This window comes from Dermacentor silvarum, chromosome 10 (assembly GCF_013339745.2).
Source record: "Dermacentor silvarum isolate Dsil-2018 chromosome 10, BIME_Dsil_1.4, whole genome shotgun sequence".
Taxonomy (NCBI): Eukaryota; Metazoa; Arthropoda; class Arachnida; order Ixodida; family Ixodidae; genus Dermacentor; species Dermacentor silvarum.
The window spans coordinates 149060872-149132960 of record NC_051163.1 but is presented as its reverse complement, the minus strand read 5'-3'; the positions used below and the strand labels follow the sequence as shown (position 1 = coordinate 149132960).

General features: G+C 47.3%; 1 protein-coding gene across 1 annotated transcript; it reads right to left on the bottom strand.

The window, feature by feature from the left end:
• Positions 1–16796: 16796 nt before the first annotated feature.
• On the bottom strand, positions 16797–58317 carry LOC125940977 (protein lifeguard 1-like). The gene is made up of 7 exons (XM_049657799.1): positions 58208–58317; positions 50706–50743; positions 45364–45409; positions 41960–42001; positions 39851–39940; positions 31856–31903; positions 16797–17496 (listed from the first exon to the last, which is right to left on the bottom strand). Exons 3-7 carry the CDS (start codon positions 45385–45387, stop codon positions 17335–17337), a joined length of 366 nt encoding a protein of 121 aa, XP_049513756.1. The 5' UTR covers positions 45388–45409; positions 50706–50743; positions 58208–58317; the 3' UTR covers positions 16797–17334.
• Positions 58318–72089: the final 13772 nt, after the last annotated feature.

The following is a 72089-nucleotide window of genomic DNA, read 5'->3' as shown; positions in this document are numbered from 1 at the left end:
GGTGTCAGCGCGCACAAGCAAACATGAATAGATCACACTGAATGACCGCAGCCAACGACTGTCAAAACGCTGGCCGCAAGCGCAAGTTCGCGCGGTCTATGGCTTTAACGGAAACTGAGCGGCAAATGCACAGCCCATACAAAGGTCAGAGCCGTGTGGAGATAAGAGACGGTGCGGGCGACCACCGGGCAGAGAAGTTGTTGGCAGAGGAGAAGCAGCTCCCCCCCCCCCCTCCCCCCCTCTTCCCGTTTCTTGCTTTCGCGTGGGAGATTGAGTGGCAAGATACGCCTTTGGCGCCGGAGCACAGCGCCGCCCCGCCTCCCTCCCTCCCATACCCCAACGGCCTTTCGCGGGACCGTCGCGTTTGCTTTCCGCCGTGCGTTCGCCCTCCGTGATAGCGCGCGTCCCCCGCGCGCTTTCGCTCGCGCATACGGCGCGCGGCGACGATTTTATCGCCCTTGGAATCTATACGGAACCTCACGGCGACTGCGACGGCAGAATTCCGGTTGAAGTGTCCATATAATTGCTATCACACTAAAAAAGGTAAGCCTATAGCCCAGTATAATGTTGTCCCAGACAGGTTAAATCACTTAACTGGAAATCACTTGTACGATGCATACATCACTCACCATGCACGTGGACACGCTGATTCAAGCGATGAATAAACGAATTTGCACAGATTAGCATACCCGGAAAACGAAAAAAAGGTTAGCCTATTGCCCAATATAATGTTGACGCAGCCGGATCCAAATACTTCACTCTAAATCAATTCTACGGTGCATACATCACTCCTCATGTGCATGCTCATGCAGATTTAAGCGATGAATAGGCTGATATACGTAGATTAGCATACCCGGAAAAACGAAAAAAGACGGTGAACCTGTAGCCCAGTATAATGTTGGCCCAGCCGTATCCAATTACTTCACTGGAGATCACTTCTACGGTGCATACATCACTCCCCATGCACGCGCACATGCTGATTTAAGTGATTAGTAAACGGATTTGCGGAAATTGGCTTACCCGGAAAAACGAGAAAAAGCTAAGCCCAGTAAAATGTTGCGTAAAATGTTGGCCCAGCCAGATTCAATGACTTCACTCCAAAGCACGTCTACGGCGCATAGATCACTCCCCATGTGCGTGCTCACCTAGATTTAAGCGTTTAATAGGCTGATAACCGTAGACTAGCATACCCGGAAAAACGAAAAAAAGGTAAGCCTATTGCCCAGTGTAATGTTGGCCCAGCCGTATCCTAGTATTTCTCTCGAGATCACTTCTACGGTGCAGACATCACTCCCCATGCACGTGCTCACGCTGAATTAGGTGATGAATAGACGGATTTGCGCAAATTGGCTTACCCCCCAAAAATGAAAAAAAAAAGGGTAAGCCTATAGCCCAGTATAATGTTGGCTGACAGGATCAATCACTTCACTAGAAAGCACTTCTACCAGTGGCGCACCGACTGGGGGGGATTCGGGGGTTGTAACCCCCCCCCCCCCCTGAGGCCCACTTAGCCCCCCCTTTTGTTTAACCCCTTTTCTTTCCTTACGCATTTGAGTACTGCAACTAAGATGTAAGGCGCGCAATCGTCTGAACACTCGTAAAAAGCGCATTTTTTTGACAATTTCCCGTGAAGAAATCGAAATTAGTGCTGTTTAGATGGTATTGGCAAACTGTCAACCCCTCCCTGGCAGAGATCCTGGGTGCGCTACTGACTTCTACGGCGCATACATCAATACCCACGCGCGTGCTCACGCTGATTTAAGCAATTAACAAAGGAGTTGCGCAAATTGGCTTACCGCAAAGAAAGAAAAAAAGGTAATCCTATAGCCCAGTATAATGTTGGCCCAGAAAGGTTCAATCACTTTACTCGAACATGCTTCTACGGCGCATACATCACTCCCGATGCGCGGGCTCACGCTGATTTAAGCGATGACTGGCTGATATACTTTGATTAGCATACCCGGAAAAACGAAAAAAAGGTAAGCCTATAGCCCAGTATAATGTTGTCCCACACAGGTTCAATCACTTCACTCGAAATCACTTCTACGGTGCATACGTCACTCTCCATGCACGTGGACACGCTGATTTAAGCGATGAATAAACGAATTTGCGCAGATTAGCATACCCGGAAAAACGAAAAAAAAGTAAGCCTATAGCCCAGTATAATGTTGTCCCACACAGGTTCAATCACTTCACTCGAAATCACTTCTACGGTACATACGTCACTCTCCATGCACGTGGACACGCTGATTTATGCGATGAATAAACGAATTTGCGCAGATTAGCATGCCCGAAAAAAAAAAGAAAAAAAAAACGTAAGCCTATAGCCCAGTATGGTGTTGTCACAGACAGGTTCAATCACTTCACTCGAAATCACTTCTACGGAGCATACGTCACTCTCCATGCACGTGGACACGCTGATTTAAGCGATGAATAAACGAATTTGCGCAGATTAGCATGCCCGGAAAAACAAAAAAATGTAAGCCTATAGCCCAGTATAGTGTTGTCACAGACAGGTTCAATCACTTCACTCGAAATGACTTCTACGGTGCATACGTCACTCTCCATGCACGTGGACACGCTGATTTAAGCGATGAATAAACGAATTTTCGAAGATTAGCAAACACGAAAAAACGAAAAAAAGGTAAGCCCAGTATAATGTTGTCCCAGACAGGTTCAATCACTTCACTCGAAATCACTTCTACGGTGCAAACGTCACTCTCCATGCACGTGGACAAGCCGATTGAAGCGATGAATAAACGAATTTGCGCAGATTAGGATACCCGGAAAAACGAAAAAAAAAAGGTAAGGCAGTATAGTGTTGTCACAGACAGTTTGAATCACTTCACTCGAAATCACTTCTACGGTGCATACGTCACTCTCCATGCACGTGGACACGCTGATTTAAGCGATGAATAAACGAATTTGCGCAGATTAGCATACCCGGAAAAACGAAAAAAAGGTAAGCCTATAGCCCAGTATAATGTTGTCCCAGACAGGTTCAATCACTTCACTCGAAATCACTTCTACGGTGCATACGTCACTCTCCATGCACGTGGACACGCTGATTTAAGCGATGAATAAACGAATTTTCGAAGATTAGCACACACGAAAAAACGAAAAAAAGGTAAGGCTATAGCCCAGTATAATGTTGTCCCAGACAGGTTCAATCACTTCACTCGAAATCACTTCTACGGTGCATACGTCACTCTCGATGCACGTGGGCACGCTGATTTAAGCGATGAATGAACGAATTTGCGCAGATTAGCATACCCGGAAAAACGAAAAAAAGGTAAGCCTATAGCCCAGTATAATGTTGTCACAGACAGGTTCAATCACTTCACTCGAAATCACTTCTACGGAGCATACGTCACTCTCCATGCACGTGGACACGCTGATTTAAGCGATGAATAAACGAATTTGCACAGATTAGCATACCCGGAAAAACGAAAAAAAGGTAAGCCTATAGCCCAGTATAATGTTGTCCCAGACAGGTTCAATCACTTCACTCGAAATCACTTCTACGGTGCATACGTCACTCTCCATGCACGTGGACACGCTGATTTAAGCGATGAATAAACGAATTTGCGCAGATTAGCACACACGAAAAAACGAAAAAAAGGTAAGCCTATAGCCCAGTATAATGTTGTCCCAGACAGGTTCAATCACTTCACTCGAAATCACTTCTACGGTGCATACGTCACTCTCCATGCACGTGGACACGCTGATTTAAGCGATGAATAAACGAATTTGCGCAGATTAGCATACCCGAAAAAAAAGGTAAGCCTATAGCCCAGTATAGTGTTTTCACAAACAGGTTCAATCACTTCACTCGAAATCACTTCTACGGTGTATGCGTCACTCTCCATGCACGTGGACACGCTGATTTAGGCGATGAATAAACGAATTTGCGCAGATTAGCACACACGAAAAAACGAAAAAAAGGTAAGCCTATAGCCCAGTATAATATTGTCCCAGACAGGTTCAATCACTTCACTCGAAATCACTTCTACGGTGCATACGTCACTTTCCATGCACGTGTACACGATGATTTAAGCGATAAATAAACGAATTTGCGCAGATTAGCATACCCGGAAAAACGAAAAAAAAAAGGTAAGCCTATAGCCCAGTATAATGTTGTCCCACACAGGTTCAATCACTTCACTCGAAATCACTTCTACGGTACATACGTCACTCTCCATGCACGTGGACACGCTGATTTATGCGATGAATAAACGAATTTGCGCAGATTAGCATGCCCGAAAAAAAAAGAAAAAAAAAACGTAAGCCTATAGCCCAGTATGGTGTTGTCACAGACAGGTTCAATCACTTCACTCGAAATCACTTCTACGGTGCATACGTCACTCTCCATGCACGTGGACACGCTGATTTAAGCGATGAATAAACGAATTTGCGCAGATTAGCATGCCCGGAAAAAAAAAAAATGTAAGCCTATAGCCCAGTATAGTGTTGTCACAGACAGGTTCAATCACTTCACTCGAAATGACTTCTACGGTGCATACGTCACTCTCCATGCACGTGGACACGCTGATTTAAGCGATGAATAAACGAATTTTCGAAGATTAGCAAACACGAAAAAACGAAAAAAAGGTAAGCCCAGTATAATGTTGTCCCAGACAGGTTCAATCACTTCACTCGAAATCACTTCTACGGTGCAAACGTCACTCTCCATGCACGTGGACAAGCCGATTGAAGCGATGAATAAACGAATTTGCGCAGATTAGGATACCCGGAAAAACGAAAAAAAAAGGTAAGGCAGTATAGTGTTGTCACAGACAGTTTGAATCACTTCACTCGAAATCACTTCTACGGTGCATACGTCACTCTCCATGCACGTGGACACGCTGATTTAAGCGATGAATAAACGAATTTGCGCAGATTAGCATACCCGGAAAAACGAAAAAAAGGTAAGCCTATAGCCCAGTATAATGTTGTCCCAGACAGGTTCAATCACTTCACTCGAAATCACTTCTACGGTGCATACGTCACTTTCCATGCACGTGTACACGATGATTTAAGCGATAAATAAACGAATTTGCGCAGATTAGCATACCCGGAAAAACGAAAAAAAAAGGTAAGCCTATAGCCCAGTATAATGTTGTCCCACACAGGTTCAATCACTTCACTCGAAATCACTTCTACGGTGCATACGTCACTCTCCATGCACGTGGACACGCTGATTTAAGCGATGAATAAACGAATTTGCGCAGATTAGCATGCCCGGAAAAAAAAAAAAAACGTAAGCCTATAGCCCAGTATAGTGTTGTCACAGGCAGGTTCAATCACTGCACTCGAAATCACTTCTACGGAGCATACGTCACTCTCCATGCACGTGGACACGCTGATTTAAGCGATGAATAAACGAATTTGCGCAGATTAGCATGCCCGGAAAAAAAAATGTAAGCCTACAGCCCAGTATAGTGTTGTCACAGACAGGTTGAATCACTTCACTCGAAATCACTTCTACGGTGCATACGTCACTCTCCATGCACGTGGACACGCTGATTTAAGCGATGAATAAACGAATTTGCGCAGATTAGCACACACGAAAAAACGAAAAAAAAGGTAAGCCTATAGCCCAGTATAATGTTGTCCCAGACAGGTTCAATCACTTCACTCGAAATCACTTCTACGGTGCATACGTCACTCTCCATGCACGTGGACACGCTTATTTAAGCGATGAATAAACGAATTTGCGCAGATTAGCATACCCGAAAAAAAAAAAGGTAAGCCTATAGCCCAGTATAGTGTTTTCACAGACAGGTTCAATCACTTCACTCGAAATCACTTCTACGGTGTATGCGTCACTCTCCATGCACGTGGACACGCTGATTTAGGCGATGTATAAACGAATTTGCGCAGATTAGCACACACGAAAAAACGAAAAAAAGGTAAGCCTATAATATATATATATATATATAGGCTTACCTTATATAGGCTTACTATATATATATATATATATATATATATAGCTTATAGGCTATATATATATAGCCCAGTATAATGTTGTCCCAGACAGGTTCAATCACTTCACTCGAAATCACTTCTACGGTGCATACGTCACTCTCCATGCACGTGTACACGATGATTTAAGCGATAAATAAACGAATTTGCGCAGATTAGCATACCCGGAAAAACGAAAAAAAAGATAAGCCTATAGCCCAGTATAATGTTGTCCCAGACAGGTTCAATCACTTCACTCGAAATCACTTCTACGGTGCATACGTCACTCTCCATGCACGTGGACACGCTGATTGAAGCGATGAATAAACGAATTTGCGCAGATTAGCATACCCGGAAAAACGAAAAAAAGGTAAGCCTATAGCCCAGTATAATGTTGTCCAAGACAGGTTCAATCACTTCACTCGAAATCACTTCTACGGTGCATACATCACTCTCCATGCACGTGGACACGCTGATTTAAGCGATGAATAAACGAATTTGCGCAGATTAGCATACCCGGAAAAACGAAAAAAAGGTAAGCCCATAGCCCAGTATAATGTTGTCCCAGACAGGTTCAATCACTTCACTCGAAATCACTTCTACGGCGCATACACCACTCCCCATGCACGTGCACACGCTGATTTAAGCGATTAATAAACGGATTTGCGCAGATTGGCTTACCCGAAAAAAATAAAGAAAGGTAAGCGTATAGCCCAGCATAATGTTGGACCAGCCAGATCCCATCACTTCACTCGAAAGCAGTTCTACGGATAGGATAGGAAGAAACTTGATTTATCCAACGGTTATGGCTGTTGGTGCCCGGGGCTATAGGCTGCCAGGAGTCCATCGCCTGATCGAGAAAAATCTTCCGACATCCTTGGTAATGGCCCTGGCCCGCTGGACGGCACAGTCCTGGTCCTGGGGTGCCTCGCTGGGGAGGGTCCTGCTGTTGTTTTCACCCTTCCTTTTGGTCCTTCTTCCTCATGGCGTTGGCATTTCCAAAGCATATGGGCCATATCGGCCCGTTCGTGCTCGCACCACGGGCAGCCGGGCGACGGGTGAGCGCGGGCCACAGGCGGCGCAGGTGGTTGGGGTTGGTGAAAGTGCCTCTCCGCAACCGCCTCAAGTCGACTGCCTGGGACCTGTCCAGCCGCCCGTGGAGTTGTGGGTATTTCTGACGTTCCTTCCTGTAGTGGCCAAGCATCTCTCGGTACGTGGCCGGAAACTCGACATCGCGATCGGCGTCCCCGTGGTCCCCAGCTCCGTCCGTCGCGATTTGGGTTGAGTTTGCTGTACGTTCTCACGCAGATTTAAGCGATGAATAGGCTGATATACGCAGATTAGCATACCCGGAAAAACGAAAGAAAAGGTAAGCCTATTGCCTAGTATAATGTTGGCCCAGCCGGACCTATTTACTTCACTCGAGGTCACTTCTACGGTGCATACATCACTCCCCATGTACGTGCACATGCTGATTTAAGCGATTAATGAACGGATTTGCGCAGATTAGTATACCCGGAAAAAGGAAAAAAAAAAGAGGTAAGCCTTTTATTATTAAAAAAGTATTGCCCAGTGTAATGTTGGCCTAGCCACATCCAATGACATCACTCGAAAGCACTTCTACGGCGCATACATCAATACCCAGGCGTGTGCTCACGCAGATTTAAGCGATGAATAAACGGATTTGCGCAGATTAGGTTACCCGAAAAAAATAAAAAAGGTAAGTCAATAGCCCAGTATAGTGTTGGCCCAGCCAGGTTCAATCACTTTACTCGAAAACGCTTCTATGGCGCATAAATCACTCCCCTTGTGCGTGCTCACACGGATTTAAGCGCTGATAAACCGATTTGCACAGATTGGCTTACCCGAAAAAATGAAAGTAGAGCAAGCCTATAGACCTACACCACGGCGCTACGTCACGAAAATGCGGTGGCGCTGTCGTCGGAATTTAGTTTCGCTTGGTAGGCACCCCGCCGCCGAGCCGCCGCCCGTGTCGCGCCTATCACAGCAGCCGCTGGGTTTCGCGGGTGGTTGTGCGGTTCCATCTGCGAGGTCTTTATTCTATGATTTTACAATGAAAGAAACGCAGTACGAGGAGGAGCTGAGTTGCGTCGAAATACGCAAGAGACTAAAGTTTTCATAGTTTTCCTGTTGTTGAAAACCGTCGCAAGCAATGGGCCGCCGTGGTAAAAAGCGAAAGTTGGATTATGATACCAGATCATCCATTATGCGCAAAACATTTCGTAACCGTTAAGCTTCTCTTGATTGGCGTGCATTAGCCGATCTTAGGATCGTTGCGATCTTAGGATCGTTATTAGCGTGCCATTATAATCGCTTGCCGCACTGTGGGAAAGCTAGATTAGGATTAGCCTTGAATGTAGGTCGATCGAGCAGATGCCCTACAAAATACGTCACATTCGAATTTGTTTTCATTTCAAAGAATTGAGCCACCAGCAGTGTAAATATCCTGTCACACGTTCACATACGCAGGCAGCAGGGTCACAGCTGCGTTTATTTCAGTGTGGAAGTCATAAACGCGCCTAAACGTGTCAGTTAAATTTCGAGCGCGAAACAAAATGTACAGTGTTAGCACAGAGTCGGAGCGATCGGACGGCCGCGTACAACAGCTAGCTGACGTACATTGCGCGGGCCTACACAGGCGGCGTCGCCGTAGGGCTGGTACCTTGCCGGTCCCATCACCGAGGCGATCACTTCTATCGCCGCTCACGGCGACGTAGAAATCGGCTACAGCTTGTTTTTAACATAAAATAGTTCTTAATAGAAAAGCTATCTCGAATTTGCGCGTGTTTCGTAAAGCAGCGCCCTGTACTAAACCACTGGCGCCATCCGGAGCAACGACCCGACGGCATTTCGTCTCGCAGACGGAAACCGAAGCACCGTCTCAGCGAGGCGGCTCGGCTGGCTTGCAAGTACTACGTTTCGTTTGTTATTCGCACCAACGACACCGACAAAACCGATTCATTTAAGCCCACGTTAATCGTGTTGTCAAAAATAGGCGCACAATGATGAGCAGCAGGCCAGGTCGCAAGCGCTGTCGGCCGTCACTGCGGCGGTGAACGAGCTAGGCCTAGCGTCTCGTTCGGCCGTATCTCGATGGGGGCGAGATGCAAGAACGTGCACTGGGTGCACATTAAAGAATCTCACGTAGTCAAACTTAATCCGGCGCCCCGTTACTGTGTGCTTCATAATGAAATCGTGGTTTTAGCTCCCCCACCCCATCCAAGAAAATGCGTCAACCGAGCGTGCAAGCGGTGGCGGCGAACGTGGGCGGAGCCATACGTTGGGCGGAACCTACGCGACGTCGCTATAGGGCTGAAAATATATCGACGGCGCCTACCGCTGTTTACAAACATGGTGTAGGTCTATATCCTAATATAATGTTGGCCCAGCCAGGTTCAATCACTTCACCCGAAAACGCTTCTACGGCGCATACATTACTCCCCGTGCGCGTTGCTCAAGCAACGCGCATGGGGAGTGTCCGACGAAATGCATGGGCGTTCCAGTGTACTTTGTGCTTCAATGCATAAAACAGCGTTTTCCTCAAAAAGTTAACTGGAACGCGCATGCATTTCGTCGGACACATTGAAAATTAATATCTCCAAACTGGTTCAGTCCTGAGAATTCGTTCCAAATGGATACGCCTTGTGAACTCAGCGGCTATAATTCGTAGATTGAAAGATGTGCCGTAAAATAATTATTAAGGAAGTTAATTAGTGTAATTACGTTAATTATTTAACCGGGCGTATTGATTTCTCGTGTAAGTAATGGGAACCTCATCGAGTAGTTTAGATCAAGGATTATAATTGTGCTATTTGCCACAGGCAATTTTGTAAAATTTGGTGCAGCTAGAAGGAAACACCCTGTATACACGCCGCAACCCCTTGCGCTGTGTACGGGGTGTTTCAGGGAACACTTTCAAAATTTATTTAAGGTTGCCTGAGGCAGATAGCCCAATTCTAGTTAACGAGCTGGTATACTTGAAGAGGCTGCCATTACTTGCACAAATAAAATTGAAATGCATAATCGACTAATCAACAAAAATTCCCTAATTCAGTTTTTAACTTATTACCTGATGGCCCATATATTGCAATCTACAAACTGTAGCCGTGGAGTTCGCAAGGCGGATCCACTTGTAATTCTCAGGATTACACCAGTTTCGAGATATTAATTCCCGAAGTTTGCGGAGAAATGCAGTAGTACTGGGGCGGTATTTTGTAAGAGTCTACCTAGTGGACTGTCCATTTCGGCTGTCGCTGATTGGCTGCTGCTTGATGTGCAGGAAGGAGACTGGCTGGCACCTTCCCGCACATCAAGCAGCAGCCAATCAGCGACAGCTGAAATGTACAGTACACTAGGTAGACTCTCACAGAATACCGCCCTGGACATATGAATACCATCGACAGTGCTATGATACATTTTAACAAGCCGATGTTTATAACCTTATGTTCCAACATTCAGCGGCTCCTGATGCCTAAATGAAATTGTGCGGCGCACAATTAAGAAAGCTTTACTGATTCTGTAACCATTCATGCAAACGGCCCGATGCCTTCCTACCTGCTAATGTGCTTATCCCATCTTCCTTATAATAAGTGCCACAACACTCACTTGACACTATGACATTTTCTAGTCAAGCTGAGTCATCATAACAAGCTTATTGAATCAAGCTGCGAACCCTAGTTTCACTCGTGGTAGGAATCCCGAAATTTGCATTCGCGATTACGACGGCGCGGATTCAGACGCGTACTAGTTAATTAAGGCAAAAGCGTGATATGTCTCATCGTTCAGTGGACCTTCAACGTCCTTGAGCGAAAACCGTCTCGTCGAAGCGAAATCGTACACGATGACGACTCGGTGAAGTAATTTGCTTACAACACCGACCGGGCATCATGTCTTACCTATGCATGCGCTCACGCAAGAATTCTGATGATGTTTTGATCATGCACAATTCTGATGGTGTGCGGGTCACCGTCGTCATCGTCTTCTAGGAGTAAGCAAGCAACGCTCACGCAACAATTTTAAACGCGTAAGCATTTCTGTGGTTACGCAACGAGAAAACTGTCCGAGCGCCCGTCCGTCCTCCGCGTAAAGGCCGTTTCACATGGCGCGATTGGGGCGAAAAAAATCGTTCTGTCGCGCACGTCGCAGAGCGATTTTCGCTGGCAGCTTTCACATATGTCTTTGACCGCGCGATTTCCGTCGCAGCGACGCCCAAGGTTGCTGCCTCCTCACAAAGTATTCATGCCTGCATCGTTAAATAAAAACATAGAAACTAGTCAAATATTACAATTTCATATTATCTTTTTTTGAAAATAGAATAGTACACAATTTTTCAGCCTTTAAACGCGTTGAGACTGCGATCACTTAGTCCGCAGTTGCGGCTAGTGAAAATGCTGCACAAACCGCATAAGCGTGCGGCGTGGTGGGGTGGTTTTGTTTTGTACACTCTAGTTGTGTTGTTGCGGTACGATGGAAGCCACAACTCTTCTCCTGCAGGCGTATTTGCCTCTCCAAAAGAAGAAGTTACTATTAAGTGTGCAAGTGCCTGGCACAATTTGTAGCAATGAAGACGTTGACGACGGCGACGATCGTGAGGGTACGTGCCGTATGTTGAAGGCGGCGTCAGCTCCCGACCTGGATAGCATGCAGCTTCTCCTTTTAAATGAATTGTGCGAGCTGGAGAAAGAAATTGTTGATGAAGCTCCTGAGCCACAGGCGCTGGTGGGTACGCTCTGTTAAAACATCATTGAAACTGGTGCGCGACATTGCTCCGCTGAGCTTCCAACACGCGGTAAAACAGGAAAGTGCCTATTTCGACGGCGCTTGCTGTTACGTCACGTTGCTCCGCCCACATCGCGCCGATCGCTGCGACTCAGCGACGGAAATTCCAACATGTTGGAATCCCGTCGCGGAGAGCCTGCGACGTCGCGGCGGTCGCTGAGCGACGGAATTTGCTGTGTCGCTGTGTGAAAATCGCGCCATGTGAAACGGCCTTAAGACGATCGCTTTCAAGTTTGCCACCTGTGGAAGAAGACGACGACGAACGCGCGAGCAGTGGCACGAGCGCGCCTCTGTGACCACGTGACGTGTGCAAGCAGGCACGCGCTAGGCACAAGCCAGAACTGTGGGAAAGCCGTGGCTGCGGATCGGAACGTCGTCAGCGCATTTGGCGCCGCCACCTGCAGTAGTTTGCTTGTCTCGTCAGTTCACGTTGCGCCGCCTTCCGCAGCAGTTCGTGTCGCTGCAGCGCTGTCGCATTTACTGTAATGGCGCCAAGACGACCGCAGCCGCTGTACGGTGGCTATGGGGGAGGTGAGAGCAACGGCGGCGGCGGAGTGTTGCAAGCAATCATGAGAGCAGCGGCGGCGCTGCAGTCGCCAGCAAGATCGCTCGACTGGCACGGATGCATGGCGCCTCCGCTGTAGCACGGCCGATGGATAAAAAAAAAAAAAAAAAGGTGCGGCCTGCCGCGTGCATCAAAAACGGTGTGATGCGCCGCGACGCCACACGCCGGAGGCTGTTGTCTGGCATCGGCATAGCAAATGCGTCAGGAACGCGCTTGGAACGCCGTCGCGCGTGCAATCCGACGTGTTCCAACCCCGTCAGCTAGCGCCGTTCGCCCCAGCCAAGCAGCCGACAATGCAACTACGGCCGTCAGGTTCGCTCCCATAGCAGCGCGCCTGACGCGGCAGGCCGCACCTTTTTTTTTTATCCAGCGGCCGTGGCTGTAGCTTGGCTGCTGACGGAGCTAGCGAGTGCGCTCGGTTGGCGTGCTTCTGTTCGGTTCTTTTATTGCGATATCAATTATATGGACACTTCAACCGGATTTCTGCCATTGGCGTCGCCGTCGCCGTCGTCGTCGCCGTGAGGTACCGTATAAAGTCCAAGGGCGATAAAATCGTCGCTGCGCGCCGTATGCTCGAGTGACAGCGCGCGGAGGACGCGCGCTCTCACGGGGAGCGAACGCGAACGGTGGAAAGCAAACGCGACCGTTGCGCGAAAGGACGTGGGGGTATGGGAGGAAGGGAAGCGGGGTGACTCTCTGCTGCTTCACCAAATGCTTATCTTGCAACCGGGCGCAAGGGGAACTGGCCACTTAATCTCCCACGCGAAAGCAAGAAAGCGGGAAGGCAGCGCGGGAGGGAGGGGGGGCAGCTATCTCCTCTGCACAACTCCTCTGCACTTTGCCCGGCGGTGGCGGTGCCCGCACCGTCTCTTATCTCCACACGGCTCTGACCTTTGTATGCGCTATGCATTCGCCGCTCAGTTTCCGTTGAAGCGATATACCACGCGAACCTTCGCCCTGCCCGCTGCGGCGGCTGCGCTTGCTGCCAGCGTTTTGACGGTCGTTATCTGCGGTCATTCAGTGTGATCTATTCATGCTTGATTGTGCGCGCTTACACTACGATCGTTGATTCAGTCAGTAAGCGAATGTGTCCAAGTTTATGCAGCCGATAAAACTACTATCCGTACTCCGAATAGCTCTCTACTAATTTGCTATCGCAATCGATGCTTCGCCTTTCGGGCGAAACTGCGACATTTTTGCTCCACGCTCGTCTCTGTTAGCATTCACGCTGTGCAGTTTTGCCTCCTTGTGGTGACAATATTCTTGCACGTTGCCATGCCCTAACAAGCAATGGCAAGTCGCATGAAACGACAGACACACTGTTCTGCGCCGGGCTGCACAACAGGCTATGTTTCTGCTAGAAAGGCAGAATAAAAATGTCACAGTTTCGCCCTAAGGGCGAAGCGATGAATGCGATAGCAACACAGCAATGTCATACGAAGTAAGGTGAGCGGCTTTGGTAGCAATATGAATTGTAGTAAACATGAGCTGATTAAGTAAGCAGGTGTGCTGCGGCGTAAGTAGACCGACATGAAGAGAGACTCGATGACCACGAGAAGGCGCGTGTGAAACGGTGGTGTTGATGAGAAGAGCTTCCCGTGGGCAGCGCGTGCGAAGGGACACACCTGTAGCGCTGCACTGCCGACCCGGGCAGCATTGCATGTGTAGCGTGCGTTGGAAAATGTGGCCCGACTATTACTAACTGATTGAAGAAGCGTGGTGTGAGCGCGCACAAACAAACATGAATAGATCACACTGAATGACTGCGGACAACGACCGTCAAAACGCTGGCAGCGAGCGGATATATACGCCGCAGCAGGGGGCGAAGGTACGCGCGGTCTATCGCTTCAACGGAAACTGAGCGGCGAATGCGCATAAAGGTCAGAGCCGTGTGGAATGTTGCTTACCGTCGCTTGGAGATACTGAGATTATTTTCTTGCGTTCCGCCTACTTGCACAATTAGTCATAATTATTTATTCAACTTCTCAAATATTATAATTAGGTGAGAAGTGTAAATGAGAAAATTGTAGAGTAACATGAAAAAAATCACAGCATATCCACGGGGTGAATGATGATGAGTGGGCGAAGCTCCAGAGGGAATCATCGGATCTCCCGCTTAAAGGGACGCTAGTACAAACGCGTTAGAAACGTGCAGTACTCTCTAGTAAGGGGGAGCGGCCACAGCGTCTTACGCAGCCATTTACACATGCCGGAACGTGCACCGCGTTTGCCGACGCCATCACATGACTGCTGAGAGAGTATACCCCCCGTATTCATAAACGCTCCTCGACTTGAACTTGACTTGCCACCGCCTTGGGCAGCGCGTTCGAAACGCGTTGAAGGTAAGGCGGAGAGGCCACAGCGTCTTACACCAGTTTCTTACACGGGCCGTAACGCGCTAGCACAAACGCGTTAGAAACGCGCTAGAAACGCGGCCTTTCGTTAATGTTGGGTATTTATTGCCATCGTGGTGCGTGTGTCTATGTGCGCTTCGTGGCGTAGTGGTTAGCGCCGCGCGTTCGGAAGTGAGGGGTCCCTGGTTCGATTCCGCGCTACGGACACAACTTTCGGATTTTTTTTTCATAAAACGTCGGAAGCGTTCTCCGGAAGCCGGAAGCGGAACCGGAAGCGGAACCGGAAGTGGAAACGGAAGCGGAACCGGAGGTGGAACCGGAAGCGGAAGTCGGCTTCCTGTTATACTATACGTATACATATATATGTACATATGGGTATACATACATATACGGACACACAACGCCATCTATTGAGCAATTCATAAAACGACGTGGCTACCTACTACTACTACTACGACGGGGACGAACGGGTGCCGCTATAAGGAGCTTCGCCCCTAAAACTCCCGATACAGCGTTTTCTTGCTCAAAATTGCTACACGCGTACGCGCAAGGTGCCTCGAGCGGCAGGTCGCACGGCAATGTTTCGGCGATTCGGGGGTTTCTTTCACGCTCGGAAATACGCTTTTATGTAGCACTTGTTGAGCAACAGAAAGCTATATCGGGAGTGTTCCATGTTGCTCTACAATTTTCTCATTGACACTTTTCATCTATTTTATAATATTTGAGAAGTTTATAAATAATTAAGACTGATTATGTAATAAGGCGGAGTGCAAAAACATAATCTCAGTATCTCCAAGCGACGGCAACCAATATTACCTTGGTTCTGCCCAGCTACGTGGTATTTGCATATTTTTAAATCTTGGTGCACGATAGTTGGGACACCCTAGTATATTGAATCATATAATCAAGTGTTGTCTGTCGTCCTCTCGAGTATTTTTAATGGTCCCCACCATTCTGTTTCTTCACAGAGGCGACTAAAATAAGTTTCTTTACTTAATTCCTATGTGGAATGATTTATAAAGCATCATATATTGGTATTGATCAATTTGACGAACAGGATGCAGTGCGTTGCAGTAATATGACCTAAGGAGCTCTTCGCTGCGAGCCTAGAAATCGGTGCAGCTTTCTTTACCCACACCACCAGCATAATATTCTTCGCATTAGCTGAAATCTTTTTTTTTTTTTTTTTTTCACTCTCGACGATTCGGAAAGCACGTAGCATGCGTGCGACCAAGACCAGCGAAAAATCTTTATGCCGGCCGTGACGTGCCCAAAGCCGAATGCATCTTTAACACTTAAGCACTCATCAGAGGACAGCTGCGTCACTTGTTATTGTCTCCTCTATTAACAACGTACGATATGCATTAGCTTAACGTGAGTTATGTCAAATATGCGACCGCTAATTGCGAACAAAAACGCCCGCTTCGAAACCCGCGGTATGGTGGCTAGCCGCTGAGCAGTGCTTGGATTGCCAGCAGTGTTGAGTGTGAGCGCTCAACACCACATCGTTACAACGAAATGCTTACGCATCATTCAGATAAATCCCTGGGGATACTCGTTACTACGAAATGCTTACGCATCATTCAGATAACTCCCTGAGGATACTCGTTACTACGAAATGCTTACGCATCATTCAGATAACTCCCTGAGGATACTCTACGTAATTTTTGTTTTATGGTGCGCGGGTCACCGTCGTCACCGTGTTAGTTAAGATAGAGTTAATTCAGGTACTCGAACCTACGACTTTCGGTGGGAGTCAAACCCACCACCTTTGGCGTTAGGGCGAACTTAATTAAGTTACAGTTAATTAATATAGTTAACTAAGGCACTCGAACCCACGACCTCTGGTGTTAACATAGCCTCCTTGATAAACTCTATCGAGGAGGCTATGGTGTTAATTATGGCGAGGTTAATTAAGGCAGAGTAGTTAAGGTGACGTCAACTAAGGCACTCGAAGCCGCGACCTTTGGTCGGAAAAAGAAGTATTAAGAATAACAACGAAATTAATATGAGATCTCAAGTAATTTATTGAATGTCTCTTGAGCGCGCAGGCTTCAGCTTTCAGCCTCTTTGGCGTATGCTGAAGTGACTGCCATTTATTTTGTATTTTGTTATTTCCAAATGCTACTCGCATAAAACTTCTCGCGAAAATAATGTGGACTCTGTTACCAGTTTAACATCATTTGCAACTGAAGAAAGCGGGAAAGACATCGAATCGGAGAGTTTTAGCTACACGTATAGGCAAAATTTCCCTATACGGTAAAAACCTTCAGCCGCAACCAAGCTGGTACGGAAAAGAGGATTACCGCTTAGCGTGAGGCCTTTACGGAAACATAGAATCACTTAAACTCTGCATCAATGCATCGCAAACAATATTTCTGCAGGGAGAATGGACGGATCAGGTGAACAAACCGAGCACGTGCCGGAGTGAAATCTCAGTCGACGGTGGACGTTCGGGGGTTTCTTATTATTCACTAAAATCACGGATGTTTTCTACGCCGAAGCAGATCTAAAATTTCTTTATCGTAAAAGGCGCCGACAGTGACTGTGCGTCACAAACGCTTCGCGCCTCGTTGGGCACTGCAGCGAGTCCTGCCTGCCGCAAGGCGCGTGCGCGGTAGCAGCGACAAGGGCAGCAGCGCCCCCTCGCATTCAATCGTCGCCGTTCAGCTGCCTGAGTATTTGCAGGATGTAGACGAACAAGTTCATGATGTCCAAGTACAACATCAGGGCTCCCGTGATGTAATCCTCTGGGGATATCTGGCACGCCCGACTTTCGCCACCCATGATGAGTTGCGTGTCGATGAGGATGTACTGGGCATAGTAATAACGACATACATTCATTCACACATTTGCATATTTACATGCCGCAGCTACTCGAATGCAGCTCAGTTTACATTTATATACGCATTAAGCTATTTCTTTGTACATGCAATCATCTGTACCAGGAATACGCGTACATGATAGAGCCACGTAGTAGTGACGGTGAACAGAATAGTCGCAAAACAGTGGATGACGAAACGGACTTTTTATTGGGCGAACCTGCGCCCACAAAAACAAGTTGCACTCGTAGGACAACGACAGCGGCGAACACAGTCGGCGATCGTCGAAATCTGATCAGCGGCGAAACGCGTCGGCTTTTATACACGAGTCATTGAAGGTTCCAGAATAATCCGTGGTGCCCGCGCGTCGCTCATATAATCAGATTATATAAGCGTCGGTGACCACAGAAAACGGATAGAAGCATCGATAACGTTCGAGAAGCTTCCGATACACGCAGGCGGGTCATAGAATAACATACGGATTACAGGAGTGGCCACTCCACCCTAAAAGCGGCCGAGCTACGCAGCTTCATGCCGCCCGCTAGAGGGCAATACAACACTCCCTGTCTTAAAGCCCCTATATTTATAAAAGTAGCGCCATTCTTAGATCTTGCCGCCACCGCGCTCACCCCGGCGCTTCCTCAGGCCTCGCCCTCTCTTAGCCGCCTCCTGTCGCCCCAGCCTTCTCCGCTCCCCCATTGGCCAATCCGTGTCACGTGGAAGTTCGCGTCGCGCTTTTGTATATTTTTTTCTTTCCAGCGCGCTCCGACTGCCATTCTCGGGCCTGCGCGACGAAAGTGCTGTACGCACAAACGGATCAAACGTGTTAGGGACAAGAACTTCGTTGTGATGGCATGCTGCTGCGCCTTAAGTTGCCGCAACCGACAAGGCGAGGGCAAAAGGCTTTTTTTTGTTTACCATCCGGCGTGCGCAAACGCTTGCTGCACACTTGATATTTGCGCCGTCTCGCATCGTCGCGTTGCTACTTCCAAAACGGCATTATTAAGACCAGTTACTGACTGACGAAGCAAAATCGCGCCTCAAAAACGTCTCCGCAGGGCGCGATCGAAGTTTTCCTCGGATTTCCTCTGGTAGCGCGTTAGCTGTCGTCTGCCACGGCAGGCCCGACGCAGGCGGCGCCACTGTCGATATCGCGCCTCGATCGCGCTGGTCGCGCCGAGCGCGATAGTGGAACGGAGGAGGAGGGAAGTGGATGGCGCTACTTTTTATATATAGGGGTTTTACCCTGTCTCCAAGGGAACGCGCGTACTAGTTATCTACTGTAGTAACTTTTCTAGTGCACTATACGTCTACTTGTCTATGTGGCTGTAGACGTAGACGTTATCAACGGGATCAGCTGGCCCTGAGCGGTGGATGATAAGACTAGTATACAGAATAAAGCATAACGCATCGCTACAAAATATCGGCCATGGCGTGATCAGGCAAGGCGACGCTACAAAAGATGTGCGATAACGTCTGCGTGGTCCTTGCTGGGTTCGTCTGCCAGAACGTCTGCCTGCTTGGCTGCTGCTTGGTAAGAAGGCCTTCATTAACGTTCTTTTTCCCCTTCATTACTTTGCAAATTGCTTATGTATTTGTCACTTCAGCCGTAAGTTGACATTTCTCGCATTGTGCTGTTCGGCGCAGAGAGCTTTTTGTGTTCTTCACTTCGCGCATGATTTTCGTGGATTGCTTCACATTATGTAAGAAAAAGCAATTTGGAATGCTGCGCAGCACGTTTGCGAGAAAATCGTTTCTTGGCGCGAGAAGGTGAGTCGGCACACGCCGGTATACGTAGTCTGAATTTAATGCACGTGTGTGCAATTGTGTGAAAGAATGCAGTTATGCTTAGGATCGTTAATCGCGGCGTTCGCAAATTGCTTGAAGCCTTTGTTACGAGCGCAATTAGAACTTACGAATTGAGCATAATGTTTGTAAGCTGTGGCTACGACGTATTCTGAATAAACACTCCTGCCTCAGTAGCGCATGCATGGCACCGAAGGTTGTTTTTTTTTGTATTTAGCTGCGGCAATTGCACGTGACGCTTTTCGCAAAAGGGCGATCTGAAGTGCGTAGGTGAAAGTTAGTGCGAAGGCGGGAGAGAAGACATAACCAATACCTTTTTTTTTTCAGGTCATGCCGACCATAGTCAAGTACTACGGGAATTACTGCTGTGTTGCGTGGTGCAGTAACAACGGCAGGACAGGGACAGAGCGTGGTTGGCTGACAACTGCAGTGAGCAGCCTTCATTCCTTGTTTCCTATGCAGCCCGAAACTACCACTCAAGAAAGGTTAAGCTTCAAAGGACGAGCGTTGTTTTCCTCTTTAAGGCCAACCTCCATGGAGCGAAAAAGCGACGAACTTTCGGCGGCGGCCGCCCGCCGCTCGACGTCAAAAAAATGACTGTTCGCCGCCAATCCACTCTCTCTAGATATTTGCCGCCCAGCGAACCGCCGCCGCCGGAAGTCGTCGCGCGCGGCGGAGAGCGTGGACCAATCGGACCACAGTGCAAAGGTTGACTTCCGTCGGTCGCCCGTCGACGGGAGTTTTGGTTGTTGACGCTTGGCTACTGTTCGGCTATCTCCTTCCTTCGTTTCAAACGCTTGTTTTCCAGCGCTGTTTAATTCTCCTCCTTGTTGGTTGTTCTGCCTCAATGTTCTAGTGAATAATATGTGGTCACTGCTTGTTTTGTTTGCTCTATGTAGTTAGAGGCTTCGCTTCCCGATGGTGCTCTGCCCATGCATACCCGCAACATGATGCATTGCGTATCGCCGTGTTTTGGAAAGATGTTTGATTGAAGTTTGCAGGGTGCAGTTCACTGCCACATCCGAGAAATACGCGAGCTGAAGCATCACGTAGGCGCGGCATATGAGCGGCTCGCTAGTTTAGAGACAAAAGAGCCTTCTCGCAAGCCACGTACGTAAAACATGGCGGCGGTGCTCTCTGCCCGCTTCGAATTGAATTTGGCATGGCTTTTGTAGAATTCGCTTCGTTCGTAGCAAATGACTGCTTAAACGGCTTTCGCTTAGTCTCAGGCCGCTTCGACGACCGTGTATTATGGATAACCTTGTCGAGTTTTCGAGATCGCGTCTCGTTTCAAACGACACGAAGCCTAACGAGGGAAACCGATGATGGATGGATGGATGGATGGATGGATGAGGCTGAACCCTTTAAATCGGGCGGTGGCATACGCCACCTAGCCATGACTATTAACATATTTTGTACTTTGTGGTGGGTGAAATTTCACCCCTGCCTTGATTTTATCCACCAATCAGATAACCTCTGTTTGGTTATTTCTATCCGCTTAAAGTCTATTTTGCCTTCACTGTCCCTAAACCCCAATGCTTTGAAAAAATCAGCCCCGTTGCTTTGCACTGTAGGGTTAAGCCCTTTACAGAAAAGTATGAGGTGTTCGGCCGTTTCCTCTTCTTCTCCACACGCACAGCACAACGTGTCTATACCTTGGTACTTGACTCGGTACATCTTAGTCCGCAATACTCCCGTCCTGGCTTCAAACAACAAAGAGCTTCCCCTAGAATTATCGTAGATATTTTCTTTGGCAATTTCTTGCTTGAAAGTTCGGTATGTTCCCAGTGCTGATTTCGTCTGCATCCCTGTTTTCCACAGACCCCTCTCTGTTTCCTTAACCTTTTTCTTAACCGATGTTTCCTGGTTTGCACCCCTCCTGCAGTCCAAATATTTGATTGACAGTTTTCTGGTCAGCTTCCTCCATTTTGTATCAACATTCCTCATGTACAAATAACTGAAAACTCTCCTTGCCCACCGCTTTTCTGCCATTTCTCTCAATCGCTCCTCAAATTCTATCTTGCTGCTGGCTTCCCTGCCCTCGAATGACGTCCATCCCATGTCACCCTGTACCCCTGATTTGGTGTATTTCCGTGTGCTCCCAGAGCCAGTCTACCTACCCCTCGCTGCTTAACTTCCAACCTTGCTCGAACCTCTGATCTCATGCACAGGACCGCATTGCCGAAAGTCAACTAGGGACCATCACCCCTTTCCAAATCCCTCTCACCACTTCGTACCTATTGTAATTCCACAGTGCCCTATTTTTCATCACAGCTGCATTTCTGCTACCTTTAGCCGTCACATATTTTTCATGTTCCGTTAGGTACTCAGCCCCATTGTTTATCCACACTCCAAGATATTTGTACTTATCCACCACCTCCAGCGTAACCTCCTGTATCCTATGCTCGCTGCCCTGATTATCATTAAAAGTCATGACTGCCGATTTTTCTTTACTAAACTTCAAACCTAAGTTATCTCCCTCTTTACCACAGATGTCCATTAATCTCTGCAAGTCTTCCTTGCTGTCAGCCATAAGTACAATGTCATCCGCATACATCAGTCCTGGTAATGACTGTTTAATCAAGATATGTCAGCGCCACCTATCCGTGAAGTCGAGAGATAGGCGTGACGATTGCATATGGCCTCTGAGATCGGAAGATCTTGCAGGCCAATCTAAAACTGCAATAAACATGTATAGCGTACGCTATTAGTTGCATACGCTATACTAAAACTGTCCAATAGCTTTCCGTATTTCCTCGATGGCAGGGCAGGCTCGAAGGTGGAAGCTGACGGCAGAATAACTAAATACCGACGTGCCGCGTATTCATACACACACACGCACACGCACACGCACACGCACACGCACACGCACGCACGCACACACACACACACACACACACACACACACACACACACACACACACACACACACACACACACACACACACACACACACACACACACACACACACACACGCACACACACACGCACACGCACACGCACACGCACACACACACACACACACACACACACACACACACACACACACACACACATACACAAATTAGTCTAAATAGATTCCGGCTAAGAGCGAACACTTATTGTACGCACTTTTTCAGGTCAGGTGCCTTCTTTTACGTGTAAAAACATTGATTTAGGCACTGTTCTGCCTTCTGCTTTCATTCGCCAACGTCGTTTTCGTAGCCTATCTCGTCTGGCCACAATGACTCCTGGCGGGCTGCGTCGACCGCATGGTCGGCGGCGTTCGCCGGCTCTTGGTTGCATGGAGCGTGGGGCGACGAAATCGCGACGGCGCTTCGCGCTGGATTGTTCGTCACGTGAAATTCGTCGCGAAAGTTCCCTGCATGGAGGTTGGCCTTTAATTGTGCTCTGCAGTTTTACTGTTCTGTGGGGTTTTTCATAATATCGCCTGTTTATTCCTTTTGTGAAATTTATTCTCAACATATGGCACCTGTATTGGCATGTCTTGCACTTTGCACTGCAACCATCTTTCTGTGCTTGCGTTCATCGAACGTTGCGAAAAAAAAAAGTGTGCATGTGCTTACTGAGAATATGATTTGAAAATAAAATGTTTCGTCTCTTCCAACACTTGTCATGTTTATTTAAAATGTCTGCATAAACACACACGCAGTGGCATCGTGTGCTTGCTGCTCTGGCGGTACAGCTTACACGAAGCTACTCGATGCATGCAAGCAACGGGTTAAAGAAATCGAAATATAGCCTCCGGCACGAGCAGTCGCACGGAAGCGATCTTGGAGGCCGTGTAATTTTTCTAATCGCCAGAAGATAGCCTTCGAGATTAGTTTTCCTGCGGTCTTAATATCTGAGTCTGTGTAGATTCCACACACCCGCTAGGTGCGCTGCGAACAAAAATCGGCTAGGGTGCCTGAATGTCCTCCGTAGCGGCGGGCGAGGAGGACATCAAGGCACTCTAAAATCGGCCGCAGGGGCCTATAGAAGTGTCCTCTCTTATCCTTGTATGTTACTCTATGGGCGGGACCTGCGCCTAGCGATAACGTTTAACATTTGTTAGCCGGTGGAAAGCGGTCACCGGTGCAAGATAAACAAGTACATGTGTCAATAATACAAGTGCATGATACAGTGTCATGTTATACATAACTGAATAGCCCCTTGAGAATTATACGAAGAACTGTCACAAGTGTTACTCAACTAAACAAAACCTGTAATAGAGCAAGATTTTTCATAAAACCGATATCCGCTTTAACCTAGATGTGGACGAATCGGTAATGTTTGCGGGCAAGTGTTCACGTAAATGACTAAGTCATCTGAAAGAACTGGTGTGCGAGAAAACAATTATGCACTTTTGCGCTCCGGCATTTCGGGAGCGATGGAACGAAAAATCTTAGGACTGACGTTAAGAGACAGAAAGAGAGCGGTGTGGATCAGAGAACAAACGGGGATAGCCGATATTCTAGTTGACATTAAGCGGAAGAAATGGAGCTGGGCAGGCCATGTAATGCGTAGGATGGATAACCGGTGGACCATTAGGGTTACAGAATGGATACCAAGAGAAGGGAAGCGCAGTCGAGGTCGGCAGAGAACTAGATGGGATGATGAAGTTAGAAAATTTGCAGGCGCAAGTTGGAATACGCTAGCGCAAGACAGGGGTAATTGGAGATCGCAGGGAGAGGCCTTCGTCCTGCAGTGGACATAAAAATATAGGCTGCTGCTGCTGATGATTTTGGGTGGCTAACAGTCACATGTCTTGGCTCTTCCTGGAAAATGAGCGTTTGTAGACATTTGGATAATAATGTGGCATTATAGTCGGTGACAACCTAGCAACGCAATGCAGGCTTCACGCACGAAAAACTCACTGCACCTATCCTTGGCCTCCGAGAGAGAGCCGAGCTAGCTGGCTTCCCCTCACAGCTTATTGACTTTTCTCGGCTATCAAGAGGGGCAGAAAGGTGGCTAGCTAATGTCACCTTTCGCCCAAAGCATCATGACAGTCATGTATTGTCAACCAAATAAATATTATTGTAAATAAATAAATAAATAAATAAATAAATAAATAAATAAATAAATAAATAAATAAATAAATAAATAAATAAATAAATAAATAAATAAAAGTAAATGTTAAGGCAATAAAAGCTCGATGTTTCAAGCTAAACTATTACCTTCAGGATTGCCCATAAAATTTGTCGAGACATTCAGGTTTCGTCCTGAGACCAGTGACACAAAGACAAATTTATACGGAGAGAACAGCTTCTTTAAGCGCGCAAAACCGTTTGAGTCACCGAAATAAGCGAACCTAATTGGCCGAAGCATCCATGGAAATTCCGTTCGAGTCGATAAAATTGGCTCCCACTACGTCGTACTTGGCTGTCGGAAGCGAAGTAATTTAATTTCATTCATTTTTTTAGCATCGTCGCGGTTTCTAACGTTTTGGGGTTTACGCTTCGCGAGAAACCAGTTCATGCCACATTGTTGGTCATTCGCACTAAATTCATTCTTGCGCGTTTTGTTTTCCTTTCTGGTATTTTCTTATGGAATACAAAGCCTAAGTTTCGACTATGATACTACTAAGCGAGTACTGACACGCATTTTCTAAGTTTTAGGAACAGTTGTACATGCTTCTCGCACATGCACAAAAAATTTTCCTCAGACCCAAAGAAGGCTTGCGAAACATGCACTTTAGATAGATACTAAAGTTCGTTGAAAAATCTCGCACTCGCATCACCAATATCGGCGTGACGTCATCAAATGGAACAAAATTTCACGACCTCGTCCAGACCTCAAGCCAGCTAAGCAGTCATCTCTCGTAAGATTTTATCAAGTGCTGGACACGTGACTTGAGGTGTTGTCACATGTGGCAGCCGCAGTGATCCCAGCAACGAAACGAGCCAATGTGCCATGACGTCACGGCGCATGGACCTTCTTCGATACCGAAAACAAAACTATACACATATTCACAGAAAGCTCTTACGCTTCTACGCTAGAATGGTTCGTCCGCCAATGCCGATGCTGAACATATGATTAGAGGAAGCGGCCAGCCAATAACCGAAAGCACCTACGAAGGAAAAGCGGCCAGCAATTTGTAGTTGTACGAACTTATTTAGGGCGCACTGACGCTCTCCGGCATTCTGTTTCAATGTTTATAAGTGTCCGTAGTTACGGCAAAGAAGAATTACAAGTCCAAAAAGTCATGTCACTCGTATTTCGAGGCCCCTCTAGACAGCGAATATATACGGTAGTCGCCAAGGGTTCGTGTAGTGGGCAAAATGATCCTCACACGCACAAGCCTCATCCAATAACGGCAAGCTCTTTTTACCAATCTTCGGAATTTCTCTATAGGGGTCTTTATAGAGGGAACATTCCAAACTAGAGTCGCGTTCAAACGCAACTCTAGTCTCACCTGTGCTGCTCGGCTTCTGCTGTACACTACTGCAACTACCGATTATCATAACGGTTACCCATCATCATCAGCCTATATTTATGTCCATTTCAGGACGAAGGCCTCTACCTGCGATCTCCAATTACCACTGTCTTGCGCTAGCTGATTCAAACTCGCACCTGAAAATTTCCTAACTTCATCACCTATAGTTACCTATGTGCATTGTATATCTGTTTGTGCAATCCCATTAGTATACAATTACATGGAATGTGTCAAGATTACCTATATGTACATATAGGTAATCTGTTATGTAGGTAAACTGTTATGATCCCCGACGGCGATCGACAGTCCGAATATATAAAATACGCGATACTGAGTCCACAGTTGCTGAAACGGCTCGTGCAGCACTTAGTACACTCAGTGTCGACATGCGAGTGTGCGTGAGTACAAGTGAGCGAAAGCGGACATCACTGTGAATGCGAGAGAGTTTTGGTAAGCGTCTGCGAGCGTCACTAAGAACGCGAATGACTGAAGGTGTATGTTAATCAGGTCAATGGCGGTGTGCATACGTGCATGCTTGTTTGTTCTTATTTGTTCGATTTGTTTCATTTGCCTACGTGCGCACGCATATCAGTTTCTAATATTCAATCTCTCTCTCTCTCTCTCTCTTTTCAACTTGAAATCTCATGCTTCGCCAAACAGCGCTGCAGAGCTGCCAGTAGCCAAGCAGAAACACAAGGTAATTGTGCCCTTCCGCTCCTTTTGCCTGAAATAAGCTTCTCCATACTGGGCTGAACGTTCCATTGCCGTACTTGGCTGCTGGGCAAGAAAAAAAAAAAAAAAAAAAAACAAGTATAAACTGCACCGACTCCGTAATGCGAAATTTGGGTGCAGCTCTATACGTGTTTGCATTTCGCGATAAATTGACTGGCGCGGACAATGTGTCTCGTGCGGCATGTTACAAACGGAGCGAAGTGTGGCGCGAATGCCTCGCTAATCGGGAGATCGCGAGAGGCAGCGCATGGGTGTTGCGTGGGCGCGATACACAGCAGCCGCCGCAGACAGACCTTCGCTCATGCGGCGCTTTGGTGAACAGCGGACGCGTAGAGGGCCTCGATGCGCGCGTCCCCGCGAACGGAGCGGAGGCGAGCGAGCGCATCGAGACACCCTAAAGGCCCAACCGCATGCACGCGATTTTCGAGCGACAGCGACAAGCGACGGCGACGAGCGACAGGTTTTGCCGTCGCGGAGGGCTATCCGTCGCTGTCGCTGGTCGTGTCGCCGGTTTCTGGCCAGCCAGAAAATATCGCTTGTCGCCCGGAAGTCAGCGCGACGACATCCGCTGGGGACAGCGATTGCACAACAACATGGCAGCAATCAGTCTGCCCGCTTCTATTCTTGCAACTTGCTCTCTGCTGTGACAGCAAAAAAATAAATAGTACAATCAGTCATCGCTTCACCTCATCGCTAGCTGAAGACTAAGTATCGGCGCTCTCTTGTCGTTATTATTGAGATCGGTTGTTTTGTTTCGACGCTGTTAGGCCTGAGACGCCACCGAGAGCCGAGAAAGTGTTTTAAGTTTTACTCAACAGATGGCGCCACGGCACCTTACGCTGGCGCATGGGACGGAGTTCCACTGCGGATGCATGGGACAGATTTTCACTGGGGATGATAGCATATTTTAGTTAGGTCTATTTAAAACATTGACCTTTGATAAAATTGAGATTTATTTACGCGCGCAAGATAACATTTATTCGCACAACAATGTAAATCCGTCACTACTCTTTTTCGCGATGTCGCGTTCATGTGGTTGCTCCACGCCGCGACACGACACCGCGACAGGGTGTGCCTGTCGCGTCGCTTGTCGCTGTCGCTTGAATATCGCGTGCATGCGGTTGGGCCGTAAGGACGCGCTAGGACGCGCGCTACTCTAGCGCCATCCCGTAGCTATCGTCGCCGTGATACGTCTTGCGCGGCACTACGCTTTTTAACAGCGGAGCTGTTTAAGGCCAAGGTTGTACCATGTTGATCAGTTTGGCGAAGCGAGGCGAGTGAAGGAGTGGAGAGAGAGAGACAGAAAAGAGGTGGCGCAGTTGCTGGGGGCGGAACCAAGGAGAGGTAAAGCCAATGAGGAGCGCGTGCCAGCCACAGGTGGTCGGAGAGTGGCGAGGATGAAAGAGCGAGAAGCCGGGCTATGGCTCTAAAGCCGCTGAAGACAACCTCCACTCATGCAGCGCTTTGTTCCTATTGACCCTTTTCGCAGCGATCCCATGATGTTTGATCACGTGGTGGCGCGTCCATTCCTTGCCTCAACTGCCTCCGTTGCCTCCTTGTTTACAATGGAAGTGTATGACGCCGGCGCGGCTTAGAAAACCTCTGTTTTTGGAGGTATCGTAGACGGTGACTAGGTGGACGACACGAAGCTTTGATCACAGCTTCAGAGAACATGCAAAAGCGCTTTCGGAGCTGATTAAGCTATGTCCAAACGGCGCAAGCCGCGTAATATGGTGCTTGCTCTAAAAGCGGGGCTAAATATGTATTCCAAGCTATCCTAACATTCCGCCCATGAATTCAGTCAGGATTAGTGTGTTTTGCTAATTGCAGGATTCTTTGTTCTTTATTTGGCAAGTATTTTGAAGCAGTGGCTTGTCAGTTTCTGACTCAGTGAAGTTCCTCGGTGCGGCCAATATCTGATTATTTAATGCCTAATCGCTCGCGGGTGTGCTCAGTTCTGATAGATTCGTTCTTGCTGTGCACAAGGCTTGAAACGTAGCTGTTTTGTACATTGTAATACCTTGTAGCAAATATATATTACAGCTAGTAACTCGCTTACTCTAGTGGACCCTCATGAAACATTCAACTTCGACCATTCGTGCGCCATCGGTGTAGTCCGTCATTTATTGTGCTAATACAGTGCGCATATATTCAAGTGTGCGCCCATTGACTTATTCTTGATACGTCGGCGATAGAGTGGGCGTAAGTTTTCCTGCCATTTGGGACAGATGTGTATAGATAAAGTGCGCGAAACTTGCTATGACAGGAAGTGGCGCTACTCCCTTGTAATTGTTTAACGAGTGGTACTCACTCTTGCCGACGTTCTGGGGATGAAGCCCTTTCTTTGAAGGTTAGCGATACAAGGCTGGCGGATGAGCAAATTTCTGTATCCTCGAGGAAAGTCGTACATCTCGAAGTGCCAGTAACACGTTCGGACAGTTGCAGCAGCGGTCCGCGAACTTGGCCACACAGATTCATTCCATTCCTTAACATGCCAGTCACTATTTTTGCAGCCAACTACTGCACACGTCTTCAATCCAATTTATTCAATCTAGCATGATTGGAGCACAGTGTGTTAGCGAAAACTCAGTTGCATTTCCGACAGCTGATCGCACAGAAGCAAGGTAGAAGCGGTAATGGTTTCGTATTCGTGCGCGGTCGCTGAGGAGACGTATGGCGCGCCGCCGTGAGCGCCATCTCGTTTCTCTAAAACAAACTGCTCCGCGAAAAGGGTCAACAAAGCGTGCACTGTCGGCGCAGAGCATTCCGACGTTCAGCGACGAGTACGGCGAGGACGAAGAAGCAACTGTCTCCGGAAGAAGAAGCGGCGCGGCAGGAAAGACGACGGGAAGCTGCTCGAGCATGAAACAATGGAGCTGGTGGCTTCAACTACCACCACCCCATACTGTAAAGCTAAAGACAAGTTCATCATCATCTCATCAGCCTATATTTATGTTCACTGCAGGACGAAGGCCTCTCCCTGCGATCTCCAATTACCCCTGTCTTGCGCTAGCGTATTCCAACTTGCGCCTGCAAATTTCCTAACTCCATCATCCCACCTGGTTTTCTGCCGTCCTCGACTGCGCTTTCCTTCTCTTGGTATCTATTCTGTAACCCTAATGGTCCACCGGTTATCCATCCTACGCATTACATGGCCTGCCTAGCTCCATTTCTTCCGCTTCATGTCAACTAGAATATCGGCTATTCCCGTTTGTACTCTGATCCTACGCCGCTCTCTTCCTGTTTCTTAACGTTACTCCTAAGGTTTTTACTCCTAAGACAAGTTAAAGCTAAGTAAAAGCCAAGTTAAAAGCTTAGAGGCATCGACTGCAGTCACGGATACCGCGCGCGTTCGGCACGAACGCGGGGAAACGCGGGCGGCGTTGGCAGCAGCTCTGCGCGTGGCACGCTATCCGAAAGGGCTCGCCAAATTGAGGCCGCCAGCTCCGCTGTTTCTTCAGTCTTGGCGACGTTAAGTCAGAGAAGTTGCGCAGATTTTCTTCTCCGCTTTCCGCCTCATGGTTACGCTGCATCCTCCTCCTCCGCTTTCCCCCTTGCGCTATCTTCGCTCTCGCCATTTTTCATCGCCCGCTGCACTCCGCGCTCACTCTCATCTTTCGCTGCGCTCGTTCGCTCGGTTACGAGGTACAACGACGGTCGCCGCAGGAACGAACGCCTAAGAGCTGCGCTCTAAAACGTAACAACAAGCGTTTCCAGGTCACTGCTGCTCACTAGCAAGTTGTTACTGTACCAACAACTTGTTACTGTACTGTACCACTGTTACTGTACTGTACTGTACTGTTACTGTACCAAGTTGTTACTGTATCAACAAAACTGATAATACCGACAACTCACGTTGTCGGTATTATCAGTTTTGTTGGTATCAGTACACCGATAATTAAAAGTTCAGAAAGTGTAGGTGTTGGCATGACCGTGGTGTCTATCCCTTTCCGTTTTCCGTCTCGAATACCGCAGGGTCCTTGCGAGCATACGCCAATATATTCTTTAGGTAATCCTTGCCAAAGAACGATACCAGGTACTGTAATAGTACCTGGAGGAAAACTTGTAAGCTCTGTACATCTCCGGAAATCCTACAACGACGGATATTGCGAATATTATTTTCTTGTGTTCACAAACCAGGTACCATATTCCTCAAGGAACTTACCAGTACGCCACTTTCGTCGCCAGTAATTTACGGAGTTCTTTGCTAGCGCACAGAATATTTGGCACTAACTTTCAACTTCAAGTTAGCTTGCTTTTTATTCCTCTCCGAAGTACTTGACAAGCATCAAGTAGAATTTGTAATCTTCTCAATTGTTCTAACGTTCTTGGTTAAAGGCTTGTAGAGTGTACAGGCGTAAAAGCAAGGAACTAATTACCGGAAATTGCACCACACACCGGAACAAGTACAGTAAATGAATACACGCGCTGAGCTTGGTGCTTGGCATTTTCTGTCCCTGTCCCGGTGTCCGCTGTAATTCACAGTAGCTGGGAACACCGACCAGCCTTGTTCCAGACTAAGCACTGTTGGAACTGAAATTGGCTCGCAATTGCATTCCGTAGACGAAAGTTTTGCGCCTTACTGAACAAACTCTCTATATGTTTAGGCTGAAATCTCATGTCGTGCGATGTGTGTGAAATATTCTCCCATTTATTTTGTGTTCAAATTGACGCCGTACCACGCGAATATTAATTGTCGCTTGTGATGTACGTTTTGCTCAGAGCCTTCTACTATTGTACTGCGATGTGTATGCGCCGTTTTCGTTATTCCCAAAGCTTACCTAACCTATTCTGTTTTGGACGAGTACTTAGCCAACATGGCTACAGCCCCTATCTTTGTATTACTTTCAGTATATGTGGGAATACGGGGGTTGTGTTTAAATGAACTGAACTGAGCTGCTTCTTGTTGTGATCAAGCTCAAAACGTTGATGCATAGGTAGCAAGTCGCCGTTGGTCCTTACAACTTCGGAGAGACATAACAAGGCGCCGTGCGACATCGCACTTGCGGCGACTTATTCTCCTGAGCTCGTAGTGGCGATCTGCGCTACATTGTACAGTGCGACGAAGTACTTTGCTAATGTTGAAGTTGCGCAACACCGTTCTGCAGCTCGGAAGAACAAACATAAATGTGCGGCAGGTTTCTGAGGAACGAGCCGCTTTTAAATCCTAATCTCGTGACTGGTTGTAACATATTGTCACGAGCGGCGATCCTGTGGTCGTTGCTTGGACGACGACGACGGCTTGGCTATTTGACCTTACCATTGCTGCAGCGTTGTGTGCCTTGCCTTGTAAATATGCATACCTATTGTATATAGAATCTACCCGTAACAATATATTATCGCGGAGCTTGTAGACGGCCAATGTGAATCTATAAAATAAGATAGTGAACTTACAAAAGAGAATAATCCAGCTCCGGCGCAGGCGTAGACCATCTGAAGAAGCTGGAAAAGAAAACACACACACGTAACACGACGCACTAATTAAATAATTGAATATATATATATATATATATATATATATATATATATGCACACACAAAACACAAAAACAGTCCCACTTGTACCACAGAAGTACTACTCCCTGAACTACCTTTCAAAATCAACGTATTCGCATATGTTGCTACACCGGGCTGGCGAAATAATGAAGACTGTCAAATGATATCATTTTGCATTGCTACACACAATTTTAAGGCAATGATTTCATTGCGCACACCCTGTTCTGAGTTTAGGGTTATCAACTTTCGTCTAAGACTTGTTTAGTGCAAACTTCTTAGTCTACTAAGTTAGGTTAGGTACGACATAATAAAGCTAACATACCTTTCCCAAGTACGGCTTAACAAGATCCCGAAACGATTTTGGCTCATGGTGCATGTATCACAAACGAGGCAGAATATTACTAGCGATTTTTTATACACCGATTAAGTGTTCATTCTAATAATAATAAGCTTGCGCGCGTGAGAAAAAAATTAATAAAAGGAAGTCAGTTATACCATGATTTCTCTTAAATTTTTTTTGTTGCGTTGAGAGGCAATGGAGGGCAAATATATCCATATTTAAAGCAAACATTACGCATGTCAGCACACAAGAAATAATATTGTGAGTGCTAACTGTGTAGTTAATCATTGCCTTCATCTGTGTATACCCATCCTCATAATGATCATCATCGTTTGTCGGGTTGGTGCTCGCTGGCTGGCTCGCGCGGCTGCGTTGAAATACAAGGACTCTGCCTTCGTACTGGGCATCGTCTTACAAGTGGTGGAGCGTGCGTTGATTCCCACGTCCTCTCGCTCGACCGGTCACCCCTGGACCTCCACTCTGGTCGACGGTCGTGCTCGCCAACACCAGTCATGGCACATCGCGACGCATCCACTGCTGCAACCTCCCCAGCTCAGCCAGCTGGGCCTACTTGGTCCGTCACCGCACCACAACGCGACCCTCAGGCATTTTCTGGCCTTCGCGGCGAAGACGTGGAAGACTGGCTGGACCATTACGACAGGGTGAGCGCTTCCAACCACTTGGACGAGGCGCACAAGCTCCGCAATGTTGCTTTCTACCTGAGGGAGGTCGCTCAAATGTGGTTTTGCAACCATGGACGCGACTTCCCTGATTGGTCAACATTTACTGCGCAGCTGCGTCAGATATTCGGCACATCTGCTGGGCGCTCCGAAGTAGCGAAACAGAAGCTTGCTACCCGCATCCAAGGAGCCGACGAATCTTACATCTCCTACATTGAAGACGTCCTGGTTTTCTGCCATCACGCTCAGAGTGACGCTCAGAGTGACACGTCAGAAGAGGACCGTATCCACCATATCATGCATCATCAACTCCGTTGCCTTTAACGCTCTTGTCATTCAGAGCACTACTACAGTTCGTGATATCACCGCGACATGCCAACGCCTTGCCACGCTCTGCTCCTTTCGACTTCCACTCGCCTATTGCGACGCTCGCCTTACCGACAATGACGAATTGTGAGCGCTCATCCGCATCATTGTGAGAGAGGAGCTTCACGGCCATGCTCCGGCCAACCCCGCCATTGCATCTCTGCGCGCTCCTCCTCGCAATTTGCGCGAGAGGGTTGAAGAACTGGCGTCCGCGACAAGTGTCATCCGTGCCCGGTCCCCTGCGCCTATTTGTGCGCCTTCTTATGCAGAGGTTGCCTCGCGGCCTCCGGTACCAGTTCCATCTGCACCCGCTGATGTTGTCTGCGACCACCTGGCCTCGATGGCAGCGAAGGCCCCTGCACAACAATTCTACTCTACCTGGCGCCCTTCCCGCCCAGTATGTTTCTACTGTGACATACGTGGTCATATATCCCGTTTCTTCCGCCGGCGCCAGCAAGATGAACGACGTGGCTATTCCGCTTATGAGAGAGACTATGTTTCCAGATCCGACGCCTACGTTCCAGGACCCCATATATTGTCACGTAGTCGTGACGGTGAAGAAAACAGTCGCAAAACTGTGAATGAAGAAACTGACTTTTTTGTTGGGCAAACCTGTGCCCTCAAAAGCAAGTTGCACTCGAACCACAACGATAGCGGCGAACACAGTCAGCGATCGTCGAAATCTGATCAGCGGCGAAACGCGTCGGCTTTTGTACATGAGTCATCGAAGGTTCCAGAGTAATCACTGGTGCCCGCGTGTCTTCCAAAAAGTACTAGAGAATTCGCGTCGCTCATACAATCAGATTACATAAGCGTCGGTGACAAAAGACAACGATAGAAGCATCGATAACGTTCGAGAAGCTTCCGATGCATGCAGGCGCGTCCTGCGCCGAGTGATAACGTTTAGCATCTGTTAGCCGGTAAAAAGCGGTCACCGGTGAAATATGAACAAGTACACGTCTCAATACCCTCCCCTTAAAAAGCACCGTCCCGATGCTACCAACGTGAAAGCGAAAACGAAACCACGCGTAATAAAGAAAAAAAAAAAGAAAACGACAACAAAGCAACAAAGTCCCTAAGTTCGTCAGCGGGCGTAGAAAGGCTTAAGACGCACCACGTGGATGACTTCAGGTCGTGCGCGGCGCCGCTGTGATTGCGAAATGCCGTCTGGCACGACCTCATAGTCCAGTGCGCCAATACGTCGGACGATCTTATAGGGTCCAAAATAGCGACGTAACAGTTTCTCGCTAAGTCCTCCTCGGCGTATCGGAGTCCAGACCCAAACACGGTCGCCGGGCTGGTACTCGACGTAGCGTCGTCGAAGATTGTAGTGCCGGCTGTCGGTTGTCTGCTGGTTCTTGATGAGCAGGCGGGCGAGCTGTCGACTTTCTTCGGAACGCTGCAAGTAGGTGGCAACGTCGACATTGTCTTTGTCGGTGACGTCCGGTAGCATGGCGTCAAGCGTCGTTGCCGGGTTCCTTCCGTAGACCAGGTTGAATGGCGCCATGTGCATCGTTTTTTTTTTGCACGGCCATGTTGTATGCGAAGGTCACGTACGGAAGGATGGCATCCCACGTCTTCTGTTCGAGGTCGACGTACATTGCCCGCATGTCGGCGATGGCCTTATTTAGGCACTCGGTGAGGCCATTTGTCTGCAGGTGGTAGGCAGTGGTCCGGCGATGGCTTGTCTGGCTGTATCGCAGGATGGCTTGAGTTAGATCTGCCGCAAAGGCCGTGTCTCTGCCGGTGATGAGTACTTCTGGGGCACCGTGACGCAGAAGGATGTTCTCAACGAAGAATCGGGCTACCTCGGCGGCACTGCCTTTGGGCAAGGCTTTTGTTTCGGCGTAATGGGCGACGTAGTCCGTAGCTACGACGATCCATTTATTCCCGGACGTCGACGTCGGGAAAGGCCCCAGTAAGTCCATCCCGATCTGCTGGAACGGTCGGCGAGGTGGTTCGATTGGCTGTAGAAGTATGGCTGGCCTTGTCGGCAGTGTTTTGCGTCGCTGACAGTCTCGGCATGTCTTTACGTAATGGGCGGGGTCGGCAGTGAGGCGAGGCCAGTAGTATTTTTCTTGTATCCTCGCGAGCGTGCGGGAAATTCCGAGGTGTCCAGCCGTTGGGTCGTTATGGAGAGCTTGCAGAACCTCTGGACGCAATGCTGAGGGTACCACGAGGAGGTAGTTGGCTCAGTGTGGCGAGAAATTCTTCTTTAAGAGAATGTCGTTTGACAAGAAAAACGACGCCAATCCTCGCCTGAACACCTTCGGCACAACGACGGTCTTGCCTTCTAGGTAGTCTACAAGGCTCCTTAGTTCGGGTTCCTCCTTAGTTCCTTCAGATTCCTCGCCGCCCCACCTTGTCATTGCGGCACATTTTGTCCTTCCACCCGGCCAAGCCCATATTCTTACCGTTAGATCAAGAGACAATATCGACGGCGACGCAGTAGTTTCCCCTTAACAGCACTGCATTTCTCGGGGAATCGCCATCGCCTCATGTCTCATGCGTTTTTCACGTGGCTGCGCCAGTCTGACCGCCTACAACACGACACCAGATCAACTTCTGGCGGATGGGTCCACAGTTGCCGTCCTTATCGACGCAGCACCAGCACATGTCGTCACTGCTTCACTTGTCTCATCCTTCGCAGAGTGTACGCCCACGGAAGGTTCACCCAGTGCTCTCAGGGCCACGTTGAGCTAAGATCTCAGCCCAACCCAGAATAATGCCTTGCTCACTATCTTAAGGAAACACCAAACTTGCTTTGAGAAGCACCAAACTCGCTTTGACGTTTGTTCGGATGGGTTGTGTCAAACAACGGTGGCCGCTCATCGCATCGAGACAGACGGATCCTGCGTCATTCGTCGCCGCCCTTACCGTGCATCGTCTTCTGAACGCACGGTTATAGAAGACCAAGTCAATGACATGCTCGCGCGGCACGTTATAACGCCTTCAGCAAGTCCTTGGTCTTCTCCTGTTGTCCTAGTTAAAAAAAGGACGGTTCGGTACGCTTTTGCGTCGATTACAGGGCACTAAACAAAATTACCCGTAAGGATGTCTATCCTATGCCTCGTATTGACGATGCTTTGGATACCTTACAAGTTGCCGAATAGTTTTCCTGCCTCGACTTGCGTTCTGGCTATTGGCAGATCCCGATGCATGAGCCCGACAAAGAGAAAACGGCGTTTGCAACACTTGATGACCTTTTAGAATTCAGTGTAATGGCCTTTGGTCTGTGCAATGCGCCAGCCACATTTGAACGAATGATGGATACCGTATTGCTCGGCCTAAAATGTAAAACCTCCCTTTGTTACCTGGATGACATTGTCATCCCCATTGTCCAGCTTCTCCCAGCGCCTACAACGTTTAGACGATGTTCTCACGTGTCTTGCCAAGGTCGGTCTCAAGCTCAATACTAAGAAGTGGCGATTTGCGAGCTGCAGAATTAAAGTATTAGGTCACATCGTCAGCAAGCATGGTATTGAGCCAGATCCCGACAAGGTAGCTGCTGTACTGCATTTCCCAAAATCAACCACGCCTAAAGATCTTCGCAGCTTTCTCGGATTAGCGCCGTGCGTACGCCGCTTTGTCCGCGACTATCGCAGCTCCTCTCCGTAAACTTCTGACCACGACCACACCCTTTACCTGTACGGTTGAAGGTGAAGCTGACTTTCAGACCGTCAAGCGATATCTCACGTCAGGACCAGTGCTTCGCCACTTCGATCCCACAGCTTCTACTATCCTACACACTGACGCAAGTGCTGCTGCAGCGGAACCACGCATCTGAAGAGCAAGTCGTATCCTACGTGAGCCGTAGTCTTTCTCCTGCTGAGCGAAATTATACCACCACGGAACAAGAATGCCTTGCCATCGTATGGTCCATACAAAAGTTTCGCCTCTATTTATATGGCCGCCATTTCACAACTGTGACTAACCATCATGCTCAGTGTTGGTTGTCCTCCCTGAAGAACTAGTCCGGATGCCTCGGCTGTTGGGTGCTGCGTTTACACGAGTACGACTACACTGTCACATATAGGTCCGGCAGGCAACACCAAGATGCTGACGCTTTGTCTCGCTGCCCGCTGTCGCCAAGTGCCCATGTCTCACCTTCCATTTGCTCGGCACCGCCCCGCCAACCAGCCAAGACGATGACTATTAGCCCGGTACGGTTCGTGACCTCGGTCGACATTCTTTCCTCAGGAGACCTCGCCTCCCTCCAACGTGCAGATATATACTGCCGCACAATTATCGACCGGCTCACTGACTTACCCTGTCCTCCCAACAGCCGCTTAAGACGACACCTTGCACTTTTGAAGCTTCATGGCGGATCATTATTTCGGCAAGTTTACTACCCTACCGGTAACCGATGGGTCCCGGTCGTCCCTCGCTCACTTCGACTACAAGTTTTACAAGCGTTTCACGATGACGAAACGGCTGGCCACTTAGGATTTCACAAAACCTACGACCGCATTAAGACTCGCTGTTTTTGGCCTCACCTGTACACTAGTGTTGTCAAGTACGTCAGTTCGTGTGCGTCATGCCAACATCGAAAACGTTCGACCTCTCTTCCCGCCGGCCCTTACAACCATTGCCGTGCCCGTACGTTCCCTTCGAATTCGCGGGTCACCCGCGGGTCACCGCTGAATTGTCACCGCCCTGGACCACCTCACTCGCTACGCTGAAACGGCAGCTCTTCCTTCTGTTGCGGCCACTGAAGTCGCCGAGTTTGTCCTGCACGTCATTATCTTGCGCCACGGCGCGCCCCGTGTTCTTCTGTGTGACCATGGCAAGACATTTATTTCGCATGTTCTTGCTGAAGTCCTGCAGGGGTTTAACACCATCGATAAGACCACCTCAGCTTATATTCCCTAAACCAGTGGTCTTACCGAGTGTTTCCATCGAATTCCTGTCCGAAATCATCCTCATGTATGTTAAACCCGACCACAAAAACTGGGACACTATACTTCCTTTCGTCACGTTTGCTTATAACATTGCCGTTCAACGCGCAACAAACTACAGCCCCTTTTTTCTCGCGTATGACCATGCACCCTCTTTTGTTCTGGACACCACCTTTCTCTCTACACCTTCTGTTTCATCTCTACCAGAGGACTCCGCCCCCCGCGTCGCCCACTGCCGTGAAATTTCCCGCGCCAACACCGCGACCATTCAGGACAAGAGGAAAGTCCGTTGTGATGCGACGCGTCGTGTCATTTCGTTCCGCCAGGCGACGAAGTGCTCCTGTGGACACCTGTTCGAGTTCTGTGAAATATTTCTTCACAGATATCTCGGCTAGTACACCGTGCTTGAAAGAACATCTGATGTAAACTATCGCGTCGCTCCTGTTACCTCGGTTATTGACCACCGTAGCCGCAGTACCGAAATCGTCCACGTCTCTCGCATGAAGCGGTATCTTCGGCGTTACCGTTTCTGACTCGCTGCCCTGCCGACAATTTTTGTGAGGGGGTGGGGGGTGGGGGAGGGGAGTTAGCGTGAGCACTAACTGTGTAATTTGTAATCGTATTCATCTGGGTACCCGTCCTCATAATCATTATCATCGTTTGACGGGTTGGTGCTAGCTTGCTGGCTCGCGCGGCTGCATTGAAATACAAGGGACGTACCGGACGTCGCCTGCGTACCGGACGTCGTCTTACAATATCAATATCCCAAAAGACAGCAAATAATTATCAATTCGAAGTATATATTCTCTTTTCTGGGGTTTTACGTGCCCAAACCAGTTCTGATTATGAGGCATGCCGTAGTGGAGGGCTCCGGATTAATTTTGACCACCTGAGATTCTTTAACGTGCACTACAACGCAAGCACACGGGCGTTTTTGCATTTCGCCTCCATCGAAATGCGGCCGCCGCGGCCGGGATTCGATCCCGAGATCTCGTGCTCAGCAGCACAACGCCTTAGCTGACTGAGCCACCCCGGCGGGTAATTCGAAGTGTATCAAAATATCACAAATATCAAAAAATCACCAATGCGAAAGCAATCGTGTAGTTAGAATTAGGTGCACGTTGAAGAACATTCCATTCCGGAATTATTCCGGAGTTCCCCACTATAAGGCGTGCCACATAATCAGATCGTGGTTTTGGCACGTAATACCCCATAATTTAATTTTATCAACACCACTCACCTGCCTCAATAAAACGCTCGTTTGACTGTGTGCCGTAAGGGCCTTTTCTTATCTCATATTCCTTTTAATTTTTTTCCACCACTTTTGTCTTGGCTACCCGTGCCTCTGCTTGAAGCGCATATGCATGCATCGGTAGTAACGTGTGCATAGATCGTCAGGGTTGTTTCTGACTGTATTTTCAATGACAGCTACCCCGACCAAACCAGTTCTACCACCTGACGTCGTTATCAAAAGAGTAAACAAAACAATACGAAGACATCGAAGGAAACAGTTGTAACACACCGCACCACCTCTCGCTTCACCCTTGCGTTTTTTAGAAACAAGGAGAGGATGGTGAGAGGCGGTAAAATTGTTGGTGTAGTGCACGTACCCTTGTCGGGAAGAGCATGGCCACTAATCCGAAGATCATCAGGAGTATTAGGAAGACAAACGCGACGCCAGTGTATACTGTGAAATCGATCTGCAAACAGAGAGAGAGAGAGAGGACGCTTATGGGCTAAATCAGAGATACGGCTATGAGAACCGGTCATTTGTGTCTATATTCCGTTCACCCACAAGCTTTTCCAGGAATTAGTCTAATTAGGCCGTAGCTCGAATACGTTTGCATAATTTGGGACCCGTATACAAAATCTAATATACAGAAGCTCGAAAGCATACAAAGAAAAGTGGTTCGATTTATATAGTCAAAATTTCTACCTAGTGACTGACTCCCAGTCAGATTTGATGCGCGCCCACGGCATCGATGAACTTCAGTTGAGAAGGCGAAATTCTCGTTTAGCTTTTCTTTCATTACTTCTCAACAATAAAAGACTGGACTCTTCACCGTACCTTTCCCCAATGCCAGCAAGAAATACACGATTCTATCACAAAGATTTATTCTCACCGCTTTTTGCACGGACGGATCTGTACAAATTTTCCTTTTTTTTCCACTCACCATAAATGACTGGAATTTATTAACCGTATTTATCCTACCCCACTGAATCTAACCTATGTTTATGTTACAATCTTTCCATGATACTATATTGTATACTTACCTGTCATATTACTCTATTGCTAAATATCTATATTGTTATATTGTTACCATATTATCTTACTTTTGCTGTGATTCTGCCTTTAACTGTGCCCTTCCTGCCTGGACCTAACCATGGTTTGCAGTATGTACATTAATAAACATAAATTTAAAAAAAAAAGAAAAGGAGGGAGTGTGGGGGGGAGTGGGAGTGGTACTGCCGATAAATATATAAATATCAGTTCCAATAAATTTACAATCAGCTAAAACGAACCCAAGCAAAACTATTACTTGTTTTTCTTCATACTACCGACGGGGGAAATTTACGTGGTTAATCAAAGGCAAGGAAACGTTTTGGGGACACAACAGGTTCAGCAGCTTCGCGCTCGTGCACGCATCGAGTGGCGTGATGTGACACGATATCACTGCATGTTAAAAGCGAGAACGAAGAAACAGGCAAATGATTGCCCAAAAGAGTAAAAAAAAAAAGGCCAGAAGATCTTCGCGTGGAAATCCGCCTCACAAGTGCTAAGAGACGATTTTAGCAACGCGTCGCAAGACACCACGACTGAGAGTCTAAATCCTGAGGAGTCTAAATCGACGATGAATTTATACCCCAGCCACTCAGGCACTTTGGGGACTCCGCATTAATTTTAGTCACCTGGAGTGCTTTAGCGAGCACCCAATGCACGGTACACGGGCGTTTTTGCGTGTCGCCCCCATCGAGATGCGGTCACCATGGCCGGGATTCGACCCCGCGCCCTCGGGCTTAGAAGCGCGACGCCAAAGCTACTATGTCACCATGGTGGTTAGAGCTACAGAGATATTCTCGTCGTCGCGAGAAAACTGTCACGACTGTGCTACAAGGCGAAGCACTAACGCTGTCGCGATTAATAGCAAGCATTAATAAAACGGCAAACTTCCGCATTCCGACTTACTTGCTTCTGTAGACGGCGGTTATCCGTGCCTGGCTACGTTCCTTTTCATACCATTTACTCGGGAGTGGAACTTGACAGGTGGCTGCAGCCCCCGTGTGTTTTCGCCACTGCTGTGGCAGTTCACCACGCTGTACCGGTCACCATGGCTACTCGACCGCCCAACCACAGGGAAACAACGGCGACGCGCGCAGCAATTTTGCAAAGATGGCGGACATCGCGAGAGCCTCACGGTTCCAGCGGCCTGGCACATGGCGACGCCACTGTCCGCTAGGGGAAAGAGTGGCGCTGGCGTCTGTCGGAAAACTTGAGGTTGGGAGCCCCCTTAGGAGGTTTACAGTGTCGAACTGAAACATCTAATGGCCATTCAGATAACGTTCGTGGTTTATAGGGTGATCATGGCCTTCGAGACAGCATGAGAACGCCCGTCATGTAGTCGTCCTAGTTTTTACCAAAACACGCAAACTCTGACGTCACGCTGGTTTGGGCCCATTCATTTTCGCAATAAAAATGCAAAATACAAAATCATTCTTACGGCAGTTTGCATTGCAAAGATCGTCAGCAGGATGAACACTGTCTGTGAAGGGAAAAAGGCGGGGTCCTGTTAGGCTCTCGATCAGACCGCAATACAGGCAAAAAGTACAAATTCTTCAAATTTTAGCGATACGTTCTTCTCGAAACTTATTGAGCTACGACTCCAGTAGCTTCTCGCAGCAATTGTAGGCATGTTTAAAAGCGCAATTTTCTTCACTGCGATGCACGCAACTTCGTCTTATTTTGCCCTACAACATGTCCTGTACAAAAAAAAAAAATAGTAATCAAGAGAAAAATGTGAACGGAAGCGACGTCTGAAGTGACATCAAAGAGCTATCAACCAATCGAAAGGTCAATGCACGACTAAGCATGCAGCGGTGAGAAGATGTAAAAGTACACGTATGCCGCTATGCAGGCAGACGTATTAAAGTAGCTTTGAAAAATTTTTAGGCCATACATATTTTTTAAAATAAAAAAGTGACCAGCGTAGCGAACGCGGTGTTTTTAAGACAAGTTCGTAGGCTAGGTGGACATACTTTGCCGCTCATAACGTGAGATTGAGAAGTCAAATTAACTAAAAGGTAATTGGGAGCAATTGTCTAAATGTCACATTTTACTTCTTTGTGGGGTATTACGTGCCAGAAGCAGTTCTGATTGTAAGGCATGCCGTAGTGGAGGGCTGCGGATTAATTTGGACCACGTGGGGTTCATTAACGTGCGCTACAACGCAAGTACAGAGGCGTTTGTGCATACCTTAAATGGCACATTTTAAGGCAGTCACATTTTAAGGACCACCTTTGTTTTAAAAATATTCAAAATCGCACCTAATTCGAGATATTCATGATCTAATCTCAAAGCTCAATCGAGGCAATATTGAGACAAGCGCGTCCCGATGCGCGTCACACTGCAATGCACCCGTAAAGAAACGCGGTGCCAAATTTGAAACGTAGCATGTGGCGGCAAATCCTGATCTGGCTACACAGCCTCACATGCTTGCCAGGCAAAGCGTGCCGCATCAGAATAGTCGCCGCGACTGGCCGGGACGTTCAGCTTCAAACTTCCTCGCGCTTGTCGTCACGCTGCGTATTCGTCTGATATGATAGTGGGACCGCCTTTTCCTCGCTCCCGGCTCGCGCGGTTTGGATATTGCCTAGATTTACCGTTGCAAGTAGTCGACGATAAATTTAATTTACACAACAATTTGGGCGAGTTGCTGGGTTAGCATTTTTACTTGTACGTGCAGCGCGACAAAGACGAGGGACATAAACGACATGAGCGCTTTATGAGATCCGAAAGTTAATTGCTTGACAAATCATAATAAACACTTAGGTCACGTGGTCACCTCATTTCTGGTCACCTTTGCATACCTGGTACGCACCACGTGACCTAAGTGTTCACTGTGCTTTGTGAAGGAAAAAAAAAATTTCAGTTGTCAGTAAGCGCTCGTGCCAACCATTCCTTGTCCCTCGTCTGTGTTGTGCTGCACATGTACGAAAAAATATCGAATTAGCAAAGAGAGCGCGAAGAGGAAAGCGGAGGAGGAGGATATGGCGAAAGCGTGATAAAAAAACACCGCATATTCACGAAGTCAATGATGATGAGTGGGCGAAGCACCGGGGGATCATTCGGGTAAACCACAGCTACGGACGAGAGATAAAGAGAGCGCGCGTCAGGAACGAGAGAGAAAATTACACCATCTTCCCGTAGGGGAACCCTGAGTAGTAGGCGAAGCAGCCATGGGGTCGACTCAAGGTAGTTTTATCAGCTGTATAAACTTGGACATGCAGCAGCACCAGCAACGCGCAGAACTGTTGTCGACGCCGTCGGCGTTTTGCCCGCGTTCGCACCGAACGCGCGCAAAGTGGAACCGGAACCGGAAGTGGAACCGGAACCGGAACGCCATCTAGTGAACACTTCATAAAACTACAGGTGGCTACGGACACACAACGCCATCTATTGAGCAATTCATAAACTAGAGGTGGCTACATACTACTACTACTACTACTACTACTACTACTACTACTACTACTACTACTACTACTACTACTACTACTATACTACTACTACTACTACTACTACTACTACTACTACTACTACTACTACTACAGAGAAGGGAACGACCCACACCCTAAGGAGCTTCGCCCCTGAAAAGCATAGTACGCGCAAGGTGCGCACTGGCGGCGACGATGGCCATGAGATGGCGCCAGAGTAGCGCGCGTCGTCTGGGAGGTCTGTCTGCGGCGTCGGCTGTGCATCGCGGCCCTCGCGCTGCTTCTCGCGATCTCCCGATTAGCGAGGCAGACGCGCCACACTTCGCTCCGTTTGCAACGCGCCGCACGAGACAGATTGTCGGCGTCAGCCAATATATCGCGAAATGAAAACACGTATAGAGCTGAGCTCACATTTCACAATAGGTATCTTAAACAGGGAAGGTGCATAAAGTGACTGGCTTCAAGTGCGCCATTTACACTACTGTCCCCCTGGCGAGAAAAAAGGTTAATGAGTTTTTGTTAATCTTATCAAGTTCACATTATTAGTGGTAATGCATGTCCACCTCGCCTAGAAATTCTAAACACATCCTTTATACGCTCTGAAAGGTAACACATATACGTACACTAAAACATATCCGAGAAATGCAGTTCCTATGACTGAGTTTCGTAATGTTGTGCAGAACCATATTGCGCTAGGTACGATATGGTATTCTGCTAGTGTCGTCTTCGAAAAGGAAAGAAGTGATACAAAAATACACTTGCAACAATCAGATACATTTATTTCATCAGAAAACGTATTGTTCTTTGCGTAGCACAGGAACGTCATGGACGCGAACCTCAGTAGCTGGGCTGGTGACGTCACCTGGTGGCACAGAGTTCCACCAGAAAGGGTGGAGACCTATTATTGCAATCCTATTGCACTTATCTGCTGGTGTTGTGTTGTGCAGTAGTGCCATAGTTAACGTGAAGCTTCATCTTTTTGGCGACAACACATGTGCGACACAATAACGTACCTGCCTGAAGTTCTTTGGCGTTAGGTAGTTTTATAAAATGCCAGTATCAGCTTTATTGCGGCCAGCCATGGCTCTTCTAACACGGAAGTCCGTAAACAGTAATACGTTTACCGGAGAACCGAAACTCTGCTATTACGTTAAACGTACGTTTTCACGTTAGAAGAGCAGTAGTTTCGTGATCAATGTAAAAAAATAAAAAAATCCGATGCACTCTTCTTAAACACACACCGTTTTCTGAGATGTAACCAACAACGTTCCCTTCCACATCCACATTTTCTGTTATACCAGTGCACGTCTACGCTAGTGCGTCTTTACTATGCTAATTCCCTCTCACCAATCAGAATGTACAGGTATATCTGGCAATGATCAGTGCTTCTTCGAACACGCCTTTCATGACTCACCGCTGTTATTCCTGCTGCCATCATAACTTCGTCGCGCTTGTAAAACCTGGAAAAGGAAACGTTGTCTCGAATCACTTGCACTCCGGTATAATTTTGCCTCTGACAATGTTGCACAAGAGAAAGAATAAAATTCCGGTAAGAAAGGTGCAAAGAAAAAAATTAGCGTAGCTTGCACTAGTGGCGCAAGGCTAAAGAAACAGCGGAGCTGATCGGCACCTATAGCTGGTCCTGTCCTTACCTATTGATTGGCTATCGATTGGCTATCGCAATGTATTGGCCACGTATTTGAGCTAGGCTAAGCCCTACCAAGTCATCACAAGCAATTTCCGGAATTTATTGATTTTTGATCGATTATCGATTAGCTATCGATTGGCTATCGCAAGGTATTGGCCACGTATTTGGGCTAGGATAAGCACTACCAAGTCAGCCCCAGCAATTTCCAGAATTTATTGATTATTGATCGATTCTCGATTACCTATTGATTGGCTATCGAATTGGCTATTGCAATGTATTGGCCACGTATTTGGGCTAGGCGAAGCACTACCAAGTGATCCCCAGCATTTTCCGGAATGTCTTGATTATTGATCGATTATCGAATAGCTATTGATTGGCTATCGATTGGCTATCGCAAGTTATTGGCCACGTATTTGGGCTAGGCTAAGCACTACCAAGTCATCCACAGCATTTTCCGGAATTCATTGATTATTGATTGATAACCGATTAGCTATTGATTGGCTATTGCAAGGTGAAGCTAGGCGCAGCTGTGCGCAGTGACGTCATCGCTAGACGAGTTTTCGCTAACGCTACGCGGGGAAACGAAAAGCTCAAACATTTATAAACTCAAACTCAAATTCAAACTCAAACGTTTATCGAACAGTGGAGCGCTGTTAAAACAGAAAAAGAAGTTGCAGTTTTGCCCGAAAGCTGAAGCATCGATTGCGATGTCAAATTATCAGACAGCTGTGCCCTGTAAGGTCTGTAGATTTATCAGCTCTAAAACTGCTGTAAACATTCGCGAACACGCTGTCAACCGCGCACAGGCAACTATGAACACATTTCACTCCATGACCAAAGACACTCGCCTCCCGCCTCTTAATGCTTGCATCTCCCCTCCTCTCCCCACCCCTCTTGTGCGCGCGAAAGGTCGACGGCGCGCACCCTCACCGCCTTCCTTCCTCGCGCGCGCGACAAGACGTCGCCGCACCAAGCCTTCTCGGCTCATTCTCGCATACTTTCCTTCGCACTACAGCATACAGAGCGCGGCCGCGATGTTATCATACTTGGACTTTATACGGAACATCACGGCGACGCCGACGGCGGCGGAGGGAGTTCGCCTCGATGGCGCATACGTATGTATGGATTAGCAATAAAAGAACGCTCTTCGTTTATCGCACTAACCAAGAAAGAATTACACCACCTCTGCCAACAGCTGCGTGCTTTAAATCTGCAACGTTGACGCCGCCACGCATGCGTCACGCTTTTAGGCCCTCTGTCTGTTGCAGCATGACCTTTTATGCTTATTTTTTTTAGCATGTATAGAGTTTCGTACAATTAGTAGAGGGAACTGTGGCGCTACTGTCTACGCGAGTTGCAAGCAGGGAGGTTCAGCCAGCAAAAGGAATGGTGGGAAGTACATGGATTTGCCTTCACTCCTTGTGGCTTTACACGGCTTCGCGACTTTGCAAAGTGATCATTTTCAAGAAAGTCATCATCATCATCAGCCTATTTTTATCTCCACTGCTGGACGAAGGCCTCTCCCTGCGATCTCCAATTACCCCTCTCTTGCGCTAGCCGATTCCAACTTGCGCCTGCAAATTTCCTAACTTCATCACCCCACCTAGTTTCTGCCGTCCTCGACTGCGCTTCCCTTCTCTTGGTATCCATACTTTCGAGAAAGTAATACGTTAGAAATAATTGAATAAACAATACTAAAGTTGTCCGGCAGCAGGATTCGAACGAAGGATCTGTAGCACAGGATCCCGATATTGCAACCATGACGCCTTGGACGCATGGGCAAGCGAAACCGCTGCAATTAGCTACGATTATGCGCGTTCGTAGAGTCTTATTTCCCAATGCATAAAAAAAGCATAGATTGCTTCGAAATTTAGGCCAATGAAGGCAGATAAATCGTAATAAACCAAGCCACAAGAACGTACGAAGCCACAATCCTGAAGATCACACCAATCCATGTACTAACCATAAGCCTGGTGGCTGAACGATCGCAGCGCCAGAGTTTTCTCTAGTAATTATTCCAGAAAACTGTTTTCTTACTGGTAGCGAAATCACTTGAATGCATACGTGCTTCCTTCCAGGTTGTCTTCTTCTTTAGATCGCAGCTCTTAGGCGCCCGCTCCTGCGTTGAGCGTCGGCGTCGCTCGGTGATCCTTGGCGTAACCGAGCGAACGAGCACAGCGAAGGATGAAAGAGCGAACGCAGAGCGCAGCGGGGGATGAAAGACGGTGATAGCGAAGAGAGCGCGAGGTGGAAAGCTGAGGAAGATACATTGAGGCACCACCATATGGCACTCACGTCCGCGCATGCGTGGCAGCGGCGACGCCGACCGTGCGGGGGAAATAAAAAAAAAAGATTCCGAAAGCTTGTCTCCGCGCTTAGCGTTCGCCACAAGAGTTTCCTGGTAAACATTACGGTTGCGTAAGCTGCAGTTGCCGGGAAGGGGCAACTGTGTGGTGCGGTCTATATATAGCGCCTCGCGTCGCGGCTCTGCCAGTCGGTGCGGTGATCAGTGCGATGCCTCAATATATCGCGAAATGAAAACACGTATGGTGCTGCGTTCAAATTTCCCATTAGGGAATATCGTAATCGCCCGCGAAGTTTTTTATTTCTAAGGTGTTCCTTTTGTCATCCTAAGCGCTGGAAATTTCTCAATTGGTCAAATAAATCCAGAGCCCTCCACAATATATGACGTCACTGATGTTGCCCGCAGTGTAGCTTTGGAACCTTCAATCCCACAAAGCAACAATTATTGCGCGCTCCGGCTGATGAAAAAATTCACCAACGATTGCGATACTCCCTACTGCGAAATTTCAGCGCAGCTCCACCCGTGATTTCATTTCGCGACATATTGGCTGGCGCGGAGAATCGGTCTCGTACTAAAGGAAGCGAAGTGCGGCGCGACTGTTTCGCTAAGCTGGAGATCGCGAGAGGCAGCGCGTGGGTGACGCGAGCGCGATTCACAGGTGCCGGCGCCGACAGACCTCCCGGACGACGCGCGCTATTCTGGCGCCGTAGTAGCCATTAACTACGATTTTCTTCTCACGCTTTCGCCATTCCCTCCTCCGCTTTCGGCCTCACGGTTCCGCAGGACCCTCCTCTCCGGTTTCCTCGTCGCGCCTCTTCGCTCGACCGATTTTTTTTCATCCCCCGCTGCGCGCCGCGTTCGCTCTCATATTTCGCTCTGCTCGTTCGCTCGGTTACGCCGGGAACGCCAATGCTACCCGCAGGAACGGGTGCCTAGGAGCTCCAATTTAAAGAGTAGGGATTATTGCTTCGAGTGAGGCGGTCCTAACATGATCGCTCTGCTCCGCCGGGCAGGGTCTCGTCACCTCAACTGTTCTTTACAACGTGACAACTCGCCTTAAACGGTCGAGCTGAAAGAGGTTGAGTTAAGGTGGTGGCAGATAATAGCGGAAAGAAAGATAGGAAAGAAGAGCCGCGGATGTTATCTGTTGCCGCTTAACGCGAGCACTTCGACCGCAACTTTGCATGACACTTACTTTAACTGTATATTATGTATAAGTGAGGACTTTTGTTAACGGTAGATGTTGCTCCCTAAACATAGTTCAGTATTATTTTTATGCGAAAACTGTGGGTCCAAAGCTATATCCGATACCTTCTGGCTGGGAGTCGTTAAAGCAGTAGCTGATACGAAATGAAGGAGCTAACTCTCTGTCCTTCGAAAGCACTCGCCAACCCACGACCACGCTAAAGAATCATTATGCTACTCGTTTCTTTCAAGGGCAACGCGAGAAGACGGTGGAAGCAGGAGCCACCGTTTCGACAAGTGGACTTGTCTTTTTCAAGGTGAACTTTGAGCGCAGCTCTATGCGTGTTCATAGACAAGTCCACTTGTCGAAATGTTGGCTCCTGATTGCACCTTGTTCTCGTGTTGCTCATCGCCTTGAATTTCCATCTCCCGCATTCCCCTTGTTTCTATGAAGTAGTATCTGTCTCAGTATCCAGGAGCTCCACGCGTAATGACGTCACCACACACCGGCTCTCTCCTTGCCTGTGTATAGTTACCGGTGCCACACACGAGCGAAACCAAAAGCAGCGCACCCCGCACTCTCGTTAATATATTTTGATAGCGTGTTCCGATTCTGGCCAAGATCGAAGACAGTCTGCGTATACAGCAAAATAGACAGCTAAGGCAGCTCCGAGCCCAAGTAATGAAATGCGTCTGGAACCGTGTATTAGATGATCGAAAGGCGCCTCTGCGACCTCGCGTCGACAAGAAAAAGCTACGAAATGCACATATTATTTCTATTGATTAACTCTTCTTGATCGTGCAAACCTAAAAAAAAAAAGCGCGACGCGACTTACAGTAGGTGCGTAGGAACGTGTGACTACACTGTCTTGTGCGCAGACGACATTGCCATCGAATTTCTAAGCCTTCGGCTAAGCCGCCATCTTGCTTGGACAGCAACGTTGCTTGAATCGTTTCTGACTTCAGTGCTGTCTTCGCGAAGCTTTCTTCTTTGACGTGTTCGTCAAATTGGAACGAGAATTAAGATAGCCGCTGTCCGCTTAGCCGTCTATTTCGCCGTCTACGACGACTTTGGAACACGGCCTTAGTAACAAATCGTAATATACGTACAGCCTCCTTGCTACATGACGTCATCAAATTTCGCTGTATGTCATGACGTCAAAATGACGTCAACGACGCCCAGTTCATCATTTTGATACCAATTTGAGCACCGAGTTATGTTACCATAAGCGTTTGGCAACCTTCACACTTGCCAAATGTGCTCGTTTTGTGTGCGAAAAGCGTTGGCAAGTGAAACTTCACAAATATGTCTCAGCGCTTCTTTAAGACAAATAACTTAATGCGCTTATGCGTAGCCTCCGAGATCGATCGCACGGGCGGCGAGGTTTAGGACGCCGCGGCTGTAGTGGACAAGAGATAAGCGAAATAGTGCGAGTGTCGCGGCGATCTATATTACGCTCGCTTTTTTTATCATTGTTTCAGAATTTGGGGAAAACTATGGCAACTGTCCTCTCGCTTTTACATGCACCTTCCGATCCCTTGGTGCTTAACCCACTTCCCGCTTACGTATCTGCAGCGTCTATAAGCAGAGCTGCTCGAAGATGGAATGCGCACTTACAAGCATATTGCGGACAGAAACACCGATTCGAAGATCGTCTGCAAGAAAGGAAGAAAGAGAAACGGGCAGGATTATTGGATTTTGGACAGGGTATTCTCAGGTGCAATGAAGGTAAATTTTAACGTAAAGTGGTAAAGTCAACTGAAAAATGACGCCGTTAGGTGCTAGTTTCTCCTACGGCTAACCTTTTTATCCTAAAGGCTACAAAAAACTTTATTGCACACTACAGCGACCCAAACTACACGGGCAAGAAGAGAATCCGTACTGATCGTTAATTATAATTAGTTATTTATCACTATTTCCATTAACTGCTTATTAATCCTGACAATCAGGTGCATACTGAAATACGGGACATTGGTTGCTGACATCGGTATCTATTAAATTTCATTCCCCGCAATTATCGTGTCATTTGTTGAAGATGTCATCGTGTTTATACTTGCGGCAAAACGTCACCCAAAAATGGAACCTTCGTCTGACACCTTCAACGAGGTCGCATTAAACTTAAGGGGTGAGAATGTTATCCAAGGGACTAAGCATATATCGGCAAATTTTGCATGCACAAAAGGGTGTTAAGACCTTTAGTGTACAGGGGTGTACAAAGCAACAATTATCGCGCGCTCCGGCTGATGAAAAAAGTTCACCAACGATTACGATACTCCCTAATGCGAAATTTCAGCACAGCTCTATACGTGTTTTCATTTCGCGATATATTGGCTGGCGCGGACAATCGGTCTCGTGCGGGACGTTGCAAACGGAGCGAAGTGTGGCGCGACTGCTTGCAACGCGCTGACGGGTGGGCGCGATTCACAGCAGCCGCTGCAGACAGACCTCCTAGACGACGCGCGCTACTCTGGCGCCATCTCGTAGCCGTCGTCGCCGCAGTGCGCATCTTGCGCGGCACTACGCTTTTCTTCTCACGCTTTCGCCATACCCTCATTCTTTGCTTTCCTCCTCGCGATCAATTCGCCCTCGCGGCATCACCCACTGTCCTCCGCATGTGTTTTTTCATCCGTTGCGCTCGTTCACTCGGTTACGCCGACGCCCGTCGCAGGAACGGGCGCCTAATAGCTGCGCCCTAAAAAACTTCGCATCCTTTAGGGCTTATCTTGTCCCTAAACAATAATCATTTACCTTGCGTACCTTTCCGGGAGGAAAGGCCGTCCGCCCGGTACTTCCGGTGAGGAACTGCACGCGCCTTACCAACGTGGCAATGGGCGAGTTAAAGGGACACTAAAGAGAAACCGGAAGTGGAGCTTAAATGGTAGATTATCCTTTCACGATCACAGCCATACCATTCTTACTGCAAACAGATGCTTAATAAGCGAGAAAATAGCGAAAAACTGCAGGATAGGTGCTGACGCCCCTTCGAAATTCCCGCACTACACGTTCGTGACGTCGGAGATTACAAATGCAGGCCGGTCGCGATTGGTCGAGAGCGATTTATCGCTGTTAATAAAGAGCAAAATGAAATACACCTTAAACGTACATAAACAGCATTTGCCAACTTTTTAAATCGTTTCAAGCGAGGAAGTACAAGTTTAGCACAAAATTGAATAAATAAAAAAATGGCATGGAGGTGCATGCGGCCGTGATAGTTTCGTAGTTTCGTTTTTGGTCAATGCATCGTTGCGCGCGCCTGTTCCGCTCTACGGTGTTTGGTTGCGTGTTGCGTGGCTCGAAAGACGTTGACTTCGCGGGAAACAGCCAGAAAATGCCTCGTGTGTGTAGTGTTGAGGGCTGTATAAATAGCCCAAGGCGCTTGCTCAGGGGCAGCGGCAGTGTTGACTCGATCGTGTCCTTTCATGCGGTGTTGCGCGGAGAGCCCCGGCTCCCCGGCGTTCGCAAGGGCTCAGTGCTCTGCCGATGATAAAACGGCAAAACAGTCAGAGAAACCGATGGTGTGCTCTCTGCATTTCTAGCCCTCGGATTATGTGTAAATCTTGCCCTCGGAAGTATCTTGGCGTGCCTCAGAGGCCAGTCCTTTCTCGAGCAGCTGTTCCCTCAATGCGGCCTTCATCAAACCCCCTACCGGTGCCCCTGCAGCAACAAACTGGCGGCTGGGTGAGTGCTGAATGTCATTAAATAAAGCCACTAAATAACCATACCGAGTACGTGCGCTACTTTCTACGCTTGTTCTGTCGGGAACATCGTCGCCTGGCGGACCGGACGCTTCGCCTTCCGTCGACGAAAACGAAGCTCTGCTTTCGCCGGCGCGGCCGGCGGCTCACCGCCATCGCACGCGGAAACACCTACCGCTCGAGCACGGAGGATCATTTCGCGCGCCGTTTCACTGATTATCGCTGAAATGCAGTCCTGCTTCCCTGGCGAGCTCTTCGTTGCAAGGTTCAGCGGCAGCAACGGTATCCATCGCGGCGAACGCAAACGCAGCGACCATGCATGCAGCCATGATGCATCCAGCGCCTCGGCCGTTTACGCAAGCGGTGACGTATCATGGCGCATTCTGATTCGCCGAGAGCAATGAAATCTGTGACGACACTGCTTCAGCGCCAAATCTGGGGTGAGGGAAATTGAGGAAGAGATATTCGGTCTTTGTTTACGAATTTCTCCGCTAATAACTCATATTTTTGCACCCAACAAAAACTGCATGCATTCCTGAAGGTCCCTCTTTTATTCCAGCTGAACTTCCTGTTTCTCTTTAGTGTCCCTTTAAGTTACCCCGCTGAGAACTCCAAAGCCACGAATTGGACTGCGCTTGGGCGCGATGCCTTTGCATCATAAATCTATCTCTTTCTCTCCTCCTCCTCCTCCTCCTTCTGCGTAACTAAGTCATTGCACGCATAAAATACGTTTTGCAAGATTTTTAGATGGGTTGAATCAGACAATGCAGATTAACTGGGTTCTGCGATTCCTGCTGCTTTGGAGTAAAAGCTTACTCAGACGTCAAATTAGGGTTGGGCTAACCGCCCCCCGTTCTGCGAACCTTTGATTGCCTGTTGAAAGAAAAAGGTTGGCAAACTAGCATGGAAAGAAACGCCCTCAGATGTATAAATTTACCTGCTTCTTGCGTGAGCCCACTGTTTTACTTATTCTCTGCAAATGTCCTTATCTACTCACCCCATCGCCGAAATTTCTGCTATAGCCTTGAACTAATTTCTGTTCACTAGCCATCTGTTTTATTACTATAGCAATTCACAAGTTATACGTCGTCTACCAATTGCGCAACCTGTCGCTCCACGACATTCCATTAAAACAGTATACTGAAGCGTTATTTCTTACTTTCCGTTTTTAGTGTTACGTGAAGGTCCCAGACCTCGAACCAATAAAAAAAGAGTACTGGCAATCTTCAGAGCACCCTAATTGATTTGATTTCGTGCGCCAGTCAAGGAAGGCAATTTCAATCGCGATCAACCATGATCAGGGACAAAATTTTGGATCGCGAATGGCGCCTCCTCGCAAGCTGCCGAAGGTCGCCAATTGCGATCTAGAATTTGATCTCGTACGCGCTCGATTGTGATCGAAAGTTCTTTGAGTGGCCGGGGCATAATTGCTTTTCTACGAACAAGTTTCCCACTCTTTCGCAGAAGGCGCGCATGCCATGGCGCAATATGTGTTCGCGTCGAAGGAACTGCAGAACATAGTCACACTCTGGCGCTTGATCCGCCTCGCGCGGTCGTCTGCTATGCTGCTACATCGAGTCGCGCCACAAGTAGCGGCGTTGGAGACGACGGAGCGAGCTGGAGTGAGTTCAGGAACATCGCGTTGTTCCACCCCTTCCCATCTAAGCGCTGTGACATCAATGATGTTCAGTTAAAGATAGAAATGATAGATCGAAATGTTAAATCCTCCTTTATTATAAGCAGCCTGCTGTGACTTTCCAACACATGATACCGCCATTTGTGCATCACTTAAATATTCGGTAATGAGAGACACCAAAGCCACTTGGACTGGTGAGATACTTCAAGTTTGCATTCGCCTTTTAGCAGTGGTAAACGAATGTTTTACAACAACAACAACAACAACAACAACAACAACAACAACAACAACAACAACAACAACAACAACAACAACAACAACAACAACAACAACAACAACAACAACAACAACAACAACAACAACAACAACAACAACAACAACACAACAACAACAACAACAACAACAACAACAACAACAACAACAACAACAACAACAACAACAACAACAACAACAACAACAACAACAACAACAACAACAACAACAATTATTATTTTTCGAGCCTCGCGCCAAAGCTATAGACATAACTTTACTAGCACGTCGATGATATGACAATACGTTCCCGCATTTCGGCCACTTCTGCGCAGTAAAATTACTAGGAAGTAAGTAAGTAAATTACTAGTAAGGAAGACAGTAAGGGTAAAAGCAGACCAATTCAGGCTGGTGCTCGCAAACAAATATGCAACTTTAGAACAGGAAGATGAAGATAACATAGAGCTAATGAATGAAACCGTAACTAGGCTGATCTCAGAAGCAGCAATTGAAGTGGGAGGTAAGGCACCAAAGCAACCTGTAGGGAAGCTCTCCCAAGAAACAAAGGACCTAATAAAGAAACGACAAAACATGAAAGTGTCCAACTCAAGAGATCAGATAGAATTCGCTGAACTGTCAAAACTGATCAACAAGAAGAAAGTAAGGGATATTCGAAATTATAACGTGGGAAAAATTGAGGAAGCCGTAAAATATGGACGCAGCATGAAATCAGTAAGAAGAAAACTAGGCGTAGGACAAGGCAAGATGTATGCACTGAAATATAAGCATGGTAATATCATCAGCAATTTCGATGACATAGTAAAAGCAGCAGAAGAATTCTATACTGATCTATACAGTAGCCAAAACAGCCAAGCTACTTCCATTCGAAATAGTGATGAACCGGATACAGAAGCTCCTTCTATAACTAGCGATGGAGTTATAAGGGCCTTGAAAGATATGACCAGGGGAAAAGTGCCTGGAGAAGATGGAATAACAGTAGATTTAATCAAAGATGGAGGAGATATCATGCTTGAAAAGCTTGCGGCCCTTTATACGCAATGCCTCACAACTTCAAGTGTACCAGAGAGCTGGAAGAACGCCAGAATTATACTTATCCATAAGAAGGGAGACGTTAAAGAATTGAAGAATTACAGACCCATTAGCTTGCTTTCAGTATTGTATAAAATATTCACCAAGATAATTTCCAATAGAATCAGGACAACACTTGACTTCAGTCAACCAAGAGAACAGGCTGGCTTCAGGAAGGGATATTCTACGATGGACCATATCCATGCCATCAATCAGGTAATCGAGAAATCTGCGGAGTACAATCAACCTCTCTATATGGCTTTCATAGATTATGAAAAGGCATTCGATTCAGTAGAGATATCAGCAGTCATAGAGGCATTGCGTAATCAAGGAGTCGAGGAGGCATACGTGAATATCTTGGCAAACATCTACAAGGATTCCACAGCTACCTTGGTTCTCCACAAGAAAAGTAGAAAGATACCTATCAAGAAAGGGGTCAGGCAAGGAGACACAATCTCTCCAATGCTATTCACTGCATGCTTAGAAGAAGTATTCAAGCTCTTAGACTGGGAAGGATTAGGAGTGAGGATCGATGGCGAATATCTCAGCAACCTTCGGTTTGCAGATGACATTGTCCTATTGAGCAACAATGGAGAGGAATTACAACAAATGATTGAGGACCTTCATCGAGAAAGTGCAAGAATTGGGTTGAAGATGAATATGCAGAAGACAAAGATAATGTTCAATAGCCTGGCAAGGGAACAAGAATTCAGGATCGCCAGTCAGCCTCTAGAGTCTGTAAAGGAATATGTTTATCTAGGTCAATTACTCACAGGGGACCCTGATCATGAGAAAGAAATTTACAGAAGAATAAAATTGGGTTGGAGTGCATACGGCAGGCATTGCCAAATCCTGACTGGGAGCTTACCACTGTCGTTGAAAAGAAAAGTGTACAATCATTGCATTCTACCGGTGCTAACATACGGGGCAGAAACTTGGAGGTTAACAAAGAAGCTCGAGAACAAGTTAAGGACCGCACGAAGAGCAATGGAACGAAAAATCTTAGGAGTAACGTTAAGAGACAGGAAGAGAGCGGTGTGGATCAGAGAACAAACGGGGGTAGACGATATTCTAGTTGACATTAAGCGGAAGAAATGGAGCTGGGCAGGCCATGTAATGCGTAGGATGGATAACCGGTGGACCATTAGGGTTACAGAATGGATACCAAGACAAGGGAAGCGCAGTCGAGGACGGCAGAAAGTCAGGTGGGATGATGAGGTTAGGAAATTCGCAGGCGCAAGTTGGAATACGCTAGCGCAAGACAGGGGTAATTGGAGATCGCAGGGAGAGGCCTTCGTCCTGCAGTGGACATAAATATAGGCTGATGATGATGATCCAAGTTGTCTTCTGTGCTATTACAATGGCATCCACCATTGCGGTTAAACATTCTACTCTCTTCGAGAAGGAGTTGAAATAGACTATGACGTGACCGAAAGCTGGTACGGGAGCTCGAACTGGACATCGCCGCCTACCGTTAGTTTCTGTCCTATGCCATTCAACAGCAAGTCTTTAAGCAAACTGAAGCAAGCCTTAAGCAAGCCTTCGATCGTACTAAGACAAGCTTATATATTAAGCATGGTAAAATGTTTGCACTATTCTAGCGTAACTCGATATTCCTCTCTTCAATGTCCCTTTAGCATTGTGCATACCATTTTCAAGCGAAGCATGTATTGGCTCACAAGTTTCGGTGGCGTTGTGTTCTCAAAAACTCACGCGTGGCGCATACCCACATTGTATATGCGGGCATGAGCCAGGGACAAGAAAGAAAGACCAGGTGCGGAGAAACCAGCGCCGGCGCTGGATCACGTGACACGCGCGACCAATCAGGGTCGTTTGGTGCGTCGCGGGGAGGGATAGGGAAGAAAGGTGGTCGGCGCGCGCTCCGGTGGGCTTCCCTCGCCTCAGATAAGTTTCGGCGCCCGGATGAGAAAGCTTCGCGTGGTGCGTTCCGCCAAGGAACAGGCTACGTTCGGGCAATGGCGCCGCGAACGCGCTCGGGAAAGGGCTCATCGTCGACGTGCCGATTCTAGCGTGAGGGCTTCCGAAGCCCAGGCGAAACGTCAGCGAAGAGCCGCGGATCCCGAGTTGCGGGAGCGCGATGTTGAGGCCAAACGTCAGCGTCGTCTTGCCCTCCAGGAACGCGACAATGGTGGCGCACACCTCAGCAACACTAGCGCCAACTTCCCCGGTGCGACGGCCATGCTTCAAGGTGATTTTCTCAACCAGAACATCGGTGCCAGCTGCAGTGCCTGTGGCCGGTTGTGGGTCAAGCACAATGTCGTACTCGTCAGTGCAATTCGTTCCGAGGAATACCGAAGAAACACACGACAAGCTTCGCTAACACCCATTTCCTCTACAGGGGAGGGGCTACCGATTTCTTTGCATCCCATCGTTCGTTGCCTGCCACGTGGCATCGGTTCAAATTTCTTACGCTCCCCGTTTATACTTACGAAGACAAAGAGCAGGATGAAGTTGGTCGGGAAAGAGCGCAGCAGGTTCTCGCAGCACTGGAGAGCAACTAGTACCACGACGGATCCTATAAATCTGCAAGTAAACCGGAGAAGCGATCGCGCCGCCGCGTCGAGGTACGGTAAGTCTTCGGGTCGCATTAGCAGCCCGCCGATCTCGCCACACAATCAGTGAACCGTTTCACGAAAACTGCCATTGATGAAAGTCCGCGATATTACGTAAAGCGTCACCCTTTTTAACGAATGCTGTAGGGTTCCGAAGACGGATTTCTTTCATATGAATATCGGCTGCGATAGATGGCAGAAATCTGCCTCTTTCAATTTATTCACCTGACGTGTATCACATTGCTCGGATAACACATCGAAATTTTGAGCTGATTCCATTTACAGTTAATCGTATGAGTACGCGTGTTGTAGGTGGTCGAATTGAATGCGGGCAGTATCCCTCACCCCCCCCCCCCCTCCTCTCTTCTTATCCCATAGTCTTAAATTTAAAAGAGACGTTGAAGCAGCACAAATTTCGCAATATCACTACTTAATGAGTCCCAAAAAATGTATCTGTTGAACGTAGATTTTCTCTCTACTGAGTGAAGAATTTTTCTCCAGAAAAATTTCGGTCGCCAGCCGTGTGGTGGCACTCAGAGGAAAAGATAGCAAAAAAGGGGCAAGTTTGCACTCGGTCGCGCAAAGCTTAGGCACAGCGAAACTTACTGGCTGCTACTGCTAGGTATTAACTTGGTTGCTGCTAGGTCTTAACTTGGTTTAACTTAGCCACGCATGTACGAAGGTATTCTCATTTAACATGTTGTCTTGAAGGTATTGTTGAAAATGCATTCTTTTTGAGCTAATACCAGCGAAAACGTTCAGTTGTATATATTGTATTTCTTGTAGTTTGTTTTCAATGGATAAATAGACTTGTGTGTATTGTAACACGTATTATATTTTGTAATACGTATTAGAGTTCCGAATGCTGACACTTTGCCGCCTTGTTTGGCTGGGAGGTGGGGCCAGTCGAGCTGCGTTTCAAATCGTAGCTTTTTTCCCGCCTTTCACACCACAGTTTTTATGTGTTTCTATGCGGATCTGTGTCAGAGCAATTTAATGATTGTGCTGAAATGAACTCAAACTGTGCATACAGAGCTTCATTAAATTTATGCTTTATTGCAAATCTGATGGTGTGTTTCTTTCTGTTTCTTGAATGGAGACAAAGACGGTCTTTGCTTGAGATTTCGCAGCCGGTCGTCTAGCTATATTTAATGGATGATTGGATTCAGCCTGTGGTTTGCGCTCAAGCGCACGCAGAGACGGTCCAGCCGGCGCGCCATCCATCGCGCGCGAGAGGAAGATTATGGTTGTGAAGAGGCTAAGAGCGCGCGCATCTACGACGCCTCTCCGCAGCGGATCACGTGGCGTGATGTCACACCTGCCACAATTGCGCTCCGGCGGCTCAAGGTCAATTGCGACGCGATGAATGACCTTGCGACACATAGCGTAGTAGAGCTTTCGCTCTAAAAAAAGCAGGGAAGAGGTTGATAGAACCAGAGTCATTGCAAGCGTGGATGATGGACAATATGATGATAGAGGTTTTAAATACGAAAGATTGAGATCAGAGAGGCAAAAGGCTAGACGGCGATTAAAGCAGTAAGACTTGAATAAAATCAGCAGGCACCCCGTTTCAAAAATGACGTCATCCCTTATCATCATCATCGAATGACGACTCCGTTCCTTTGACTACGCATAACGTTCTAGTTTCATATTATAATATAGGCTAATCTGTAATAAAAACTTGTTTCACGGAACAAATGAGCGCCGGTGTAATCTCAGAGGCCGCGTTGTGAAGTTTACGGTGTGTCTGGTTGGCGCAACTTCCAAAAGCCGGGGCGGTGCGTGGATGGTGGGGCATAAGGGTTTCTTTCTTGGTGGTGGTGACAGTTCACATAAAAAAATTGTTCTACTTACCCGACAATATACATCACTATTGCGTTCGCCTTCGCGAACTTGTTGAGCTCCGGCCTGCGAATGACAAATAAGTTACTGCTTGACAACGCTGCTACCATGACCCCTGTTAGCACTCTTTTCATATCGCCAGAGCTAATAGGTCCATATAAACACACGGGATATTCGAGACAGGCTAAAAGATGTAGGTATAGCCACAACCAAAACAGTTCCGACTTAAGCCGGTTAAATTCCTACACGCGCGAATTCAGCCTGTTTACAGCGGAGCTGTTTAAACCGGTCGTAATGTGTGCCACCTGCCACTGCGTTGCCTAGCAACCACCTCGCGAAGCATCGCGTGCTGCATTAGCGCCCAACGATCGCGGTGTCCGTGACTGCAGCAGGCGTCTCTGGCGGCGGCTCAGCCGAGCTCCCACCTGCTGCGCACCACTGCGCATGCGCCGTGACGTCATCCCGGCGTGTCGTCTGCTGCGCGCCGCCCGTATACTGTGCATAGCTTTTTCCCCCCTTCCCCTACGTGTGCTCGGACTGCACGTGCTTCGCGAGGCGTTCCCCGATGCCACGGACCACGAGGAAATGCTTATACACTTCGTATAACTTAGCATCACTTGGCATTACTTCGTATAACTTAGCATCACTTCGTATAGCCAAGACAAGCTAGGAACCGATCAGCTCCGTTGTGTCTTTAGCCTTGCGCCACTAGTGCAAGCTGCCGCGACTTTATTTATATCCACTGCAGGACGAAGGCCTCTCCCTGCGATCTCGAATCACCCCTGTCTTGTGCTGGCTAATTTCAACTTCCACCTGCACATTTACTAATTTCATCACCCCACAGAGTTTTCTGTCGTCCTCGACTGCGCTTCCCTTCTCTTGGCACCCAATTTGTAACTCTAATGGTCCACTGGTTATCTACCCTACGCATTACATGGCCAGACCAGCTCCATTTCTTTCTCTTAATGTCAACTAGAATATCCGCTATCGTCGGCCGTTTGCTCTCTGATCCACACCGCTATCTTCCTGTCTGTTAACGTTAAGCCTAAAATTTTCCATTCAATCGCTCTTTGTGCGGTCCTTAACTTGTTCTCGAACTTCATTGTAAACCTCCAAGTTTCTGCCCCATATGTTAGCACCTGTAGAAAGTAATGATTGTACACCTTTCACACCTTTCTCTTCAATGACAATGGTAAACTCCCAGTCAGGAGTTGGCAATGCCTGCCGTATGCACTCCAACCCCATTTTTATTCTTCTGTAAATTTCCTTCTCATGATCAGGGACCCCTGTGAGTAATTGGCCTAGATAAAAGTACTCCTTTACACACTCTCGAGGCTGACCGGAGATCCTGCATTCTTGTCCCCTTGCTAAGCTATTGAACATTATCGTTGTCTTGTGCATATTCATTTTCAACCCCACTCTTCCATATCATGAAGTGTGCTGACAAATGCATAAGTGAAGCATCGGTTGCAATTTCTGACAGTGAATTTACATATTTGAATACTGGGTAATCTTTTTAATCTTTTCTGTTTACACTGACGACTTTACACTGAAACCTTTTTAATCTTTTCTGTTTACACTGACGACTCTTGTTGCACATGCTCAGTGCTGTGGTATATATGTTTTGTATCTTTCCGAAAATAAACAGTTGTGAGTAAGCGCTCGTGTGTCTCCCCTTCACTGTGTCCGTGTCAATTGTGTGCGCAAAAAGATTTCACTATGAATTCGTACCAACTCGCCCAACTATCAGTTCTGCCCCACTCTTATACTTTCTCGGTTAAGCTCTTCCAATATTTGCTGTAATTCGTCGCCATTGTTGCTGAATAAGACAATGTCAGCTGCAAACCAAAGGTTGCTGAGATATTCGCCGTTGATCCTCACTCCTAAGCCTTCCCAGTCTAGGAGCTTGAATACTTCTTCTAAGCATGCAGTGAATAGCATTGGAGAGATTGTGTCTCCTTGCCTGACCCCTTTCTTGATAGGTAACTTTCTACTTTTCTTGTGGAGAATCAAGGTAGCTGTGGAATCCTTGTATATATTTGCCAAGATCTTCACGTATACCTCCTGTACTCCTTGATTACGCCAGCATGATACTAATTCATAAGAAGGAAGACGTTGAAGAATTCAAGAATTATGGACCCATTAGCTTGCTTTCAGTATTGTATGAAATATTCACGAAGATTTCATAGATTATGAAGCGGCATTTGATTCAGTGGAGATATCAGCAGTCATAGAGGCATTGTCTAATGAAGGAGCACGCCGCTATTACACGCTTTGAAATCCTCATTATGTGCCATCGCTTACAACTATATACTTTAGCGAGGCAGCCAACTGAACGCGATAAAAACTGGTCCTAGCATACACGTGCTACCACCAATTTTACAGCGTAAGCTGTTATGGGCTCATTCCAATAGCCGTTTCAGGTTGCGATGCTGCTGCCGCCGGCGGCTGCCGCCGTGTAACCGCTATCGCTTGAAACGCGAAAAAAGTACCCGATTTCCGCCGGGATCGAACCCACGCCCGCTGCGTGGGAGCCGGATAGTCTACCACTGAGCCACGCAAGCGCTTGCTAACGGGCAGTGGAAACATGCCTTAAAACGCTCCCAAGCACGCAGGGGGAGATGACTCGAGCCTCCGCCAGTATGGTGGCGCCATCTAGTTAAGGTACCTGCAAACGCAGCGCGCTCGACAAGTAAGTTGCAGTTGTAAGGCTTAATCGGGCTCAGCAGACTACAGTGCAGAGAGCATTACAAGCCTCAGCTCGCCGTCGACGCCGGGCCGACAGTTCAGATCGTTCTCGTCAAAACGAGGCGAACAGACTGCCGCAAAGACCCCGTTGTGCTTGGTGCCCAAATTGGAGCTACTCTTGAGCCGCTCCACTGCCTTACGCTGTGACTGTGCTGCGTGTGCCGCGCAGGCCTGTGACTTCTTATAATCTCCATTTCATCGTCCGATTTTCAGCTTCAGTTTGTCATTTTCAGTGTGCTATGTATTCTTGAGTTAGTAGCGGAAGTTTCCTGATGTTCTTGAAAAGTATACAGAGTAGTTTCACATTGCTAACGTGAGCTGGCAGTGCTAACGTGGTCTAATTCCTTGCCGCTACGCATTGCGTTTACCGTCCTCTGGCATTCATTATGTTTATAGACCGCGGATACCTACTCTATGCATTACATGACCTATCCAGCTCCGCGTAGCTTTACCTTCGTTCCAACTACAATTTCTTTATATAATGACTGTAAAAAGCAGCAGTGCTCTCTTTTTACTGCGGCTGAGTTAATTGGTATAACGTTACTGCATATAAATAAAGGAATGAAATTCAACCGACTGTGGCCAACAAAGTTTTAATTTAGGGCTTCATTTTTTCGTGCCTTATTGTCAAAATTCGGTATAACAAAATTGGAGCACGAAGTATTGAAATTCATAACTCTACCAATCACAGGTATAGTACTTCCGTACACTGCATTTGTTAGCGCAACCTGACAGGACAAACATAATACTTGAGTTCAGAAATTCATTGTAGTTTTAATAATTCTTACGAGTGTTTCGCCAAAGACCTCATAAAATTGTGCTATATTTCGGAGCGATGTACGCTACGTAACTTTTGACCAGTTTAGCTGAAGCTCAAAGGACTGCGATCTTCTTTTAATAAGTTACAAAGTTGTAAACTTATTGCTTAAGTAGCTTCTCCAGTGCGAAATCATTATATGCTCCAATGCGCGAAAATCCGTGACCGAAACATTGTACCACAAATGACCGCCGGCGCAAAAGAGTAAAAACACGTGAAAAAAATGTCCGGATTCACGTCAGACGTCTTTGGGAGGTTCCTGTAAACTGTAACTGTAAACTGTAAATGTAAATTAGTGCCTTTGGAAAAAAAAAGTACATATCGATCTGGGTGGCAATCGAACACGGGCCCTCGGGGGGCGAGACTTACACGCTTCTCCGATGCCAAGGCGGCTCCTTTTTTTTTGTACAGCCATTCATTTTATTCTTTTCCAACATAGCAAATACCCAGCACTGATGTGTTTTTATTTCACAGGTTTCCTAAACAAAGAGAGAGGGAATCACACATCTACATAAAGACCAGTCTTTGCTGCAGGCGCTTATGCCACACCTGCCATGTCTTGCTAAACTCATCTTCAGCGTCAAGCAGCGAACTTGTGTATGTAAAAGCGTCGCAAAAGTGGGTCCACGCCGGTTTCGCGTTTTCTAGAGCTAGCATGTAGTCAGTTCGTGATCTCCAATTTGCATACAAACCTAGTAATATCAGGGTTTCAACACCGCTGTCATTTTTATGGTGTACAACTTTAAAAAACTACGTCTTCCCAATTTGGGTATATCTGTACATCAAACACAATTCGTATGTTGTGCCAAAAGTGTGCGGCATTTGTACAAAACAAAAAGACGTGTTGCAACGATTCTGGATAGGGGCAGAGCGCGCAGTCCGTTGACCACTGCACAAAAAACCCTTATTACTAAACCATGTTTTGACGGGTAAAACGTCGACATGTAACTCAACAAAAAAAATCATTAATCGCTGTTTTTACAGGATATTTTAGAAGACGCTTAAAAGCGTCAGACTCCAGCTGGCTTCCATATCGAGACAGTTATAGTGGTGGTGGGAATAGCATATCTATAGTGTTCCAGTACGGGCTCTTCCGTTTTACATTTTTAGGTACTCTTGAGAAAAACGCTGCTGAAAGCTAGAATCGAGCTGCCTGCTCCACCTCCCTGTTGAATTTTAGGGTGGGCACATGTGGGACTCCTTGGGCACCATCAATCCACTCACCCAAGTACCCACCGCCTAGTTGTTTGAAAGAATGAGGCATAATATGATTAGTTTGGTTTAAAAAAAAGGTACCTGTGAACTTTCAGTTTTACCTCTACGTTTACGAGCCCTAGGCCTCCTTTCGCCTTACTTAAAAATAAATTACTGCGCCTCATCCACTCAAAACGTGACTCCCATATAAATGTTGCGCAAAATCTATGTACACGATTCACGTGTGCCGGCGAACAGGGCATCACTTGCGCTGAGTACCACACAGCTGGAAAGAACACAGTATTGCTACACAAGGGCTCTTTTCAAAAATGGGACAGTTCTTCCGTGCCACTGTTGCACTTTTGCCGCGAGAGTGTCACTTCGAATCGTGTTCTGTCCGTTCTGTAGGTTGGCAGTATTCAAAGCACACACCGAGGTAGCTATTGATTTCAGACGTCCACTTCACATCTAGAAAGGTGGTTGGTTTTGAATCCCATACACCTAGCCATGCACCCACGCACTTTTCACCTCAGGGTTCTGGCTGACTAAAGGTGTGGCCTTTAGTGCGCGCGCTAGTGGGCACGTGACGGCGCAGCCAATGGGGAGGGGGCGGCACCACGTGATTTGTTATCTCGATTTTCGCGAAGTAAGCTCTCGTCTCCTTCCTGAAGGTCACCATGATGACATTCTAAAACTAGAATTTGCCACTGCAGGATACGTAGAGTTGTTTTTCCGATGTTATCGACAGCCAGTTTACGCCTTATCTTACCGTATCTATCTTAAGCGATAACTCTAAAAATGGTATTGCTGCCAGTGACTCTCTGTCTATGGCCGTTTTCATGGGAACTTGCAAGATCTCATCACTCATTCGCTAAAACTTTACATGTAGGCTGCCCAGTTACCTCACAAAAGATAAAGATAACATTCGTATTATCCAATAGCTTGAAGCATTCTTTTTTTTTCTGAGCATCTCCTTGACGTATGCACAAATGCTGTTATGTAAAATTCGAAGCTCATTCTAACATCATTCTATTCGTTTCTTTATTTACGGAGACTCCTGTGCACACACACATACGCACACACAAAAACAAGAAAAATGTATTAGCGTTTGTGTTACTTACACAAATACAAAAGCAGCGATAATGGCCGTTGTTATCAGCAGCTGCACGGAGAGAATCGCGTATACCTTCCGGATGAAACCTGCGCAGCGAAAAGAAGAAGGTCAGGAATGATTCGCCTGACGCCGCTATGCTCCAAACATAACTTAGTGTTGCAAACGATGTCTCTATTTTTTATTTAACAGAAGCAATATTTATCGTAGTGAATCTAATGAAATCGTCATATCAGTTCCCGGCGAGTACCCACCGTGGTTGCTCAGTGGTTATGGTGTTGGGCTGCTGAGCACGAGGTCGCGGCGGCGAATCTCGGCCACGGCGTCCGCATTTCGATGGGGGTGAGATGTATATAACACCCATGTACTTAGATTTAGTTGCAGGTTAAAGAACCCCAGGTGGCCCAAATTAATCCGGAGTCCCCACTACAGCGTGCCTCATTATCAGATGTTGGTTTTGGCACGTAAAAACCTATAATTTATTTCCCGGCGAGTCATCCTCCTCATACGTTGGAGCAAATGAAGAGACGAATTGAAACGAAATAAGGTATGGGACCCAAACGCCACTTCTGCTGTTCGGTATATGTTGACATTGACTGTTGTGAATTAGAGTGACTGTACTGCATAGTGGGTAAATAAAATGGAAGGAAGGAATGAAATATACCACGGGTTTTTGGGCTGGTCAACTGTGCGAGATTATCAGGAATTCGAGACAATAAGATAATGTTTATTGACCAAGTCTTATAGCCAGTGGTGGACATCAGAATTTGTGCGGTAATCGTGAATACAAATATTAGTCTGAAATGTGGCTATACGGGTCCTACGTAATTGACTTTTGTAAGTCATGTTGGCCTTGCATAATTTCATCCAACCAGTACTGAAAGTATAACCTCACTTGGTAGAAACAATGGGGCTTGCCTAGAGTTAGAAAATTTTGAACTCGTAATCCACACAGCGAAATATCTGTTCCACTTCCATTCCGGTGATTACAATTATCTCCTTACACTGTGAGAACAAGTGTGCCAAGGGAAGAAGTTATGCCATGCCCCCCCCCCCCCCCAATGTCCATCATGAAGCAATTATGCATTCATTTAAATTACGTATTGCCTAGAAAATTGCCGTGCAAATTTTCGTGTCCGCAACGTCTTCGAAGCTTTATCAGTAAAAATTACCTCTTTCTCGCATAAGTTTCCACACTTTCCACATATCTGTGATCGTCATTCCGGCTTGGAGCATGACGTGCACTTACACAAGTACCGGTCACTGCATTGATTCGCCGTTTTCCGAGGGCAACGGATCTTGTGGCGAAGTGCGTTATGACGATTAAGAAACAGCCGTACGTGGAAGTCTATCCATACAAAGACTAAATTATTTTCGTCTGTGAAGATATTCTCTGGAAACTGTGTTTGTTAATTTTGTGGGCGGACATAGGTTCCTAAAATAGAAAATAAATGCAAATTTTTTTTTTTACTTTGCACCGAAACCGCATCTCTGTTAGGCCGCTGTGACTTCACGAATTTCGAACTACATTCTTGTAATCGGGCCATCGTGGCGACGTGAAAGTTGTCCATACTTGGAATGCTTAATCATTGGCTCCTTTTGAAACCTACTTTGTCTAACTCTATGGATGAGAAATTAGGTAGGCATGGGCAGACGCTATGAAAATCTGTGACGTCATGTCAAACTGCGGGGGGGGGGGGAGGGGTGACTTCAAGATGGCGTTGCCACCCATCTTTATTCTTTATTTTTTTAGTTATCAGTCCTCCGGCCAGGGGAAGAGTGGATGTGTTGGGGAATTCTAGAGGGGCAATATACCAACGCAAATTAACATATTTTTCGCGGCAGTTCCCCTTCAACAGCGACCTTACTCTAGCCATTGCTACTTACGTCATATGACCTCTATTTCTACTCCGTTAATCTATGACAAATGGACGCATCTTTCGTGGATTAGTTAAAGCGCTCCAAACTGGCAGACGACAGGAGCAGCTATAGCTTGACAGGTGGGCGGACTTGGCATGGATTGGCTAGCGCGCTCTAAGCTGGCAGGTGGCCGGGACGGTAGCAGTAAGCGGTGGTATTATGCAGGAACATTATGAACATGGTAGCATCACAGTGGAGCACAGAATATTGTCCCTTTGCTGTTATTTCGTGTACATGAAATGGGACTCTCCGCTGCCGCCAAGAGTTACTTTGGGTCATGTTAAAAAAGGCAAGAGTGTGCGCTCAAATGCCTGTGGAAATTCAACATTCGCTGCTTGGTTCCCGTTGCTTAATTATTGTGCCGAAACAGGCAAATAAAGAAACCAAAAGTGGCGTTGCAATCAGCGAGTAGTTTAGACAGAGTACTCAGGTATACCTGTCACTCCTATCCTGCTCGCTGCATAAGGGCAAGCGCAAAGGGCCATTGGGGCAAGGTCCGCAAGACGAGGGCCGAATGACTTCGCATGCGGAGTTCTCACCGGCGAGCGCTCCGTCTACGAAGAGTGTTCTGGTATCATAATCATAATCAGCCTATATTTATGTCCACTGCAGGACAAAGGCCTCCCCCTGCGATCTCCAAATACCCCTGTCTTGCGCTAGCTGATTCCAACTTGGGCCTGCAAACTTCATAACTTCATCACCGCACCTACTTTTCTGCTGTACTCAACTGCACTTCCCTCCTCTTGGTATTCATTCTGTAACTCCAATGATGCACTGGTTATCCCTCCTGCACATTACATGGCCTGCCCAGCTCCATTTTTTCCTCTTAATGTCAATTAGAATATCGACTATCCCCGTTTGCTCTCTGATCCATACCGTTATCTTCCTGTCTCTTAACGTTAGGCCTAACATGTTTTCATTCCATCGCTCTTTGTGCGGTCCTCAACTTGTTCTCGAGCTTCTTTGTTGACCTCCAAGCTTCTGCCCCATATGTTAGCACCGGTAGAATGCAATGATTGTACACTTTTCTTTTCAAGGACAGTGGTAAACTGCCAGTCAGGATTTGGCTATGGCGGCCATAGGCACTCCAACCAAATTTTATTCTTCTGTAAATTTCCTTCTCATGATTAGGGTCTCTTGTGAGTAAATAAGCTAGATAAATCTACACCTTCACAGACTCTTGTTTTTGTTACCTTGTCAGCCTATTGAACATTACCTTTGTCTTCTGCATGCTTTTCTTCAACCGCACTCTTACACTTTCTCGGTTAAGGTCCTCAATAGTTTCTTGCAATTCGTCCCCATTGTTGCTGAGTAGGACAATGTCATCTGCAAACCGAAGGTTGCTAAGATATTCACTGTCGATCTTCACTCCTAAGCCTTCCCAGTCTAAGAGCTTGAATACTTAGATTCTAAGCATGCAGTGAATAGCATTGGGGAGATTGTGTCTCCTTGCATGACCGCTTTCTTGATAGTTAACTTTCTACTTTTCTTGTGGAGAACCAATGTAGCTGTAGAATTCTTGTAGAGATTTGCCAAGATATTCACGTATGCCTCCTGTACTCCTTGACTACGCAATGCCTCAATGACTGCTGATATCTCTACTGAGTCAACTGCCTTTTCATAATCTATGGAAGCCATATGGAGAGGTTTATTGTACTCCGCAGATTTCTCGAATACCTGATTGATGACATGGATGTGATCCATTGTAGAATATCCCTTCCTGAAGAAAGCCTGTTCCCTTGCTTGAAGTCAAGTGTTGCCCTGATTCTATGGGAAATTATCTTGGTGAATAATTTATACAATATTTAAAGCAAGCTAATAGGCCTATAATTCTTCAATTCTCTAACGTCTCCCTTCTTAGGGATTAGTATTATCTTGGCACTTTTCCAGTTCACCGGTACACTTGAAGTCGTGAGGCATTGCGTGAAAAGAGCCGCAAGCTTTTCAAGCACGATGTCTACTCCATCTTTGATTAAATCGAATTACATCTTCTCCAGCAGCTTTTCCCCGGGCCATGTCTTGCAAGGTCCTTCTAACTTCTTCGATAGTTCTAGCAGGAGCCTCTGTATCATGTTCATCACTATTTCGAATGGAAGTAGCTTGGCTGCTCAAGGGTCGGTATAGGTCGGTACAGGTCGGTATGGAATTCTGCTGCTTTTACTATGTCACGAAATTGCTGATGATATTACCCTGCTTATTTTTGAGTGCATTCATCCTACTTTGTCCTATGCCAAGTTTTCTTATCACTCCTTTTATGCTGCGTCCACATTTTACGGCGTCCTCAATCATTGCCACGTTATAATTTCTAATATTCCTTACTTCCTTTTTGTTGATGAGTTTTGACAGTTCAGCGAATTCTATCTGATCTCTTGAGTTTGACACTTTCATGATTTGTCCTTTCTTTATTAGGTCCTTTGTTACTTGGGAGAGCTTACCTACTTGTTGTAATGGTGCCTTAGCTCCAACTTCGATGGCTGCTTCTGAGATCAGTCTAGTTGCGGTTTCATTCATTACCTCTATGTTTTCTTCATCTTTCTGTTCTAAAGTTGCATATTTGTTTGCGAGCCTCAACCTGAATTGGTCTGCTTTTACCCTTACTGCGTCTAGGTTGGCCTGTTTCTTCTTGACTAATGCTACTCTTTCTCTCTTCAAATTGAGAGAAATCCTAGACCTCACTAACCTACGGTCACTTCACTTTACGCAACCTAACACTGCTATATCCTGCACTATACTGCTATCGGTAGAGAGTATGATATCTGTTTCATTTCTTGTCTCTTCATTAGGGCTTTTCTCGTATACTGGTAGTTTTGGTGTACGTGGAACTGAGAACGACTTGTGAGAGGAGTGATGATCATGAACTCACCTATTCGAACATACTTGTCAGTGAAGGGGTTTACGTCGGGGAAGTCGGAGGGAGGTATGCCCGCCTCGACATCAGATGGCCTCCGAAAATTCGCGACGAAGCCGGGGCCAGGGGCGGGGCGAGGGGCGGGGCGAGCGGCGGGGCCACCGGCGGGGCCATAGGCTTGGCCAGGGGCGGGGCCATAGGCGGGGCCATAGGCTTGGCCAGGGGCGGGGCCATAGGCGGGGCCAGGGGCGGGGGCGCCGTACCTCATCGTGCTCCAAATTTAGAGAAGCGTCCCAGGCGACGAGTCTGTAAAGTACGCGGGATAAAACAGAGCACATCATTGTGTACCGTGAATAGCAGTAACGAGAAAAGGTGCAAAGCACCACGCGTAGACTTTTCTCTTTTCGAAGTGGTTATTTATCACCGACTAGCTACTGTTATAATGCTGTCGCTCGGCAGAAAATGTGACGTCATGTATCGGGACTTACTCGAACGTTCTTGCCGATCTCCTGCGCCCAAGAAGCTCGAAATCTTGACGGCTGGCGCACCAAAAGCGGCACACGACCAACACTTGACACTGTCGATTTTTGACGACACTATGTGTGTTACCGGCTCGGTGACAGTTTTTGGTTTGGAACACCCATTCATCGACGTGGGATTCAGTGAAACGCTGTTACAACGTTATTTCGGACAATAGAATATCTCTTTACGTCTTGGTGATGTGCGGTCACCACAACGTGTCTCTATTGTATAGTCGCCACAAGCGTTTTCAGGAAAGAAATTCAGTGCCATTCCACACTGTTAAGGTGGATGACCAGCGGAGCTGATATATGGTGATAAACTATATTGATTGAAATACATACTCATACCGCATGAATTTGCATTTTCTACATTTATTATTTTGTGAGTAAGGTGACTATAGCTTTGTGGTAGCTATGGTAGACGGCCATGGGTTCTGTAACGACGCTGGAAAGGTTCTTCGCGAACGTCAAGTCTATGCAGGACCGATGGCGTGTGGTAGGCCTACCGATGTTTGTACAGCACTGAATGCCGAACATTTCCAACACAAACGCAAAGAACACACATTCCCGTATCACCTTCTATTAAATCGATGGGTCACGTAAGACAATGAATGCCTCATATTCCCTTAAGCAATGGCTCATGCCCCCCGTAAACGCGGTCTCTCCATAACGGCGACAAAAGTGAAATTCTACGCTGGAATGATGAGCGGCAACGATGAACGCCTGAGCAGTGGCACGAGCGCGGTAGCGCCGAGGGG

What these genes read in the sequence shown, in the direction of transcription:
- LOC125940977 (XM_049657799.1), bottom strand. Translation starts at nt 45,387, where the DNA reads ATGATGGCAGCAGGAATAACAGCG. An exon ending in TGGCAGCAGGAATAACAGCG is followed by an intron (nt 42,002 to 45,363) that starts GTGAGTCATGAA and finishes TTCCCTTCACAG; the next exon opens with ACAGTGTTCATCCTGCTGAC. An exon ending in TCTTTGCAATGCAAACTGCC is followed by an intron (nt 39,941 to 41,959) that starts GTAAGAATGATT and finishes CTCTGTTTGCAG; the next exon opens with ATCGATTTCACAGTATACAC.